General features: G+C 45.0%; 2 protein-coding genes across 2 annotated transcripts in view; one reads left to right on the forward strand and one right to left on the reverse strand.

The window, feature by feature from the left end:
* Positions 1–1,950: 1,950 nt before the first annotated feature.
* FUCA1 (alpha-L-fucosidase 1) lies at positions 1,951–32,715 on the reverse strand. Its single transcript, XM_066574083.1, has 8 exons — positions 32,294–32,715; positions 24,957–25,091; positions 24,699–24,836; positions 13,046–13,151; positions 8,291–8,491; positions 5,539–5,729; positions 5,341–5,440; positions 1,951–4,458 (listed from the first exon to the last, which is right to left on the reverse strand). Exons 1-8 carry the CDS (start codon positions 32,635–32,637, stop codon positions 4,318–4,320), a joined length of 1,356 nt encoding a protein of 451 aa, XP_066430180.1. The 5' UTR covers positions 32,638–32,715; the 3' UTR covers positions 1,951–4,317.
* Positions 32,716–69,094: 36,379 nt separating this feature from the next.
* GALE (UDP-galactose-4-epimerase) overlaps positions 69,095–72,089 on the forward strand; it is a 20,888-nt gene continuing 17,893 nt past the window's right edge. The window contains exon 1 of the mRNA XM_066574094.1: positions 69,095–69,173. The gene's annotated coding sequence lies outside the window, so the exon portion shown is untranslated. The remainder of the gene's footprint in view (positions 69,174–72,089) is intronic.

Here is a 72,089-nt window from a genome sequence, read left to right on the forward strand (position 1 = left end):
ACCTTACATACAATGCTTGATGCAAAGACTAGTTTCCAAAATGCACATCTAGCAGGAGTGGGAATGGATCTCAACTCTATCGCCTTTATCATTCTGCTGGCTTCAGTGGATATGCATGGCCTATAGCAATTGCTGTAACTCAAGAGTTGTGAACTCTAAACCAAACTAGAAACCATTCTGTAGAATCTTAGGATAAATCCAGTTAAAATGATTACCTAATACATCATTGAAATGGGTGTATTAGGATGTGTAAATCTGCAGTGTCTATTTATGCTGTGGATTCCAACCCTTGAAATACAAGTGTTACAATCCACAGCATTTGTGCATTTAAAAACGTATCCAAAGTTGTACAGATTTGAAGCATATTTGCTGCAGAATAGCTGCAGCAGTTACACACTGTGAAGGTGCCCTGGGATTGACAACATTAATAAAGTCTGATCTAGGATCATTACAGATTTCCACAATGAACGTCCTCTACAGAACTCATGAACCTCTGTGGTGCTGCTGGAGATTTGTTACTGTATTGAGAAAACCTCCACCATTGTCATTATATTCTAAAAGCAGGGCTCTGCAAACTGAGGTGCCACCTAGTGTTGGCTTGGTGCAGGTGGAGAAGTTTCGACAAGACTGATGTGCAACTGTACAGGCACTGGTGTAACTATAGGGGATGCAGGCGATGCGGTTGCATTTGGGGGCCCATAAGGTCTCTCCTCTCCATATAGGGAGCCCAGTACTATGAATACATCATTATAGTTGGGGCCCTGTTACAGGTTTTGCATTGAGGCCCAGGAGCTTCAAGTGACACTTCTGGTACAGGCCATGCTCTGGCTGCGCCCAACGTAACAAACTCATTTTAACGTTATACTGGTTTCAACAAACAAGTTAAAAAGGTTATCAGAGCAAGATTTTCAATTTTGACATGGACATTGGTGGTAAGGCCAAATAATCACCATATTCTGGTAGTGTGACCCCAGTAGCAAAAGCTTCAGAACACTTATTCTGGAAATTGTGTCCCTAGCCATGTTTGATAGCATTGGAGCAAATTTTTGTTAGGGTCCCATTCACTACAGTAAGATCTATGTTTGTAACAGCACACCAAGCCACAGCACAATGTATGAAACTATCTGCTTACTGGGTCAGTGTACAAGTTACAGCAGCCTGCTGATTGACTGGAGTCCCAGGCGGTAAACGCCCGTTGCTCAACTAATAGTGACCTAACCTGTGAACAGGTCAATTTCTAATTCCCAAGAAGTATTTTATTGGAGGACTACAAGTACACTGAAAATAATTAGACCTCATATAGGTCAATCACAGTGGTATGGAAATCTATGTGTTTTATGTCATAAACCCTTCACAGATATAGATGTAATCTATATAGATGTATGTTACATCTATATCTATCTGTGAAGGACCTCATATAGGTCAATTTTTAAGAGCTGGAAAACCCCTTTACTTACCGATTTGTAGGTTTTCTTTTCAAGTCAAATTAGGGAAACGGATTGGTTTTATACGGGATGATATTATCTGTTGTCCCAGTGATAATCGTTTCTGTGCTTCTACATAGGAACGAGCACTGCTAGGTGGAATCGTTCTGGCCTGGCACCTCCATTCACAGTAGGCAGGCAGTCGTTCATAAGTGAACCACTGCCCGCTTCCATGGGCCGGTCCATCCAGTTTTCTTCATGCAGAAACTGAATGAGAAGCGAACGACTTCTTATTTATCGTTCAGTCGGTGCATGCATTTACACTGAACAATAATCATTCAGAGTCTCACTGGATCGCAGGCATCTGAACAATCGGCCCGAGTAAAAGGGGTCTAAAAACTTCATTTTTCCATCTGATAATTAGTAGAAATATCCTAGGAATAGAGACATTCCTTTTGTGATAGATGGGCGTACTCTGCTCCAAAGTGAAACCATTCAGTATGACAAATATGCAAGAGAAGTCCAGTACAGAAGTAAATCATTTAATCAGAACACAAAAAAGAATCAAGATTGAAATTTACAAATTGAAAAAAGGCTTGCAGGAATTTCATTACAAAAATTATATATAAAACAAGTTCAAATAAACTCAAGAAATGTAACCGTCACATTCTTCTCCACCCTTAGGGCTCCTTCATACGAGCATAAGCACACTTCAGTGCACCTTTAACTCACTGAGGCTTTTTTGGTATGCATATTGACGTATTGTACTGTTCTTTGTCCCGCAGGGCATGTTTGAAAAAACAAAAACAAAAAAAACCTCTGTTGCCCGTGTGAAAGAGGCCTTACTGTGTAGAAGGTGACATTTATTCCTCACACTAGGACCTCTTTCACACAGCCGATGTGTTTTCCATCTAGCTGCGGCTAAACTCCCTCCCTTTGCTGGTAGCTCCCATAGAGCCCTTTAGGAGCCATCCAGCTGATCGCAGCTGAAAGGCAGAGCAAGACCTCTCTTTTCCGTCAGCATCAAAACATCACCAGACGTATTCGTCCTTTTATTGCGGCTGCGATGTTTGGATGAGGCTAAAAAAGCGGCCATCTGAATGAATGCATTGGAATCCAATGCTTCCGATGGTCAACGTTTTATTGCTGCAAAATAGCTGCGATAATTCGCTCATGTAAAAGAGGCCTAAGGCTGCATGCACAAAGCTTGCACTATATAACACAATCAGATACCATTAATCCCTTCCCGCCCCATGACGTAAGGGTATGTCATCGGAGCGTGGTACTTCCCGCAAAATGACGTACCCTTACGTCATAGGGATAGCGCGAGATCATAGCAGATCTTGTGCTATCCCGCAGCGGGAGCCGGCTGTCACTAGTAGCTGGCCTCCCGCTGCGATAGCGGGGGGCATCGGAGATGCGCCCACCTGCAGTTAACCCCTTCCCTGCTGCGATCTATATTAGCATAACAAAAAAAAAAAAAGTCCACATATTTGGTATCCGCGCGTACAATAAATTGAACACACTTTTTATCCTGCACGGCAAAAAGCGTTTAAAAAAAAAAAAAAAAAGCCAAAAAACACAATAAAAGTGATTTTAAAATGTACCCCAAAATGGTACCAATAAAAACTACAGCTCATCTCGCAAAAAATAAGCCGTCATAGAGCTCCGTACATCGAAAAATAAAAATGTTATAGGACTTTGAATTCCACAATAAAAACCCTTTTTTTTGGAAATTTTTTTTTTTCTAAATCGTTGCAAAGTGGAAAACTTCCCTCCAAAAAATAAGAATTTTGGTATTGTTGTAACCGTACCGACCCGCAGAAAAAAAAAAAAGTAGTGTGTCATTTATGCTGCATAATTAACGCTTAAAAAAAAAAAATAAAAATCTATGGCAGAATTGATGCATTTTCTCTCTTGATCATAAAAAAAGATACAAAGTTTAAAATATAGTCTATGAACCCAAAAATGGTACCAATAAAAACTACTGTTCGCCACGCAAAAAACAAGCCCTTATATGGCCGCGGCAAAAAAAAAAAAAAAAAGTTATGGCTTTTGAAAAATAGAGATGAAAAAAATACCAAAAATCGCTTGGACCTCAACGCCAAAATAGGCCATGTCACTAAAGGGTTAAAGAGAGGTAGAAAATCCTTTCACTTTCTGTCGATGAGATCAGGCCCTTATGACTCAGAACCTTACAGTGCAAATATGGCTGTGTAAATGCATCCTTAAGAGTGAGAAGGTCAGGGAGGTTAGCACACTGCTGATAGATTTCACACCATCTAAAGTGGTCATGTATGTAAGCCGAGCACCGGCTTAGTAAGTGTATAGGGCAAGAAACCACAGTCAGCTCACAAGTGCTCAAAAGTTCACACGCAACTGTTACAGTAATTATAAAAGCATTACAATTTAATGTTGACGGACGAGAACACATTCATTTATGTATCAAAGGATGGTGGATTTAAGCTGGTTATATAGTGCCATTTCCATTGGGTCTAAATACCGTACATAGCCTAAAGCAGACCAGACAGTTGTGTAAGGGTAGAACCAACATATGATATGTGGGTGCTTCAGTCCCTTGTAGCCCGACCAAAGACTAGATTCTTCTTAGAAGGTGCAACGAATTCCTATGACAAAGCCTTTATAGACTCAATCAGCTGACAGATCAAAAGAGAATCCCTGAATCTGATACACCAAAAATCAAAAACACCCAAAATAGCAAAGTGCCAACCTTAGAATTCTATTCAACTTGACAGTCTTAGATGAGCAGTCAGTATGCTCTTCACCAACAGGAAGAGCGAATCAAACTTCTCTTCCCAAAACTACTATAGATTGTATTGACTGAACTGCAAATGGCTCTGTCCTCGATATCTTCTCCATCTCCTGAAAGACTTTAGTTTACTCCTTCTAGTTTCAGAGTCCAGGCATATTCCACAGTGAAGACTCCAGGAGGGATCATGGGTAGGTTAACAAGTATACCCAAGTCTGGGTCTTCTTTCCAGTGCAACAACCCAGTAAGTCCCAGCATGGTTACCTGCAGACAGCAATTCAACAGGAATCAACATAATACATTCTGTATATGCATGAAGGTTTAAAAAAAATAAAAAAATTGGTTTGTTACAAAACTGTGAAGGGAATTAGACATCTAAAGCTATGCCCAACTAACACTGCACCCAATATACAGTAACAACTTCATGTTTGCCACATAAAGCAACACTGATCTGTGGTTTATTGAATACCGTAAATAGACAGCCACCATCTGGTGTCTACAATTATATGGTGGCGTTACGTGTGGAATTCATAGGCGATGAATTTTGAATTAATCTGAATGGGGTTGTTCTGGTGGCATTAGATGATGAATGGGACAAGGGCAGAAATTTCTGGAACACATTTGCCATCTAAATTCATTCTATAATAGATTCACATAAGCTGAAGTTCTGTGTTCCAATCAACCTCATGTCCAAGCTAGAGGCTATGCTTAGTTCCATAGTTTCAGGTCAAGAAGAATTCCAGGCTTCGGGATATAAAGAAGTGACATTTTTCTGTTAGTAATGCTATTTTGAAGAACATCACTGCCAGCTTCACCCCAGCTTGAAAGCTTGAAATAGCTCTTTACAGAGAACAGATGACTTTCATCTGCACAGAGGATACAGATTAGATAAAATTCAGGCTACCTGCTTACCAAAGGTCTTACAGCCAACAAACCTATGAGACTCACTCTACACCCTCACCCCTGAGCCTTCTACATTTATCCATGTGCCTGATTAACCACCTTGTGTATTAGTATCTTCAGGAATTTATCCCTCAGCACTACACACTTCAACTTTCAGTAGCTTGCCCCTAATTTTTGTTTTTTGAGTTAGGAAGTTGAAAAGGTTGATAAAACCCTTCAGCACCGATCTGTTGAAAAACTCACATTAGTACTTGGGGTGGGTTTGGGAGACTGCAGCTTTAGAACATTCCCTGTGGGCCATTTTAAGAAAGTGCCATATACAACTGAATCCTTAGCAGTGTACCTGGAAAACAGGATATTTAGTTAGAAGAAGAATAGAACTCATGAATCTAACATTTAGCCATCAGGTTTGGATCACACATTCACAACCGCTGCACTTACCAGACATTGACTGTACAGTTGTCTGTCTGCACTCTCCAAGGCTTAGTGGCATAAATTGCCTCTCCATTAATGCTCAGCCATTTCCCAACATTTCGAAGTCTCTCTTGGAAAATTGGCATAATCAAGCCCTCCTTGCTGGGTCCCACATTTAAAAGATAATTTCCTCCATAGGCCACAGTCTGCACCAATTCCTGCAGAATATTACAGGTTAGTACTAAATAAGAACTGAAAACATGTAGGTAGGAGGCTAGAAATCACCATAATGCAATAGTAAGTCAATATTAGTTTGTAAATGAAGAGCCGACCCTCATGCAAGTCTTTAAAGTAAGGGTTAAATGTTTTAAAAAAAAATAAAAATAAAAAAAAAAGGGAGAAGTGAATGGGGACTGGAGTTCTACCTTAAAGGGGTTGTCTTGCGGCAGCAAGTGGGGTTATACACTTCCGTATGGCCATATTAATGCACTTTGTAATGTACATCGTGCATTAAATATGAGCCATACAGAAGTTATTCACTTACCTGCTCCGTTGCTAGCGTCCCCGTCTCCATGGCTCCGTCTAATTTCACTGTCTTCTTGCTTTTTTTTAGACGCGCTTGCGCTGTGCGGTCTTCTCCCCCTCTGCTCGGTCCAGGCACGAGCGGCGTTCTGGCTCCGCCCCCTTCTACGCATCATCGCGTAGCTCCGCCCCGTCACGTGTGCCGATTCCAGCCAATCAGGAGGCTGGAATCGGCAATGGAACGCACAGAGCCCATGGTGCACCATGGGAGAAGACCCGCGGTGCACCATGGGAGAAAACCGCAGTGCATCCCTGGGAAAGGACCAGCGGCCATCTTAGGGAGAAGATGTTTTAAAGTCCTTATTTCGTCGGATCGGTAAGTAGCAAGCGGTTTAAAAACCGCTTTACTTTGCTATTTTATGCCAGGGGGTGACAGGGGGAATGGGGTAAGGTAAAATTTTGAGGTTTGCCGCGAGACAACCCCTTTAAGGCCTCATGTCCATGGGGAAAATCAGGTCCACTACGGATTCTCCATGGAGAATCCATAGCGGGTCCCTCCTGCCCCGCGGACATGAGCGCTGAAAATAATTACTCACCTCTCCGCACGTTCCGAATCTTCCCTTCTTCGCGGCCTGATCTTCTCTCTGTCACGGCCGGATCTTCTTTCTTCGGCCCGGCGGATGTGCTCGAGCACATCCACCGGGCCGAAGAAAGAAGATCCAGCCGCGAAGAAGGGAAGACCCGTACTGTCCGGAGCAGGTAAGTTTAATTCAGGTGCAGGTCTCCCGTGGATCCGGATGGCTTCCATAGAAGCCTGCGGGAGCCGTCCCCGCGGGAGACCCACACCAAATGGAGCATGGTCCGGATTTTTTTCCTGCATGCGGGACCTGCGCCTGCAGGAAAAATAACATCTGCAGGTATTTAACTACCTGTGGGTGTCTAATGCATCCCTATGGGGCGTGGATCCGCGTGCAGAAAAAGCGCTGCAGATTGTAATTCCTAATTTGCCATGAGGCCTTAAGGTGTGCATGGTACTAAAGTTATAGCAAGTGATCAGTGTAAAAATATAGAGCATCTACAGATATGTTATACCATCATGTGCATTTGGCGATTGCACTGCGAGGCATGACAAATTCAGAAACAAACAAGGCGGCTGAAAACTAGATTTTTGGTTCTATCTATATTTATTGAAAAATTATCCCAACAATAATGGATTCTTCATTCATTTTAGGCCTCCTTTACACGGGCAACAAAGTCGCGCAATTTTGTCGTGTTGCTACAAATTGTATGTATGTGAAACCCATGATTTCCTATGGGTTAATTCACACATGCGATGTTTTGTACACATGGGTCCCACATTATGCCCGCGACTTGTGAGGTTTTGTAGCCCATGTTTCCCTATGCAGCCTTCCTTTCTGTCGCATCGCACATAAACACGATTTTCATGCGGTGCGATGCAACTTTGACAGTAGGAAATCCTACTGTTAAAGCCATAACCTAAGCCCTAGCTGCAGGCAAAAAAAAAAAGGAGTATACATCACCTTAGAAGCGCTGTCAGCCCAGCTACATCTTCTCCCCGACAATATTCTCCTTCCTCTCTTCTGGCCGGGGATTGAAAAGAAGCGCTGCCTCTGATTGGCTGACGCTTAGCCAATCACAGCCAGAGCTCGCTAAACTAATCACAGCCATTCATTGGCTAAGCATCAGCCAATCGCAGCCAACGCTTCCAGGAGGTGGGGATTTTTTAATCCCTGGCCAGAAGCGATGAAGAAGACCAGTTCCGGGGCGCAGGAACACACTGCAGCAGACCCCCGGACAGCGCTTCTAGGTGAAGTATACTTTTTTTTTTTTATTTGCTGCAACTAGGGCTTAATTTCAGGGTAGGGCTTATATTTCAAGCCATCACCAAAAGCCTTGCATGTGGTGCTACAAAATCGTGGTATTGTTGCGAGAAGACGCAGCAATATAGCACAGATCAGCGATGTGATAGCGCTGCAATTTTCTTGTGCTGATGCAGTGTTGCCCGTGTGAAGGAGGCCTTAATCCAGAACAGTTCAGTCCATGGATCACAAAAACCCAGCAGGCACTGTTTATGTTTAGTTAAAACCTAGCCTCGAGAAAGAGTAAAGTAATTCAAATTCCAGCATCAGAGCAACAGTTAGCATCACCGGCACCTCTGCATACCCCAATCATCAGCTAAGACACAAACATTAGGTGGTATGCAGCCAGCTTTACTAAGACACCTATCTGCACTTACTGAAATTATGCTTCCTTCATCCATCAGCTGATTCACTTGCATGTTGCGTCTGTAGCCCCAGGAGTGGTGATCTATGGAAGTACATTTCTCCCACTTGTGGTCTGGTAGTGTAGATGGAGTATATTTATCAGCACAGTTGTAGAACCCTCCATGGTGGCAAGAAGTGTTAATTCCCCAACGGTCATTCACAACGACTTTGTCCTAAAAGTGAATAAAAATACATATTTTATAGAAAATGTGTTCTAGCAGAATAATATCTCTCAATCCAAGATGAATTACATTAGCATTTTCCCAAGACAGTAACTACTATATTTGTATTAGTGAACCATAACCACTTCCCGCCACAGATTAGTATTTTTTTTTAATAATCACCTTCCAAATGTCAACTTTTTTTTTCTTTCCTTTCCTGCTGACATACCCATGAGGACTTTGCAGAACAAGTGGATTTTTTTTAAATGGCACCATTAAAAGGGGTTGTCACAATTGCAAGTTATTATTTGATGATACGCCTTCCTCTCTGTGGGGTTACTGCAATCCCCACAGTGATGTAAAGACTGAATGAGCACCGGTTACAAAAGCACACTACTGCTCCATTCACTTTCTGGTGGGAGTCCAGAGATAGAGAATCTATCAGTCCCTTTGATATTAACAGAGCACCGACCGTGCATGCTTGGCCAGTGCTCCATTCACAGTCTCTATGGTAGGTCCAATTGTTGGGTGTTCCATGGCCTCAAGTGGAAGATTACTTTGCATACTGGGTAAAGCTGTTAAGGGCATAGACAAAGCTTCATTTTCTATGAATATCCATTGCTTGGAATCCCCATGCCTGTGTCAGTCAACCACTCTTAGTAAATGAGATGCTTGGTGATATGCTCCAATATAAGGTAAACCCAATCCCCCTTCTGCTTTTGGTCTCGCCAATGTAGAGCATACTATACGTGCGAGTTTGTCCACCCAGATAAAATTTGTCCATTAAGGAATTAAGTTGTCTGAAGAACTGAGATGGTTTGGTGACTGGGAGTGTAGTGCTTGAAAGAAATAAAGTAGTTTTGGGAGGATATTCATCTAAAAGATCGCCCATCTCCACAACCATGAGATTAGGCCTTTTGTCCAGGTTCTCAGGTCTGATCTTATATCGTTTAAAAGGCTTGGGTAATTGGCTGTGTAAAAGTCCTTTGTATCCTTAGTTAAGTGGAATGCCCAAGTATTTAACGTGGGCTGTACCCCAGCAGAAAGAGAAAGTCTTTCAAGTCTGCTACTAGGGGTGATGGTAAGGAGATATTGTGGGCTGTAGACTTTTGATGGTTAATTTTGAAATTGGATAAGTGTGTGTATCGGCAAATCTCTGCTATTAAATTGGGAAGGGAGATACGAAGCGTTGAGAGCATGAACAACAAGTCATCCGCATATGCAGCTACCTAGTGTATGGTTCCTCCCAACCCATTTCCCCGAGATGTCCCAATTAGAGCGAACATGTCAGAGAAAAAGGTTCCAGTCATAGAACAAATAGAAGGGGCGAGAGTGGGCAGCCCTGTCTTGCACCTTTTGAGATGTCAAATGTCAGGGATATGAGACCATTGGCTTTCACTGCGGCTGAAGGAGAGGAATAGATGCTCGAGACCCAGAGTAGAATAAGGGTCCCTAGACCTATATAAACGGTGGGTTTCGTGCATGAACTCCCAATTTATCCTGTCAAAAGCCTTATTGGCATCTGTCGAGAGTAGGCACATTGGAAGGGACATTTTTTTGGCTAAGTGGATGAAGTTAATGGCCCTTATGGTATGGTCTACTGTCTCTTGCTTCTTCACTTGTTCTCCATGAATGATGTGATGGAGAAATGGGGACATTCTGCTAGCCAGCACCTTTGTAAAGAGTTTAAAATCTATTTTTAAGAGAGATGTAGGTCGGTAGTTTTGACAAAGGGTAGGGTCTTTTCCCTTCTTTTGGAATTACTGTTGTGTGAACTTTCAATGTGTCCTTTGGTAAGGAGTTACCCGCGATTATACGCTTCCAAAAAATGTGGTGAGATAATGTCAGGGAGGGGAAATCCATCTGGCCCCGGGGATTTCCCCGTTTTTGCCTCTTTAATCGTACAGGCTAACTTTTTCTGAGAGATAAGGGGTTCAAGGGCCTTCACCGTCTCTTGTGAAAGATGGCCCATCCACAACTGCCGTGGATAAGCCTGTATTAAGGATAGTCATAAAGCACTGATAATGGAAGACACAACTTGTACAGGGATTGGTAGTAGACTCTGAACGCCTCTGATATAGGCTGGGCTAGGTGGTGAAAATGACCTGGCGATGTGGAAATGCGTGGAATATAAGAACATGTTCTTTCCTTCCTTTATGCTTTAGCTAATGTGCGGCTGGACTTCTTCGAAATAGGGTCTTCTGCATTTTGTGAGAGTAGCTTTGGCCTGCAACAGGATGAGCGATCGGACCTTAACCTGTAGTTGAGCCAACTCAGCCCCCACTGCCCTATCTAAAGTAGCCTTGTGGGAAGTTTCCAGAATCTGAATTCGTCCTAGGAGCTCTTTGAGATGGGCACCTTCGTCTTTTTTAATGCGTGACCTGATTTAAATGAATAGGCCCCTTATGACGCATTTATGCGCCTCCCACACTGACGAGTTAGAATCACGTATCGATTATTGAAGTAATTGTTTTATTAACTTTTAATATTTGTGGTTTTTCTGGTTTTAAATATTTAAAATTTCTTCTTTTAAAAAGGTCCTATAGGTACTTGTACAATACTCCTGTACTGCAGTGTATTGCTTTGTGCCATCATCCTATTGCCTGAAGTACTACAATGTCAGGTCTGGGTGTTTTCACTAGACCTCTGGCTGCCATACCCACCACTCGATAGCACTGCAGAGGGTGGAGATGGGGCAGGACACTGATCGGGTACAAAGGGAGCGCCCTCCTGTCTAACCTCTCAAATGCCGTGGTTGCTATCAAAGGCCAGGATTGGAGTTTTTAAGATACCCGCACATTGGCAGCACATGCCACCTATAAAGAAGGCTCCGCTCGTGCCATATACCCCTTCCAACATTATGAGGTATAAGTATCACAGATGTATGGAATGGGTTAAAGGCGTTCTCCCGCTTTATTGCATATTAACTGGATATGCAATAAACATCCAATGGCTCTGGGGCCAACTGTTGGGACCCCTACTGTTCCCAAGAATATATGGCCCAGGTACATATACACCATCATCTAGAGATCTTTTCCTGAAGACTGCCTTGCCTGCAGCATTAAGAATTTATCAAACAGAATGGTCTTTCAGAAGTTCTCAGATCACCTCAATACTACAGAACATACATAATACTGTAATCCGGCTACATTTCAATATCATTATGAATATGACACTCAGACGTCCTGCAATTTTAAAGAATGGAAGTTAAACCACCATAGATCTATATAGCAATACAAGTTTAGTTCAGTAAAACTGCAAAGGCTCCATAACGTGTAGCTATAAAACATACTAAAATACACTTTTATCATGGTCATCTAAAAGCAGAGCTGCAAACGGAGAATGTGCAGCCTGTGGAAACTTGTGGTTATATCTATCAGAGCATTTGGGTGCAGTGGATCCAAATCTAAAAAAAAGGGCAGTATATATATATTATAAAGATTAATGTGATCTAGGCCTCTTTAAATGAAAATCAGTTAATAATTGCTGAAATAAGCAAGCATAAAAGCATTCAAGTAAACCGGCCATCAATTATAACCATTAGGTTATGGTGCTTATATAGTTTAGGTGATGTGGGACGCAGGGAGCTTTTTTTCATACGCACTTGGTCCCCCATTTCTGTAGTAAGCCACAACAAAATCAGCATGTGCACGGCCAGTATGGCTTTTCAGGAGTCAGAACAGAACACACAAATGCCATATACCGTATAAAACAATACAAGACTACCGTTTTAGCTAGAGCCGGGGGCGGGTGAGTGACGTTTCTGTGCGGAGCTGTTGGCCACGCGGCCAAACCGCAGCCGTCTGCATAGGATTGCGTTTGTTAACGCAATCCTATGCAGGCTTCCAGCGGCGGAAATTCCACTGCGGAATTTCTGCCCGTCTGCAGGCGGCCATATGGTACCAATAATAACTACAGTTAGTCATGCACGTCACTTATGCTGCATGACTAAGGGTGCCTGCACACGACCGGAAATTCCGTGGCGGGATTTCCTGCAGAATTTCCAGCCCTGGAAGCTGCCTTAGGATTGCGTTAACAAACGCAATCCTATGCAGACCGCCGTGCGAAATCTCACGCGGCAAACAAACTGCGGCATGCTCTATCTCTGTGCGGGGCTCGCATGCGCTGGCTGCCTGGCACATGAAAGAGCCGGGGCCGTGGGAGAGGTGAGTGCCGCGCTGCTCTCTGTAGACGCTCGGGTCCTGCTGCAAGAATTCTCGCAACCGGATCCGACCCGGCTGTCTGCAGGCGGCCTAAAGCTGTAATTAAGAGAAAAAAAAAGTATAAACACTGGTAAAAATTTAAGTTTTTGCTCCCTGCCCTACAAGATTTTCCAAGATATTATGACATATGTACCCAAAAATGCAACCAATAAAAAAAAAATAAAAAAATGATAATTTTGCCATGCAAAAAACAAGCCCGCATACAGCCATGTCCACGGAAAAATAAAAGTTATGGCTTTTGAAGAGTGGAGATAAAAATCCCCCCCCCCAAAAAAAAATCATTCCATTCTTAGGGCCAAAATGGGCCATGTTCTTAAGGAGTTAACTAAAACATCAAGCATACCTTTATAGGGCTTTCATTGTACAGCCAGGCCAGAAAGTCTGTGGCGTTCCAGTAAGTATCGGGTGATTCCCAGTCTCCATCAGACCAAATCAAATCTGGCTTATATCTGCAAAATGAAAGACGCTGAATAATTAGTGTCAGGCAGAACCACAAGTCCAGGGCTGATTAAGATGTTCATGCAACTAAAATTGGTATTTCTTGCAAAAAAAAACAAAAAAACACCTTAACATTCACTGGCCTAACTGACCCTATGAAGCTAAGGCTACATTCACACAGCGGTTAGGGTGTAATGTTACTTTTATATAGGCCAAGAATCTCATGATTCTCGTTTGCCCGAGCGAACAAGCTGGCGACAGCAGCAGCAGCTCGTCCGTGCTCGGGCAGCTAGCTTAGTCTGTATGATTCTCGTTGAGAATTATGCAGTTCTCATTCACTTGCCGTTAAGGGTTTCAGATTCCTAGGTGAAACACTGAACAATCAAAGTTCCAACTACACGATAAGTGAACGAGCTGGCGCTAAACGTTTTTTGCCTGCTGAAATTGAGCCACGAACGCAAACCTCCCGATTAACATTTGCTCGTTTGAATGGTTTTCTGAATGATAATACTCCAGTATAAACACAGAATAAGCTGGGTCTTTCCATCTGAAGAGCCAAAACCGGTGCTAACCCTTTCCAATCCACTGCCGGACGTCTTCCTACATTCTGATTGAAGCTTGTACAGCTCAGAAGACGTCAGACAGGGTATTTTTTTACGGGTAAGGGAATGGGTATTGGCAGACATCTAGAGAGATGTTGGGGTTAGAACAGATTGCCTCTGCTAGCGTTTCAATCGTCAAAGCGAATAGGACTGGGGAGAGAGGGCAACCCTGTCTGGTACCCTTACTAATTTGTATGGGGGCAGCCCTGGTGGATGGAAGTTTTAGAAATACGGAGGAAGTTGAGTAGAGGGTTAAGAGGGCAGAGAGAAAAGGTCCCCAAATCCCAATGTGCCGTAAGACCGAGAAGAAGTAGCCCCATGACAATGTGTCAAAGGCCTTTTCTCAGTCTAGTCATCTGGGATTTTGTTGTAGAAACAGAATTTATAATATTTGAGACCTTCCTTATATTGTCTGGGGCTTGTCTTGCTCGTTTGAATCCGACTTGATCCCTGTGGATCAGAGATGGGAATACGGAGGTGAAAATCTTATAATCCTGGTTAAGTAGTGAGATAGGCCTATAGTTTGAGGACCGAATATCTTTTGCCTTCCTTAGGGATCACTGCGAGTTGCGAATCCAAAAACTCATGCGGAGGTGCCGCCCCATTCAAGAGTCCGTGGAACAGTTTCTTCAAAGGCTGAACTAGTAACTCCTTGAATTTTTTTTATAACACAGAAGTCGTAAATCTATTGGGGCCAGGGACCTTTCCCAATTTAAGATTTTTGTTAGCATTTAAGATTTCTTGTTCTGAAATGTCAGAATTCAGGGCATGTCTTTGGGGGGGGGGAGCTTTCCTGCATCTAAAAAAAGCATCTCTCATGGACGTGGCATTGATATCCTGGGCTTTATATAAATTGGCATAATAATCATGAAAGATATTATGGATCCGGTCATGTTCCCTTGAGGGGGTGGATCTTAAAGACAGTGTTGGTTTTTGCCTTATTCCGAAGCTAGGAGGTGGTCCGGCTTGTTTACATATTTGTAGTCCACTGAAGGGCTCTTTCTACCTGTTGTGATAGAAGGGCGTTAATTTGCAATTTGGCATCTTTGATATCTTTAGTCGTAGCTATCATTGGGTTGTTTTGGTTTAAGGTCTCTAAAAGGAAAAGTTTCATCTCCAGCACTGACAGTGCTTAGCCCTTTTCCTATTTGGATGTTATTTTAACCCTTTAGTGACCAAGCCTGTTTGCGCCTTAATGACCAGGCCAAATTTTGCAAATCTGACATGCGTCACTTTAACATGGAAAAACACCAGAAAGGTTTTGCATATCCAAGCGATTCTGACATTGTTTTTTCGCCACATGTTGTACTTCATTTAGGCGGAAAAAAAAGACCGATAGAATTTGTGTTTATTTGTTTTATAAAAGCGCCAAAATTGGGAAAAAGTTTGAAAAAAAATCGTCATTTTTTCACATTTCCAACTGCAATATCTTAAATATGTGCAAACATAATATAGAAATTTTTGCTAAGATTTATATTTCCACCCGTTTACTTTATTTTGGGCGCACATTGGAAAAACTTTCGTTTTTTTTAACCATTTACGAGACGTACAAATTTAACATTACTTTTTAGCATTTTGAGGAACACTTTGTTTTCCTACACTAAGCCAAGATTGGAAAGGCTCATGAGTGTCAGAATAATAGATACCCCCACAAATGACCCCATTTTAAAAACTACACCCCTTATTGTATCCACTGAGGGGTGTCATGAGTATTTTGACCCCACAGTTTTTTTTCAGGAATTAATTCAATTTAAAGGAGAAAAAGTAAAATGTCATATTTTTGCAAATCTATCATTTTAAAGACACATTTTTTTCCTATAGTTTACATGAAAATGAGGATTTACACCCCAAAATGGATACCACTGTTTCTCCCGTGTTCATAAATATACCCATTGTGGCCCTAATGTTATATCTGAGTCCACAAAGGGGCCCAAAATGAAAGGAATAGTCAGTGTCTTTCAAAAACCCTTAACCAATTCATCTAGGGGTGTACTGCGTATTTTGACCCCACAGTATTTGAAGGAGTCTAAGCAAAGCAGAAGGAAAAAAGTAACGATTTTCTATTTTTTTGGCTATTTTTTAAATTTAAAAACAGCTTTCTTTGTACAGGGTACATAGGAATGAAGACAGTCACCCCCAAATGGATACCCCCGTTTGTCCCGAGTGCAGAAACATACCCATTGTGACCCTAATCTACTTACAGGACCCATGGCAAGGCCCATAAAGGAGGGAACACCCGTTGGATTTCAACTGAATAAATTCCAGGCCCCATTGCTTATTTGTACAGAATAAAAATTTACTCCCTAAAAATCCCCCCCGCCCACACACACACACTTCGTGCCCTTTTTGGCATTCACATTATTACTTTTATCTAAGATTTGCGAACTGTGTGGTATTTCCGAAGACAGGGGTAATTACGGAAGTTGGTTGGAATGGGCCCATGGGGCAATAAAACTAGGTATCCCCCCTCATCTCATGCTTTTTGGGGGTCATTTCTTAACCTCAGTGGCGGGTATAGGGTGTAAAAAGTGGCGTTCCGTGAGTCTCCGTAAGCTTGATGAGGTGCGGCGGTCTCACACAGAAGACGCTCAACAAGGTGCTCCTGGAACTGCAGGAAGGCAAGCGTTCCCGGGGCTTCTTGTAAATTACGTATTACAGGTAGCGGTCTGAATAACGCCGGGCTCACGCAGCCGTAGGTGGAATCCGCTTGCGGAGGCCCGCAGCGGATCCCAGCTGTGAGCCCGGCTGTGACCCTGCGTACGGCCGCGTAATGTACTGCGCATAACTGCCTACTCACACAGGCGGTCATGCACAGTACCTTTTTTTTTGTTCGTATTTCCCGCACAGTCGCTTAGCGATGACACGGGTACCCGCAGCCCGTATACAAGGTAGTTGTGTATGGGCTGCAGGTATATCCGCGACCATGGAGCACAATGGGCTCTATGTTGCGGCTATCCACGGTAAAATAGAACCTGCTGTTCTCTTTTCTGCGAGTTGATTACACAATTCAAACCCGATAATGTGAGCGGAATTGTGTAATCCAATGCGATTGACCTGCGTATTACCGCGGATCAGATGCATGCGGAATCCGTAATTCCTATCCGGTAATGTGAGACCGACCTATGTTAGAGCGCTATTTTTTTATTACGTGACCAGGGACCGCTCAACGAGGCCACCCGTCACTGCTCCAGGCTCTCGGCGACCGTTGGTCGCTAAGAGCAAGGAGATTTTAAGTTTCCTGGGCTCCCCGACTCCTGAGCATGTGTCCGGTGTTTTGCCGGCGGTCACATGTGCAGAATCCGGGAAAGTTCACGGAGGAGGATCGCGTCGGGGTGCAAATACAGAGGCCTCCGGTAAAAAGTTTCATCTCCTCTCACTGATTGCATCGGTGAGGGGAGATGAAACTTCAATTTTTTAAAAAACTTTTACGTGATCGCCATTATATATTGGATAACGGCAAACATGTGATCAGGAACCGCTCACCACGGCCCCCCGTGAGATCTCCAGGCTCTTGGCTCAGTTTTGTAGCCAGGAGCAGGGAGAATTTCAATTACCATTTTGGCGAAGGGCGTGTGCGCAGAAGCTGGGGTAAGGTCTGTGGATAAATCTGGGGGCCTTATGTACGTACTTTCATCCTCCCTTGCAGATATGATCCGTGAGGGGAGTGAAACATACGCTTTTTAAACTTTTTAAAACTTTTTTTTACACTTTTTTTTTCAATTTTACATGATCACTGTCATCCATTGGATGACAGTGATCATGTCCCCAGTGACATCCCTCTGCTCCTGGCTGCCATGTGTAGCCAGGAGCAGAGTGATTTTGAGTTTCCTGGGGCTCGAGACCCTCTGTGCACGCGCCCGATGTCAATCATCGGGCGCGCATGCGCAGAGGGGGACTTCGGGTCCCGGAACACCGGGGACATCGGCGGACCTGAGGTGAGTATTTTCACCTCCCCTCATGGATCGGATCCATGAGGGGAGGTGAAACTGACACTTTTTTAAAAACTTTTTTCCGCTCACCGCGGTCCCCGCTGACATCTCCTGCCTCCCAGCTACCTACAAGAGCCGGGAACCAGGAGATTTTAAATTTCCCGCGGCTCCGGACCTTCTGCTGACGTAATGCCGCCTGGTGCGCATGCGCAGAAGACCGGCTTCGGGGCCTGGAGCAGCGGGAGAGCGGGGAGCAGTGCGGCAGACCCGGGTGAGTAATTTCAGCTGTCCTGATGGATCCGATCCATCAGGGCAGCTGAAACTTTAACTTTTTAGGCACTTTTATTTACTTTATTGCATTGGATAGCGCCGAACGCAATGCCGGGGGGAGGGGGGGGGGGGGGGGGAGGTCCCCGCAGCCCGGGATGACAGCTCCATGTTGTGGGCTACCTTCGGGCACCGACAGCATGGAGCTGTCATGTCCATAGCCCACGGGGCTTTATTCTCTGCAGGACGCATGTTTTTACGTCCTCAGAGAATAAAGCCCACTTGGGCAGGACGTAAGAAGACTATGGCCCGGTCGTTAAGGGGTTAGTCAGATGTCCCCTAACATATGCTTTGTGAAGCAACCATATCCACACCGGGGAGGACTCTGGATTGGTATTGGTCTCAAAGTACTCTGTGAGGTGTTGCGTGGTTTGAGTCAACAGTCTTGGGTCTCGCAACAGTGATTCATTTAAACGGCATTGGGATTCAAGGAATGATGTTGAGGACCATAGAATAAATAGAAGATACAACCATATCATGATCAGACCACACATAGGGTATGTGTCTGATTTGGGCTAACATTGGTAAAAGGGAGGTTGAAGTTAGTATGCAGTCTAGTCTAGAATATAGACGGGCCATTGGAGAATAATATGTATACCCTTGTTTGTTGCCACGGAGTTCCCTCCAACAGTCTGCCAGTGAGGGCTTCTGACCATCTCCGTCTCTGTGTTTTGGTAAACCTGTCAGGTCGAAGAGCTGTTCTGTCCAATTTCTGGGAGAATGGCAGGTTAAAGTTTCCTGTCCATTATAATTTTGCCGCTGTATTTAGCTAATTTATGGTTCAGGAGAAGCAGGGTGGGCAAAGGGTTCTCTGAGGGGGCGTAGACATTAATAAAGTCTACTTGTTGGTCATACAATGTTCCTGAGACTAGACAGAACCGCACCCCCTCCCCTTTATCTATGTTTGTTTGATTTATAAGAAAAGGTAAAAGGAGCTGTGAAACAGAGTCAATACCCCCCTATGTTTTGTAGGAGTAGAAGCGGAATAAAATCTGGTGTATTGAGGAAAGTAGTTAGGGTAGAAGGATTGAGAGAAGCCGGTTTCTTGGATACAAATAACATCTGGGCAGTATGTCATATAGGATAAAAAGGCTTGTTTTCTTTTTCGAGGGGAGTTGTTGAATCCTCGCACATTATGGGAGATAATGTGGACCATGAGCAATGGGTAAGGTGTTCAGTTGACTTTCTAGTAAACCATGCTACGGTAGCAAATAATTGGGACAATGTTTTACAGTAGACTCTGTTGACGACCTAACTAAGGGGAAAAAAAAAACAAAAAACGAACAAAAACCTGAGTTTCAGGTATGTTATAAACAAGTAACATAGAACAGTAAGGTGGGTTCTGAAAACCCACTCACGGTGACTGGAGATATTCTCCCAGTGATGGCTGTTCGGCAGTCATTTTAAGTGCAACAACCTGTACAGCCAGGCTGGACCCGCACTGGCCTTTTGCACAGATCAGCTTTGAGGCTTAGTTACATATATCCAGGAAAGGGATTAAGGATCCCTCCCAAATAGGTTATGACCTTATTTCTACTTGTTCCCTGCAGATCATTTCCAGCATGGTAATGGAGTTTCCTGGTCCTAGATTTCCCCCACACCAGTGCCCAATGAAATGTTTTGTTTAAAAATGTGTTGCCTTACATCGGCTCTGAGCGGTATATGTGTGGGGGCAACCCCGGGAGCAGTGTCCACAGAAAACGAGTTGGCAAGACAATACTTAAGGTAAACTTGGTTTTTATAACCAAGTCTGAAAGCTTATTCAGGCCCAGGGTTACCCGAATCTAGTGACTTGTGTGGGTCTTCTCCCAACTCTGCTCAGTTCAAGTACCCGTATCGGATTTGGCCAAGCATGAGCTGAAGTTGCTCCTTTTCTTCTTCTAGTTTAGCCAGTCACAGACCAAGTTCGTCTTGGACGTGGAGGTAGAGCTCTCAAAATGGAAGTTGTCAGTATTGGGATTTGCACAGTCTCCACAGCTTGGTATGCTTCTTCCAATGTTTTTACGGAATAGGATCTGCCATATTGAATAGGATCTGGTGAAAGATGAGGGCAAAGGGAAAAGCCCCACCTGTATTTTATTTTGGCCGATTGAAATGCTTGGGCGATTGGTTGCAGCATTCTGGGAATCGGCCTGAGACTACGTTGCAAACATTTCTGGGAGTGTACCCTGTATTGTAGTATGAGAGTCCCCAGAGTTCTTTCCTTTGGTTCTGGTCATATTCGTGGTAGCGCCCTGTGTGTATAGTAAAATAACTGTTTTCAGAGAGTGCAATGCTTTGGCCCAGACATGCCCTAGGTAGACATCAGGATGTCAACCTCAGACCACCTATGTGTCACACTTGTAAAATGAAGGGGGAGGGGGCATAGTTTATGGGATTTGGCAGATAATAATGTGGGCTTCTATCATGTGGCACAGGATCTTTGCAGACAATATGCATATATAGCCCTTGGGGTTTTGTCCACCCTCAGAGGAAGGAGCTATTAATTCAGAGTATGCTGTTCTATTAACTAACCACTAGGTGGGGACAGGACACCTATAAAGTCCTGCTCTTCTCTTGAATCCACAACTTTCTGTGCAAATGTGGGCCAGCGCACCTCTCTCCCCCAAGTTTGCAGGTGATGTTCTTCTGCAGGTAGGGCAGGGGGGGATCCAAGGGGCCCCAGTGAGATCTCCCTACTGCCACAAGCAGCACCCTTCAGTCTGCACCACTGCCACTCTGGCCTGGATTATGGAGCCCCAAGCCCTCACTGCTGGTGGTAAGTGGGGTACCTCTAGTTCGTAATTTGAAAAATAATCAGATCCCTGCATCCAACCTAACAAGTGCCTCACCAGGCTCGCTACTCTGTACGTATGTATATCTGGGAGGTTTAATCCACCTCTATTTTTAGACATCATAAGTTTTTTTCATGGCAATGTGAGGACGTTTGTGTGACCAAATAAGTGCTGAGAAAGATGTATATAGCCTTCCTAGATTTCGGTTTTTTTAGCAAGAGTGCGATAGTCTGTAGTTGATAAAGTAGTTTTGGGAAGCTAATCATTTCAATTAGGTGTCATCACCCCAAAAAGGATAGTGGGAGGTTATTTCATCTCTGGATTTTATGTCTTACTGGGGGATAGCTTACCTTATATAAGCTCTTGGGTATTCTCCTTCCCTATATTTATTCCCAGGAATTTGATAGAGTTCCTAACCAAAGTGACAGGGGTTTTTGTAATGTCAATATTATGTAGGTTGTTTCGGGAAGAGATATGTAGTAATTAAAATGTTGTGGTGTTGACCTTAAATCCCGATCTTTTCCCAAATGACTCTAGGAGGTCAAAGACCCGCTGCAGAGCCGTACGTGCTTGTGCAAGTGCTAGCAGGATGTAATCTGCGAATAGCATAGATTTGCTAGTCTTACTTCCGATTTTGATTCCTTCTATATCCTTGCTTCCCTCCAGCATATGCTTCAATGATTCTATTGTGATGTTGAATAGGAGTGGGGAAATGGGGCCCCCTTTCCCGGTACCTTTCTGTAGTGGAAACCTTGGTGAGAGGAAGCCCAGAGTATAGATTTGAGCCAGTGGGGAACATATTCTTACTGTCTATTGCCAGCCACTCCACTTTTGGAGCCTCCCCGCCGCACATACTGCAGTACTGGCTTTAGCCAGCAGATGGCACTGTTGTATAATAGCAAAAGGGGAAATCCTTTTGATTAGATTGGAAGGTGTTAATGGGGTTGTCCCGAGCCAAAACCGCAAAATTTTAAATCTGCACATTCCCCCAGTCACCCCCCGGCATAAAGCAGCCCTTGAAACCGTTTAAAAACCGCTTCCTACTTACTGTTGAGATGAAATAATAACTTATAAAGTTCAGCAGCTAAGATGGCGCCTGTGTTGTCCCGTCCCACGGTGCATCGTGCTTCCAGGAGGCCTTCATGCGCTCCAGCAGCAGCGGCGTTCTGGCTCCGCCCCCTTGTACGCGTCACCGCGTAGCTCCGCCCCGTCACATGTGCCGATTCCAGCCAATCAGGAGGCTGGAATCGGCACATGTGACGGGGGCGGAGCTACGCGATGACGCGTACAAGGGGGCGGAGCCAGAATGCCGGCTCATGCCAGAGCGAAGAGATGGCAAAAGACCCTTCTGCGCAAGCGCGTCTAATCAGGAGATTAGACGCTGAAATTAGACGGCACCATGGAGACGGGGACGCCAGCGCAGGGAAGGTAAGTGAATAACTTCTGTATGGCTCATATTTAATGCACGATGTATATTACAAAGTGCATTAATATGGCCATACAGAAGTATATAACCCCACTTGCTTTCACGGGACAACCCCTTTAAGACAGAAACCAGAATGGAACAGTCAACTTTGGTTTTTGACATAATTTACATAATTTTTAAAGTGTGGCGGAGATTTATTAAACTGTCTAATACAAAAACCTGTCTTCCCTGCCCATAGCAATCAATCACAGCACAGCTTTCATTCCTCATTGTGTTCTTGAAAAATTAAAGCTGCTCTGTAATTGGTTACTATGGACAAAGTTTTCATATATCTGCTCTGAGTTGTCTCAATTTGACTAATTAACTCAATGTAGTTATGTCATGGAGGTTCGGTGTATGTATGGAGCAGGATTGGAGGTTGATCTCGCTCTATACAATGCTGGTAAAAGCAGCAAAATAAAAAAAATGTACTGTTAAAAATAAAAAGGTTGACAGGGTGGAAGGTGAGCATAAAGGAATTAATTTTCATTCTAGAGTTACACCACACAATGCAGTTTCCTAATGCTCTTTACTCTTTATTGAAATTTCTATTCTCATCTTAAACATATTCCACAAGTATATGATAGAAGTGACATTGGCATATATTGTATATCTCCAGAACAGGGACTCCCCAGGCCCTGTGACTTCTATGGGATTTGGTCACAACGCTGCCTTGGCTGTTTTCATGACTTCCGTAGAGATTCCTTACCAAATGGATGCGGCAGCTACTTCATGAAGTGGGATGGGAGTGAGGGACCCTTGGTTTAGAGATAGCTGCAAGCCCCTTTGCATTTATGGGGTATGCCATAAATATCTAACATGGGAAAACTACTTTAAGGCCATGTTAGCTTTTGGCATCAATAAACATACACACTGGCAAACTCTCTTGGCCCATATGTTAAACAGAGGCCATGATGGACGTCTAACAGTGTCATCTGCGATCAATAGGCTTTAACTGCATCCGTTTAACAGATATGTAATGAAAGGCTACTGATAAGCTCGTGACATAAACGTTTAACAGCGGTCTGTGACGGATATCATACACTGCCATCCATCACCCTGAGACTGCCATAATAAAGAGGAAAAAAACAAAAACAAACAGCACTTAGGCTAACTTAACACTGGCGAGCCAGATATGGGTCGTGAATCCCGCCCCCATATTTTGCGCTTTCCACCATGAAAATGCCTTACATCCTCAGGGAATTCACATGTCAAACAGTCTTGCATCACTTCGGGGGAGAAGCAATCCGCCACTGTGGCTGATAACCCCGGCGGGAGAAACTTTGCGATTCGCCATTGTTTTTAATGGGAGATCTCACGATGCTGCTGCCGACCTCATTAAAAACAATGGGCGCAGCGGTACAAGAGTACGCAGAAAGATAGAACATGCTGCGATTTGTTTCCTGCATCACGTCATGTTGCCAAGCAGGAATACATCACTCAGGTGTTTGACCACATTCAAAAGAATGGAGTTCATATTTGTGGGTCTCGCAACACACAAATCTCTGTGAAGGCAGCCTTATTGTAGACTATCCTTTACCGGACTCTGTAGGATGGAATAGCACAGTATGGCATTTCATACTTTTTTGCAGTGTTCTGATTTATACACTTTAGGCCAGAGGTGTCGAACTAATTTTCCACCGAGGGCCATATAAGCCCTAGGATTGCCTTCAAAAGGGCCAATTGTAATACTGTATAGTAAGGGCTCGCTCACACAAGTGTATTTACACAGCATATTACGCACTCAATTTTTGCATGCATAATACACTGCGAATAGATCCCACTGATTTCACCATGTTCATTCACATGAATGTATTTTCTCACGTGATGTGCTATCATATGAAATTACGATTGCACATCGCAGTGATTGAAACCTGCATATCCACTGCGTATTTGCACACTATTTCAATGGGCCCCTCTTTTTTTGCGTGCTTGCTGGAGTGGAGGAAAATCTGAGGTGTAAGTAATTTTCAGTCACGCAAATACGCAGCATATTTGCACTACCAAAATGCACTTGTGTGAATGAGCCCCAATAGTGATCCCCCATAAGGGTCGCAGTAGTAATAGCGATCCCTCTATTGGCCTCTGGCTATGCAGCATCCCCACAGGCTTTCCACTCACCAAGAATTCCTGTTCGGTTTGCCGCATGACCACTGGGCCACCTTATATTAATGTGGCAGGTCGGGTTTGGTCCGCGGATGTTGTGTTTGACATGTATGATCTAGGCAAAAGGATACTCTTCTAGCCTCTGTCCGACCATGGAGTCATATGGACGTGTGTAGTGTTTACGTCAGGAGCTTTCCCACGGTCCACACCAAACAAAATATTTATTGCGAAAGTTTCTTGTAGCATCAGGAAGTGAGACGTTTGGTTTTGTGTGTCCGTCTGCATTCCTCTGCTACGTTATACACTGCAACAAGTACACAGTAAACTTTAAGCATAAAGTTGTAGAGGAGTTTACCTCATTACCAGCTCATACAGCTCTGGCATGGTCTTCATGCGCACAAAAGTCTGTGTTTTGAAGCCACATTCCTTGTCAGCTAAATAAAGAGGATGAAACCACTCCAATAAGGAATGATACAATCCATAGCGAAGGTTTCTGGAAAACAGGGAGAAAAATAACATTACATCGGAAGATCACTGGATCACATCCCTCAGCCAATCCCCAATCACCCGGTGGTTCATATAGGACTGGGCGATATGTTGGCACTTCACAGACCTTTTCTTCAGTGCATCCCCAAGATCTCCTACAAGGTCCCGGTGCGGTCCGTTGTCCACAGCATTCCAGTTCCAGGATACAGGAGAACCCCAGTTGGTGAAGCCTTCATGGTGCTTTGTGGTTAGGACAACATACCTAATAACAGGGAGACATGGAACGGTCCCTTTAGGGTAGGTGCACATATAGCAAAGATCTTCTGCAAGTAAATCCACAATAACATTTATAGGACCTCAGTGCAGATTTTCAATGCAAATTGCACTCACTACATTGCCATGAAGGTAGTATGTGGTGAAAATAACAGCTGGCTGTTAGGCTGCTCTCCCACGGGCAACAAAAATTGCGGGATTTTCTTGCAATGCCATAGTGCTACAAATCACATGTATGTAAAGCCCATACTTTCCAAAGGGTTCCTTCACATTATCTCTGCTACATTGCGAGAGAAAATAAATAAATAAATAAAAAAAATCGCGGCTTGCTTAATAAATATTACCATGATTTGCAATGTTTTGTAGCCCATGTTTCCCTATGGAGCCTTCCTTTGTGTCGCATCGCATGGAAACACGATTTTCCTCCAATGCAGCTTTTACTGTAGGAAGTCCTACCGTTTCCCCTACAATAACCCCAGCGGTATTATTGTATCTTGACGCCCCCAGGTAGCCTTGGTGGAGACGAAATTGATACGGAAGGAAGGAGATGGGGGGGGGGGGGGGGGGGAGGGGTGATGCCCCCTGTAGCTGATTGGTTGATGAGCTGCCTTGACTGCAGGTCCTGGCAGCCCACAAAGGTAATCCTGCTGCTCCATAGCTTCCCATCAACAGGCGCGCATTGACTGACCTGAAAGGGCCTTCCCCGTCGGCGCCCCAGAAGCCGGCAGCCCCCTCTGTGTTTCAGCGCAGAGCGGGGTCGCCATGATGGAGGCCACACTGCTGTGAATTGGCTTTGCCGGTGGCGCAGCATAAGGCGCCCCCCATGTGTGTTTAAGAGCGCCGTCAGCAGCAGGGAGGACACAGTGGCGGCGAGACACTCTGACAGACGCCGACCGCACACTGCAGGAGAACAGCAGGTAGCCAGCAGGGGTGTGGGACACTCCATTACATGAGTTTCCCACAGACTGCATGGACGCTACAGTGCAGGGCGACTGTGAGTGATAGGCACCCGCCGCGGACACCAGGGAGGGCCCAGCGCCGGGACCCGGGGGACAGGCAGGTAGCTTTGGTAAATGCGGTGGAGCACAGCACCGCGTAACACACAGGGAGCAAGGCCAGTATAGCACCTTCTAGGGCCTTCAGCTATTGACCCTATCGGGAGCTGGGGGCGTAAGACGGGCGTTCCTCCTGTCAAACCCCTAGCTTCCAGTGGCGTCAAGATACAATAATACCACCCCTAGCTAACATAAAAAAAAGAGGAAAAAATACATTACCTAAGAGGCACTGTCCACTCCGCCGCACTTCTCCTCCGCAGGTCTCCAACACTTATTTGAAGTCTTCAGGCAGCGCTTCCTAGTCTGGGGTTTCAAAAACCCCTCCTCCAGGAAGCACTGGCTCTGATTGGTTATTGAGCGGCGCGGCTCAGCCAATCACTGCAGCACTCGGTGAACCAATCACAGCCATTCAATGCAAAGGCTGTGATTGATTCTCAAGTGCCACGGCTCAGACAGAGCAAAGATGTGATATCGTTGTTGCCCGTGCAAAAGAGGCCTTAGGCCTTGCAGAAACGCACTGCAGATTCCGCCCAGTTTCAGCAGCGCTGGCATGCCTTATGCCAGCAATTTGGCTGCTAATCAGATAAAAAAAATAATAAATCAATACTCGCCTAGCTGGTGAACTCGCTGTTGGCACCTTGTGAAGCCGGCTGATTGCTCCGATTGGCTAAGCGCCGTTGAGTGACAGCTGGCTGAGCCAGTAAGAGCCAGCAATGGATACGTCCAATCACAGCCATTTAATCAGTGAATGGCTCAGCCAAATCAGAGCAATCTCTCATTGGAGGCGAGGATTTCAAGTCTCCATCACTCGAGAAAAAGTTCCCCTGCTGGCTGATAAGTCCCGAGAGCGCTGCCGGGGACAGCGACATCACCTGCAAGGTGAGTATTTATTTATTCATTATTTATTTATTTGTTACACTCAGGCGGTGTAGCGAGGACATTTAGCGCTGTGCTGAAAAAGCAGTGCTAAACGCTGTACAAAAACAAGTGTGTGAGGGAGGCCTTAATCTGAACACCTGCAGTATGACTAGACTCCACTGTGCATTTCTTCCACTGAGTGAATGGAGATTGTTAAAGCTCATTGGCCTTGACCTCCATTGTTCTGTACTTTCCTGTGGGAGTGTAGATGCATAAAGGACAATTTATACGGAAAGATGATTGCTACAAAAACAAACAAAAAAACCCGCTCAAAGGGCAGTTGCAGTTTTGAGCAATCACTGTGCATAAGCTCTTAAAGTAGCTAATTAGCCACTTAAGAGTTTATTAGCATGTAAATGAAGGCGGCCGTTGTATGCAGAAGACAGTGGGAGCTCTGTCATCTGCATCCAGCTGCTTCGTTCTCAGAGCTTTCAACTGGTATCCTGCTGAGCTCATAGCTCCGAGAACAGCAGGAGGGCTGACAGCTGCTTTGTTCTCTGAGCTATCGCTGAGAGCTCCATGCGAGATACCAGCTGAAAAAATAGTATCAGTGGTATGCCACTGAGAACTCAGCATGCGGGGCTGATACGAGTCATCCATGACTTTTAGCTTGCTAATAGTTAGCGATGAACAAATAGTGCACAATGGCCGCGCATTTAGAAAACGATTAGGACTTAAAAGATGGCTTTTGAGCGAATTTTGAGCGATAATCGTTGCGTACAAATGGGCCTTAACTCACAGCCAAGATTCTACAATGTGTGAACAGGCGATATTGAGCCAAAAAACCCTATTGGTAAGGAGTTTGAGGGATGCAAAAAAAAAAAAAAAAGCATACAGCAATTTTTATTTTATTTAATTTTTTATTTTTTTTTTTTAACCTTGCAGCAATGAGGGAACACATCGCTCATGTGTAGGACTCCATACAAAAAAATTGAGTTCATATTCACGGGTGTTTTGTGAGTCTCATGAGACACAGTACTCGCATGAAAAATCACTTGTGAATCTAGCTTTACAGAAACATTTCAGACTCTTAGTGGGCTGTCCAGGTGTTAGGCCCAATGTCCATGGGCAAACTGGAATAAAGAAATCTGCGCGGGTCTCCTACACGTGTGATCCGTGCCCATAGGGAATCATTGGACACCCGCAGGAAATTAAATACCTGCGGATGTCATTTTTCCCTGGCGCGTGGATCGCACATGCAGGAAATCACCCACAGCATGCTCCATTACATGCGGTTTTCCCGCACGGGTGGCTCCCACTGAAGCCTATGGAAGCCATCCAGTCCCTCGGCACACCTGCAGCTGTTACTGCGTCTGTGTCAAGGACTGTGGGAAAGCAGGAGTTAAAAAAATATATATATAGGTGTGCACGGCGCATGTGCGAGGCATGCTGCCGACGTGCCGAGCACATCCGCCGGGCGAAGAAAGAAGATCCGGCTGCGATGGAGGGGAGATTCACGGCATCTGGAGGGGTAAGTATAATCTATTTTCTGGCCTCATGTCTGTGGGAAAGGAGGGACCCGCTGCAGGATTCTGTATGGAGCATCCGTGCGAGCCCGAATTTTGCCGTGGACATGAGGCCTTAGGCTATTTTTTTTTTTTTTAAGTCAATCCAAATCGGTTAAAACAAAAGCATCCGTAGTCACCTGTTCATTGCCCTGGTGATCCAGCACTGCAGCTCCCATGGTGGTCCTGGCCTTTAGGGTGGATTCAGACGACCGTATATCGGCTCGGTTTTCACGCCGAGCCGATATACGGTATCCTCATCTGCAGGGGGGGAATGGAAGAGCCAGGAGCAGGAACTGAGCTCCCGCCCCCTCTCTGACTCCTCTCCGCCCCTCTGCACTATTTGCAATGAAAGGAGGCAAGGCGGGGCTAGGTCTCCTCATTGCAAATAGTGCAGAGGGGTGGAGAGGAGGCAGAACACTGCTCCCGGCTCTTCCAGGCTCCCCCCCTGCAGAGAGAGACGACGTATATCGGCTGGGCGTGAAAACCCGGCCGATATACGTTCGTCTGAATCCAGCCTCATTTAGGAACAGCCATCACATGACTGCTGTAGCCAATCAGAGTCCATAGCTTTCAGGTGCCATTCTCGGAGCATATGAACAGTGAACCCAGGAGAATGGCACATGACAGTTGCAGCCTCTGATTGGCTACAGCAGTCAGGTGGAAGCCATTCATAAAGAAAGGCTGAGAAGAATGCGGAAGCTGCAGTGCTGGACCACCAGGGAAAGAATTAGGTGACTAGAGCTGCTTTGACTATTTTGACAGATTTGGATCAAATAAAAAAATTAAAAAAAATAGTCAACCCCTTTAAGATAGAGTGCATACTTACAGCCTCAACAGCACTAGTCTATAGTCTTGTCATTTGCTTCCTTTCATAATGATTCTGAACATGGGTGTTTCTTTTCCTGCTGATGGCATATCATTGGCGGATCTCTCCCAGGACCCCGAGCCGCACACTTAGTGGAAGCTGGCAGTGGGCATTTCTCTATAGCAGGATTGAATGAGAATGCCTTTCTGCGCAGAACTCCATAAAGTGAGCCTTCCCTTTAGCCTCAGTACACACACAACCTTTCCCCTAATCACTGCAATAAACATGGCTTTTATTTTATTGCATCCTCTTGGCACAGGGAGCCTCCTATTATATGAGGGGCGTACATATGCATAAGGTATTCGCTTCACTGGGTTCCCCGGCTGCTCACACCTTTCCAGAAGCAGGAACGTGTTAAACACTCCCAGGCTCTTGACCAATGTGCCATGGAAACCAGAAGGACTTTTTCAACAGACTGATCACAGAGGATGAAAGCCGGGTCCATCACTATGATCCGGAGACTAAAGTCCAGTCGATGCAATGGAAGCATCTGGACTCCCGCCTCCAAAGAAGGCACATGCCCAACCCTCGGCAGGCAAGGTCCTGCTCACAGTCTTTTGGGACCGGTACGGTGTAGTTTTGATAGATTTCCTGGCAAAGGTTACCATGATTACTGGGGCATACTATGCTCCACTGCTGTGGAAATTGGCGGAGGCCATCAAAACCAGGAGACGTGGCATGCTCACCAAAGGTGTCCGCCTTCTGTAAGACAATGCCCCAGTGCACTAAAAGTGTAGTTCAAGAGTTGAGGTCCTGTCATACATATTATATGGTTAGTCCGTCCCGCTCACATACATGCAGATGGTTAATGTTCATCCAGTATTAACCCTTTCTGCACCATGATAAATGCAGATAGCAGTGGAAAGGGAGGGACCTCCACTTATAACCTCACCGCTAGCATGCAAAAGCCAAGGCCAGACTAATAAAAGGTCCCCAGAGCAGTCCTGTATAAGTCTCTGTTAGCCCCCAATGCAGCAAAAAAATAAAAAATAAAAAATTCTGTGGCCCATTTAACCATTTCCAATCCACTGTCTGACGTCTTTCTACATTCTGATTGAAGCTTGTATAGTTCCAATGTCAGAAAACGTCCGACGGGGTTTTCTATTGCCAGCCACTCCGCTGTCAGAGCCTCTCTGGCGCACACACACTGGCTTTAGCCAGCTGATGGCACCGTTGTATAAGGCCTCATGTCCACGGGCAAAAGAAGAATTAAAATCCGCAGCGGAATTTAACTCTTCTCCCGCCCGCGGATCCGCACCCCATAGGGATGCATTGACCACCCGCGGGTAGATAAATACCCGCGGATGGTCAATAAAAGTGAATTTTAAAAAATGGAGCATGAAAAAAAAACGTGACATGCTCCATTTTCGTGCGGATCTCCCCCGGGGACGGCTCCCGCAGGCTTCTATTGAAGCCTATGGAAGCCGTCCGGATCCGCAGGAGACCTAAAATAAGAATAGCTTACCCGCAGCGGACCGGGCAGGTCTTCTCTTCTTCACGGCCAGATCTTCTTGCTTCGGCCCGGCGGATGTGCCCGGCGCATGCGCGCGGCACGCAGCCGGCGTGCCGAGTACATCCGCCGGCCGAAGAAAGAAGATCCGGCCGTGAAGAGAAGACCTGCCCGGTCCGCTGCGGGTAAGTTATTCTTATTTATTCTTCTTTTCAGCGCTCATGTCTGTGGGGCAGGAGGGACCCGCTACGGATTCTCCATGGAGCCCGATTTTCCCCGTGGACATGAGGCCTAACAGCAAAAAGAGAAAGCCTTTTAGGAAACCCTGAATCCAAAATTGGATGGGAAAGGGTTAAGCCAAAGCTGGCTCTGAATGTGGTTGTTCCAGAATCACAAGTTATTGCCTTTTCACGGGATATGGGATAGTTTGCTGATTGGTGGATCTCAAGAATGGGGGTCCCATGTCCCCCTCACTGTATTCCCCGCAGTGAGGGAGAGACTGGATGGAGTGCTGGTTGTGCAAGCGCTCCATTATTTTCAATGTAATCACCGAGCAGCAAGAGCTCAGGTACTTCTGTAAGCCCTGTTGAAATGAATGGAGTACCGAGGGTGCATGCGTGGCCAGCACTACAGCCATCCTGATGTCACTGTAGGGGCAAGAAAAAGTGGCCCCACAGTGACAGGCAGAAGGGGACAGCAGACCGCTGTTTGAGAGCAGCAGGGCTGTCAGTAGTGGATCGAGGATAACTTGTGATTCTGATACAACCCCTTTGCTGGCTTGATTTGTCAATCCTCTGATCAGTGAGATCCTGAGAACAGGAGTCCCTCCCCATATAGCGGATTGCTGCACACAGTGGGGCAAATTTACTAAAACCAGCATAAGTAAAGACTCTCCATGCGCCAAACCTGAACTCTATGCCTGCCACAAGCTTATGGGGTAAAGTTATAAGAAGTCTCCATGCAATCCTAAAACGCTATTCCTGATCCTTTTTTTTTTTTTTTTTTTAAAGCCGCATGGCTGTTAAAAAAAAAAAAATTATATATATATATATATATATATATATATATATATATATATATATATATATATATATATATATTGGATACAGTATACTAAAATGCACAGCTTGTATATACCAGAACCCCGTGGGAACACCATAGTAAACCTGCACTAGACTCTTAGAATCAGCCTCTCCTCCTTACTTGCTCATGTCAAGATGTAGTACAGCTGCTCGCCACCCCAGCGGGTACAGCAGGCAGTGAAGGCGTTAATCTGCGCCCGAGCTCACGTGACAGATGTTTAAAATCCAGGAAGAAGGCAGCAATCACGTGACAGGCAGAGTCCGCCCGGGAGGACAGGGTCCCCGGTGACCCCATACAATGCCCCGCACTCACCGAGCTCCGGCCGCCGCAAACAGTTCAGCCCACGCATCCGGGTCAAAGAACTCCGCGGTGAACTGAGGGGCGAAGTCGGCATAAGTGAAGCCGGGCGGGTAGTTCTCGCTCATGAACTGCACATAGGCGGCGCTCTTCTGCTCCCAGTTCCACCAGAACCACTCACTACCGAACGACGGCACCGAGAACACCCCCCAGTGCAGGAAGATGCCGAACTTGGCCTCGTCATACCAGCACGGCAGGGGGCGCTTATCCAGCGAGTCCCAGTCAGGGGTATAGCGGACGGGAGCTCCACTGTGCAGCGCTACAAAGAGGATGACGGCCAGGAACCGGGCAGCGGCCATGACTACAACACTAGTACACCGCACTGGGTACAGGTCATGGGACTCCCGAACCAGCCGCGCTTCTCCTCACTAGCTCCGCCCCGTTCTGCTCCGAGGCTTGGGACTGTCACCCAATAAAAACATGCTGAGCGTCAGAGGAGGGGTTTAGTATGGACACGCCCATCTGTAACAACTAGTCCCTGCTCGTTGTAGGTGCGGTGTAGTTTGTAGCTCTTATTTCTTTTATTCTCGTCACTTTACAAACCTGATGAACAACGACTTACGGTACTTTTACAAATTGGAAAACCAGAATAAATCGTAAAGGTTATATGTGATACATGTCTACAGCTTTGACTGCTCATTTCCTTTAGAGCAATTACTGGGAATTGGAAGAAGGTAATTACAATATGAATAATCTTAAAAAAAATCATGAGCTCTTTCAGTATTCTTCATGGACTTCGGGACGAAAAAAGTCCCGACCAACTGGTCAGGAATTAATGGATGGTTGGCAACCCTCTGTTTAAAGTCCCTGTGTGCAGTTCTGTCACATTTGATGGTAACTCCATAGACAACAATGTGAGCCAATGAGGTCCAGTGCTGGCCTAAAAGGTGCATTTAGACACAAAGAGGATCACTCAAAAGATGGCTTTTGAGAGATCATTTTGCATAAACTACTACTTCGTACTAATGCCTATAAGTACAATTTAGTAGTGTATGAGCCATCAGGAGCTGTATTCAGGGGACAGACCACCTGCTGATCTCTCAATAAATTCTCTTTGTTCTGCCATGCTGATTACAGCTGAGACAATGTAATCAGCTGTTATCAGCGCTCCCCAGGCAGAACACCTCATGCAGTCTGTCTTATCAGCTGTTCTGCTGAATGACTGATTTTAGCCGAACTGATATCCATAGTTCGGCAGAAAAATGAAAGATGGGCACATTTACACGCAATAATATTCGCTCAAAAGATGGCTTTTGAGCAAAATTTTGAGCGATAATCATTTTGTATAAATCAGCCTTTAGATTAGATGCCACTCCATCTGGAATTGTAGGTTAGATAGCACCCTGTGCAAAATCTTTTTTGGCCCTCCACCCTTCTGTTCATAAGGCAAAAAAATGACATACCGTATATACTCGAGTATAAGCCGACCCAAATATAAGCCTAGGCACCTAAGGTTACCACAAAAAACTAGGAAAACATAGGTGCCTCGAGTATAAGTTGGCACCCCCGCAGTGATCTTCAGGAAAGGGCTTATATTTAAAGCCTTTCCCTGAAAATCAGACCTAGTTGTAGTAAAAAAAAAAAAAAATCTATACTTACCTCTCCGCTGCTGCCAGGGTTCAGGCGCATCTATCCGCCTAAGTCCTGTTCCTGTAATGAAGTTCTTTCAGCAGGCAAATTCAATGAATGGCCAAGCGCTGCCTGTGATTGGCTGAGCGCTGTGACCAATCACAGGAAGCACTCAGCTGTCATTCAATGAATGGCTGAGTGCTGCCTGTGATTGGCTGAGCGCTCAGCCATTCAGACGCAGCCCTTTCAGCAGCCGGGGATTTTAAATCCCCGCCTGCTGAAAGAACTTCATTACAGTGACGAGACCCAAGCGGCTAGATGCGCCTGAGCCCCGGCAGCAGCGGAGAGGCAAGTATAGATTTTTTTTTTCGGGACCCTCACTCTAATATAAGCTGAGGAGAGCTTTTTCAGCATAAAAAATGTGCTGAAAAAGTCAGCTAATACTCGAGTATATACGGTAAATATATTGCATCGATAAGTTGTCTACCTGTATTCTGCTTGTGGAGAAAGCAGCAAGATAACATCAGAGCCATACCAGAACAGCTCAGTGAATAAATACGTTATCAGAACCAAGCTGAGTACATAAATAGAACACCAGAACCAAACTTCTAACATAAATACAGTGCCAGAACCAAACCCATGACAAGTATATTAGCACTAGAATTAACCTCATAAATACATCACTAGTGCAGCACGAACCAACCTTAGTAAATAAATACAATACCAGAACCAAGCTCATAATATCAATATAGCCCAGAGCCAAACTTTTAGAATACAGTAGCAGAACTAAGAAATTGTGTTACAGAGACACCACTGGGCTGATAGCAACACTTCAGAACATCAGAGAGGAGGAGACAGAGCCAGAGGGATGATTATTCACATATCTCCATAAGACACTGCCACACAGAGGAATGGGTCCACCTGGCCAGATGTTCTTAAGTGGGCCATCACCCCTCCTGCTGCCCTCCTACAAGCTGGTGGCTGGTGCCCTGTGCCAACACCAGCCATGATGAGATCAATTGGGTGTAGGGGCAGGCTGGGGGGCTGAAGTTCCCCAGGATGGGCCACCAGCAAATGTTTACGGGCGCCTGGAAATTGCTACTAGTAGGCTGGCGGTTCTGTCTGCTGCTAAGCTTAAAAAATCAGTTACACACTCACAGGACTGCTGTCCCCCCTGCAGAGCTGCACACAGTGTCATGCAACGGTGACCTCACACTTTCTACACTGCTCCAATACTCAGAGTCCACTGTGGGAGTGTGGGGTAGTGAGGTCACAGTTGCGCGACACAGCACACAGCTTTGGCAGGGAGACAGCAGCCCTGAGAGTGTGTGGATAAAGAAGTTTGTTAATGCTACCGGCAACCAGAGCTTTGGGGCTACAGGGAGTGATGGATTAATTGAAAGAGGCCACAAAGGGGGTTCCAAATTAATTTAAAGTGACCATAGAGAGGATCATAAATAAATTGCAATGGACCACAGAGGGGGTAACATTACTAATTAGGGCCTCAGAGGGTGTCATATTACTAGTTTGAGCCACGGGGGGAGGAGGAGTCACATTACAAAATGGTGCCACAGCTTGGGTACTATTGTATAGTGGGATCATAGCAGAGGCACTGTTAAATAGAGAGGAATTATCATGGAATTTCCATGCGGACCCTCTGAACGGAAATTCCACTGCATTTAGAGTAGCAGCAAAGTGGACGAGATTTTGAAAATCTTGTCCACAAGCTGCGGAAATAACCTGCCCAAAACCTGTGTGGAAATTGACTTGCGCAGCGGAATTGAAATCCGCGACGTGTCATTTTATCACTGTCTCTGCTGCAGATTCACCTCCTCTCAATTAGGGATTGAATTCCGCATAGGAGTTCGTAAAGAAATCTGCACCAAATGGTGTGAATTTGGAGGCAGGCATTCCTGTCTGATCTGCAGTGGAATGCCGGCTGCAAACATTCCGCTGGTCAGGCGCTTGTGGACCCAGCCTTAAAGGTCCAAATTACACCAAACCACAAAATACTTTTACTGTCCAATCTGGGGAATTATCACTCTCTCAGGATTGCTGTCATTCACTCTGAGGGCTCTGTCACACGGCCGTAGGTGTTTTTACATGCACCCCCTGCTAAACTCCCTCCAACTTCCCTTCCCAGGCCGCTATCATTGGCTCCCATGGGAGCCCATGCAGCGGCCGACGTATTCTGGCCGGAAAGATAGTTCTAGAGCTATACTTTTATGCTGCGGGAATACGCCTGTGTGATCTAATGAATCCAATGCATCAGATGGTAGCGTATATCGGGCGACCGTGAAAACGGTCGCCGATATGCGCTCGTATGAAAGAGCCCTGAGACAGTTGGCAGCACTCAGAGAACCCACATCCAGGCCGGTTTGTGGTGAAAACAAAGCAATTGCATTTCTTTGGAACATAAGACAGGTATCAGTACAGGCTCCATACTATTATTACCGCCATAGCATACATGTTATGCACAGTCCATCATTATCATTCCATTCACGGGCAGCAGATCTCTATATGTCCCTCTCTGGGATCTAACATGCCCTTATCCTAGAGAGGGCAGAATCCGCCAGCCTTGAGGAGAACTCAGGAGCTCAGAGTGTGGCAGGAATCAAAACTTTTCTGCCTGTCACACCCACACAGGTGTTCTCTCTCATCAGTTTAGCAGACCACTCTGGAGCTCCCGCTGGGTTTTCTGCTAACTACACTGTTAGGCTGCATTCACACGAACGTATATCAGCTCGGTTTTCACGCCGAGCCGATATACGTCATCCTCATCTGCAGGGGGGGGGGGGGGGGGAGGATGGAAGAGCCAGGAGCAGGAACTGAGCTCCCGCCCCCTCTCTGCCTCCTCTCCACCCCTCTGCACTATTTGCAATGAAAGGAGGTAGGACAGGGGCAGGGCTAAGTCCTGAGAATTAGCCTCGCCCCTGTCCTGCCTCTCCCCATTGCAAATAGTGCAGAGGGGTGGAGAGGAGGCAGAGAGGGGGCGGGAGCTCAGTTCCTGCTCCTGGCTCTTTCATCCTCCCCCCCCCCACAGATGAAGACGACGTATATCGGCTCGGCGTGAAAACCGAGCCGATATACGTTCGTGTGAATGCAGCCTTAGGGTGGATTCAGACGACCGTATATCGGCTCGGTTTTCACGCCGAGCCGATATACGGTGTCCTCATCTGCAGGGGAAGGGGAGGAGGAAGGAAGAGCCAGGAGCAGGAACTGAGCTCCCATCCTCTCTCAGCCCCTCTGCACTATTTGCAATGAAAAGAGGCGGGACAGGGGTGGGGCTAAGTTCTGCAATTTAGCCCCGCCCCATCCCGGCTCTCCTCACTGCAAATAGTGCAGAGGGGCGGAGAGGAGGCAGAGAGGGGGCGGCAGCACAGAGCACTGCTCCTGGCTCTTCCAGCCCCACCCCCTGCAGAGAGAGACGACGTATATCGGCTGGGCGTGAAAACCCAACCAATATACGTTCGTCTGAATCCAGCCTTAGGATGGATTCAGACGACCGTATATCGGCTCGGTTTTCAAGCCGAGCCGATATATGGTGTCCTCATCTGTAGGGGGGGGGGGGGGAGGATGGAAGAGCGGGACAGGGGTGGGGCTAAGGTCAGAGAATTAGCCCCACCCCAGTCCCGCCTCTCATTGCAAATAGTGCAAAGGGGCGGAGAGGAGGCAGAGAGGGGGTGGGAGCTCAGAGCACTGCTCCAGGCTCTTCCAGCCTCCCCCCCCCCCCCCCCCCGCAGAGAGAGGCGACGTATATCGGCGGGGGGTGAAAACCCAGCCGATATACGTTCGTCTGAATCCACTCTTGCATATATAATCCCCTCCCCTCCCTCCTCCTCTGATAAAGACCTTCGGTCTTTTCACTATTTGAGCCCCTCCAGGGTCGAAGCACCATGCCCAGGGTTCTTTCTGTGTCCGTTATCACTGCAACTTTCTTTATGTCCTGTAAAACTGAGAAGCTCTTCACTTTCTAGCATATTCTCAACTACCTTCAAAACATTTTCTTCAGTGTGTACATCAGTCATAGTAGGAGTGTCTTTAATATGTCCTCACTTGGGCTCCTGCACACTTGCGTTTTTTCCTTACGCGTTTTTCTACGCGATATCGCTGCGTTTTTTAACGCGATTGTTAATGGGACTTTCTAATGTTAAAAACGCATTGCAAGTTGGTGCTTTGCAATTTTTGTGCTATGTGTTTTTAACATTAGAAAGTCCCATTGACAATCGCGTAAAAAAAAGCAGTGATATTGCGTTAAAAAAATGCGCAAGAAAAACGCAAGTGTGTAGGAGCCCTTACTGCAGCACTGGCTTTTCCATCATCCTGCATCTCAACTGAAACAGTAAGGCTAGGTTCGCACGGGGCGGATTTGCTACAGACTTCCCATGCAGAATTTTGCTGCGGCAACTCTGCCTGCGGCCGCTATTCCCGGGCTTGGCAAGCCATGTGAACGAAATTCTGCAAAAATCTCGTCTACACAGGGCGGCCAATCCATCGTGGCAAAGCGGGGCGGAACCAGCCTTTCCGTGCGGATTCAAAATATGCAGCATGTCAATTTTTTTTTTCTGTTACAGCCTCGCTCCTCTCCATAGGGAGAGAAAGTCTAGCGGAATCCCGGCAGCCAAACCGCTCCAAAACCCATGGCAAAATGCCACAGGTTTTGAAGCTGCATTTTTCCAGCGGAATTTCCGAGGTTTTTCGGTGCGGCCAAACCGCGGGCATTTCACTGGAAATCCACTCCATGTGAACCCAGCCTAACATTTTCAGCTTCCACATCAAAAACTTCAGCTTTTTCATCACTCATCTGATCAACTGCTATAGGAGCTATTTGTTCAGTCTGCACAGTAGCAGCATGTGTACTTATTTCAGTCTATGTGTCACCTAACACAGAGACATTCATTTGTTTGCCCGATTTCTTCATATAAGACAGGAGTAACTTCTATTATCTTCTTCTTCAGATTGCAATTATTGGTGATACAGAGAAATTGTACTTAACCTGAGGCCTCTTTCACACAGGCGACAGCAATTTCGGTGCTACAAAATAGCGGCGATATTGCAGCTGTGTTGTAAAACATAACGCATCGTTTTGCTCCTGCCCGCAATAAAATTGTGAAAAGTTTAAGCCCTACCCCTAAGATAAGCCCTAACTTCATTCCCAGGGAAAAAAAAGGAATACTTACCTAGCAGGCTCGGTCCGGCTCCTCCTACTGCTGTTCGTAGCGTCACTGGGCGTCCTGCAGTCCTCGTTAGCCCACAGAAGATCACTTCCTGGTTGCGGGCTTCAAAAATCCTGCCTCCAGGAAGCGATGGCTCGAATTGGTTTACCAAGTGCTACTAAACCAATCAATGCAGTGCTCGATAACCAATACGAGGGCTGTGATTTTTTTCATCGAGCTCTGCATTGTTTGACTGAGCAGAGTTTGAAGAACCAATCACATTGTGGAGGTGGGATTTATGAAATGGCCAATCAATGTGGCAGCTGAGCCAATTCCTAAATCTCGCGTGATTGGTTCTTCAAATCTGCTCAGCCAATCAATGCAGAGCTGGATGACCCAATCACAGCCCTCGCATTGGTTCATCGAGCGCTACATTGATTGGCTGAGTAGCACTGGATAAACCAATCAGAGCCATCGCTTCCTGGAGAAGGGATCTTTGAAGTCCGCAACCAGAAAGTGATTTTCTGTGGGCAAACAAGGACTGTAGGACACCCGGCGGAACTCTGAAGACCAGCAGGAGGACCTGGACCGCGCCTGCTAGGTAAGTATTCCTTTTCTTTTTTTTGGAAATGCAGCTAGGGCTTATTTTAGTGGTAGGGAAATGCATTGCATCTAACGAAAATCGCTAGTTTATGCAATGCGATGTGATAAACTAGGAGGCCCCATTGGGAAACGGGGTCTACAAAACATTGCAAATCGTGGCAGTATAGAACATGTTGCGATTTTTTTAAATTTTTTTTAAATTTATTTTTTTCTCACAACATCGCATCAGACAAAACATCGCTAATGTGAAGGAACCCATATGAAAGCATGGGCTTCACATACATGCAATTTGTAGCACTGTCGCATTGCAAAAAAAAATTAAAATTAAAAAAAGAATTAAAAATCACACAGTTTTGTCGCCTGCGTGAAAGTGACCTCAACCTCAGGTAATGCTGAAGAAGTTTCTTCAGTCTTTAATACAGCTAACACACTGGAACCAACTTCAACTTGTACCTCATCTGACACAGGAACACTTTCTCCAGCCTGCACCTCAGCTAGCAATGTGATACCTTGTTCAGCCTGTGCATTATCTGATAGAGTGACATTCTCTGCAGCCGGTTTCAGTAGATGCTAAAACACCCCGTTTATCCTCATTATCAGTGCTCGCAGTGATAACTTTTGTACTTCTGAAAGAGGAATTTCTTCATTCTTTACTTCACGTGACACAGAACAAACTTCCAACTGCAGTTCATTTGATGTACGTAAAACCCGATCAGCCAGGGGTGTAACTAAAGGCTCACATTAAAAAACTGCATACAGTATTCAAAAACCATACATTTTTAAGAGACTGCATATGTAGTGTCCAAGAACACCATCCTGGTCCCCTCCATAAATGTCATACATGTTTTGTCTCATGTGGGTGTACTGTGCAAAGTTGTCTTGTCATTTTCTGTATGTGTGTTGCACAGCTGCAGAGTCTGAAGGGTTAACGTTAATAAAATCCTTGCCTGTCAGCTCTGTCTGCTGAATGAATCTATTCTATTGTGTCATGTGGTATAAGTGAAGGTATGAGGGCTCCCACACACTTGCGTTTTTTTAACATGATTGTCAATGGGACTTTCTAAAAAAACGCAAGTGTGTGGGAGCCCTAAATGGGAGTGCTAGAGAGCGGGAAGATATCTTCCATCTTACCTTCAACAGAGTGCTAACACAGAGCCGCATGGAAGCACCTTCAGCTTCCAGGTAGGTGAAGATGGAGGAAGAAGAGTGACATCCTGTAGCATGTGGAGAGTGGACGTAAAGGAGTGAGCCCCTAGAGTGAGAGAGTCATACCAAAGTTCCTAGAACAGGTTACCCGTTCACAATACAGGCATTTTTCCTGTGCAGCCGTCCGACTCTAGGATCACTCCACAGAGGTACTTGATTGTGACACCCACGCATATGCTGTGCGGGGTGTATCTAGGCTAAGCCTTTTCTTGAGTAATTGGATTTAAGTGGATTTTTATTAATGCATTTTGATGTCTTTTTTTAATTGTATGTTAAGTGTGCAATTATATATAGGCAATACCCAGTTTATACCAGCATATATCACTATATACAGGGAGATGTATATACGTACATCTCCTGTATACAGTGATATCAACCATGGTAGTGCAAGACTGGTTCCACATATGCATCAGAACCTTCAGTCAGAGGTTCTGTCACAGATCCAGTTCAAAATACTGAAAGAAAAAGTGCTGCATGCAGCTCTTTTATTTCCGCCCAAAAGCTGGGGAGCTGGGTGGAAAGTGGACAGACCCCATTATAGTTAATGTGTCCGTCTGATGCTGTTCGATGCCATCTAGAGACGGAGCTGTTTGGCCACGGGTATTCTCCTTTCCTGCTACCCGAATGGAGCAGTAAAGTAGAATTTCCAATTCCGTGTGTATAGTGACATGGAACATGCTGGTATATCCTGGGTAGCTACTGTATATAATTATATATGTACAGCTGGTATAAATTATACATCTCTCTGTATAGTGATATGAAGCATGCTGGTATACCCTGGGCATCTGCTGTATATAATTATATATGTACTACTGGTATATGTTATATGTCTCCCTGTATATAGTGACATGGATCATAGTGGTGTAATTTGGGTATCTACTGTATATAATTATATATGTACAGCTGGTATAAGTTATAATCTCCCTGTATATAGTGATATACCAAGGCATACCAGCATGGCCGATATCACTACATACAGGATGTATAGCTTATACTAGTAGTACATATATAATTATATTGAGGACATACCCATGTTATACCAGCATAAACTATATCACTATATACAGGGAGACGTATATCTCCCTGTATATAGTGATATGGACCATGCTGGTATAACCTGGATATGTCCTCTATATAATTATATATGTACAGCTGGTATAGGTTATACCAGCGATACATACATGATTACATGTGGTACATACCTGGTTGTACCGCATGGTCCGTGGACTCCACTTTCCTCTTCACTTTCAGTGCACCGCTGGCTGGACTTATCATTTGGCCGGCAGTGCACTGACCGACTGCAACCCTCCTGGTATATAATATCTAATGTATATAATGGCATATCATGTAATATCATAGCCTTCTAGAAAGGCATCTAGTTTCCTCTTAAACTCTTCTATTGATTTTGCCATCACATCCTCAGGCAGTGTTCCACAGTCTCACTACTCTTACAGTAAAGAATCCCCTTCTGTGTTGGTGATGGAACTTTCTTTTCTCTAACTGTTGAGAATGCCCTCGTTTCTGTTGCAGTCCTGCGTATAAATACATCATGGGAGAGAGAGATCCTTGTATTGTTAACTAATATATTTATACATAGTTATTTGATCGTCCCTTAACCATCTTTTTTTCCAGGGTGAATAATCCCAATTTTAATAGCCTCTCTGGGTATTCCAGTCCTCCCATTCCGTTTATTAATTTAGTTGCCCTTCTTTGGACCCCCTCAAGCACTGCAACATCTTTCCTGAGCAGCAAAAATACCTTCCTTAAACTTTGCATCACTCAATCTAGGAAATTTGTCTCTTAAGTACTTAAACGCCTGTCCTTCCTTCATACCATGACAACATTTTTCATTAAACCCAGCTTTATACAAAGGGGTGGAAGTAGAACATCTTTTGTGTCCACAAGAGGCTGAGCAACGACATTTTTCTCAGTAGAGTCAAGATTTCTTGCACCCTAGTCCCCTTGAATGTAATGTGGTTTCTTATCCCTACTGTCCCACATACATAAAAAGCAACAGTATTTACTGTACCCCAGTTGCATTCCTAAGAGTACAGTGATGGCTTTTAGATCGCCACAGATTTTTCACTTGTGTTTGGCATATTTGATTGAGTTGAGGAGGGCTGTTATGTTTGCATGACCAACAGGAATAGAACGAAAACGGTTGCCGTTGTGAAGTAATAGAGCTTTCAAACTAAGCTTGGAGGAGTCTATGAATAGTCTATGAATAGCCTCCATTCAGTTGGATCATGGTTCAGAGAATCAGAGTCAAACATTTCATCAAGCCATTAACGTCGCAGCAAACAACCAGATTGTTTTTCTTCTCAAAAAAAGGAAGAAGGTCTCTCATGTTCTCTGTACTGTGAGACCCTGGCATCACAATGGAGAAGATTCCATTGCTGTAGTCTTGACCCGAGAAACTGTGCCTTCTCCTTTGACAAATCAAGGTCTCAAATGAGATCACTCAATTCCGCTTGACTCAGTCTGTGCGTTGTATCATCTTTTACCTCAAAGTCAGGGTCATGGGATGTGGAAGGCTTGTTGGGTTCTTCTTTTTCCACATTTTCTTCATTTTCTACTTCAAGCTCATAATGTTGGGGTGGAGTAGCAACTGGTAAACTATCTGAATGTGGAATAGGTCGAATAGCAGATGGAAGATTCGGGTATTGAACTGTTTCTGTTTTCTTCATTGACAATCCTGCCTTTATAGGCAGAGTCAAGCAGAAATAGCAGTCATCTGTATGGTTTGTAGACACTGTCAAACCATAGGCACAGCAAAAGCCGTAAATGGTTTTTTATTTTTCAGCCATTCTTGTAGTTTAACTGAACACAAGTTGCAACATATATGGGGAGCCCATGACTTATTCTGGTCACCTACCTTTATACCAAAATAATGATGATAGGCAGTCTTCACAAGAGGCGTCAGTCAGATTGCGTTTCTGTGACAAAAATGTTATTTCACCACAAATGTAACAAAAATTATTCACTAAGTTTACACATTTTTGTGGCATTGTGATATAGTAAATTTTATACTACAAAAGTACTCCAAAACCAGAAATTCTGAAAAAAAGAAAAACAAAAACAATTATGAAACTCAGTCATAGCAACATTTATTATGTTTATAACCTACAAACTTATGGAGAACATTGTGTTATGTCAGTTGAGAGGTGTGACAACTCCCCCAAAAAGTTGAAGTGAGACTTACTGGCCTGTAGTTACCAGGCTCTTTTCTTGACCCCTTTTTGTATTTGGAACCACATTGGCAATACGCCAATCCAGTGGTCCAACCTCGATCTCAATAGTGTCCCTAAATGTAAGAAATAGCAGGCTGTCTATCATGTCACCTAGTTCCCTTAGGATATAAGGTTGCCAATAGAAATTCTGAGCTGATCAAATTTTGCTTAAATAAAGTTTAGTTTTTTGTCGCTCTCTGATAGGGCTTCTTATTAAATCAGAACTGGAAATTAGTTATATTGTGGTTACTATTTCCCAAGTGTCCCTTAACCTGCACCCCCATGATATTGTCCGGTTTGTTAGTTAATAATAAGTCCAGAGTGGCCCTCCCTCTAGTTGGCTCCCACACTAGTTGGGTAAGGTAGTTATCTTTAATTGTTCTCAAGAACTTATTCCCCTTGTGAGATTTGTAAGTTTCGTCTTCCCATATTATATCTGGATAATTAAAGTCCCCCATAATAATTAGTTCATTGCGGTTTGACACCTCTTCTATTTGCCTTAATAATAAGATTTCAGTTTCTTCTGTTATTTTTGGTGGGCTAAAGAAAACCCCTACCAGGATTTTGTTTTTTTTCCTCTCCCTGTATTTCTACTCACAGAGATTCCACATGTTCATCTCCTGCACCTATATCTCCTCATTAGGCATTAAGTAGGATTTAACATACAAACACACCCCTCCCCCTTTCTGGTTCCCACGGTCTCTTCTGAAGAGACTGTAACCTTGTATATTCATTGCCCAATCGCACTTCTCATCAAGCCATATTTCCATCATTCCTACTACCATGGTTCCCTGAAAATAAGACCTAGTAGAGGTTTTGCTAAAGTGTTAAATATAAGACACCCCCAAAAGTAAAACCTAGCTCTGTCCCTGCTGTGTGTGTCTGCTGTGATGAGCTTCCCCTGGTGGCCGGAAGCTGCACTGCTGTACAAGTGGTCCAGGAACTGATGTGGGTGATCGTTACAGTCTCCAGACAGTGTGTGTGAGACAGGTACTTTACAGCCCTTATTTTTTTTGTGGCCCTCTGTGTGTCAGGCAACTAGTGTGTCACTTTGATTCTTTAGGGGGTGATCGTTACAGTCTCCAGACAGTGTGTACATGGTTGTGATGACAACTACTGTACAGTATATTATTATAATTAAATTTTTGTTCAACAATAAATGTGAATGTTTCTTAATGGGAAAATAAGACATCCCCTGAAAATAAGACCTAGCACATCTTTGGGAGCACAAATTAATATAAGACACTGTCTTATTTTTGGGAAAACAGGGTATATCATTATTTTTTTAAAGACATTCTCGCTTCAAGCTCACCCACTTTTCTGATCAGACTTCATGCATTCGATACAATGCATGCCATGCAATTTATACGGTTGTTGTTATTCTTTATATTCATTATGCTACTTCTAGTCTTCTAAGCAGTTCTGACAGATCTAACTGCACTAACCCCAACCCCCACTAGACCCCCATTCCTATTACTTGGTCCCAGGTCACTGTCTACACTGTCTTCTTCCTTATTACTCTTTTTGCTCCAACCTTTTAGCCATCTTCTCCCCCAGCACAGCGGCAGTCTCCCCATTGAGATGCAGTCTGTCCCTACTATAGAACCTGTAGCCAGCAGCATCAGGGGTGTCAGTAAGATAAGTAGAAAATCTTCATGGATACTAAAATCCCATCTTTCATTCATCTTGCATAGTAAAATACAACGTTTCGACTGGTGAAACTCCAGTCTTTATCAAGCCAATCCAGGAACCCAAAGCCCTCCTTCCTTCACCAACTCTGGAGCCACTTGTTTACCTCCCTAATCTCACGCTGCCTTTCTGGTGTTGCTCGTGGTACAGGTAGTATTTCCAAGAAAACTACCTTGGAGGTCCTCACCCTAAGCTTAGATCCTAGGTCCCTGAAATCGTTTTTGAGGGTCCTTCATTGACCACTAACTTTGTCATTGGTGCCAATGTGTACCATTACCACTGGATCCTCACCAGCCCCTCCAAGTACTCTGTCAACCTGATCCGCGATGTGTCGAACTCGAGCGCCAGGATGACAACACACCGTTCAATGATCCAAGTCTTTATGGCAAATTGCCCTGTCATTCCCCGTTATAATTGAGCCCCCACCATTATGACCTGTCTAGCCTGCCCTGCGCTCCCCGTTGCCTTCTTACTGGAGCAGTCATCTCCCTGGCATTCAGAGGGCATGTCGTACTGCAGCAGTGCTTGCCCTGGCATTCCTCTTATCTGCCAACTTTGCAAACTTGTGTACCAGTTCAGGACTAGCCCGGTTCTTTTCTCTGTACACCTTCTAGCTGTCACCCAGTTATCTGCTTGCTTCTCCTGATCTCCCGAACTACCATCCATCCCGGCATATTCTCCGAGTGCCTGCTCAGTGAGCAACAAACTCCTTTCCATGTTGTGAATGGATAACCAGCTGCTTTTTCTTCATACCATTGATTTGTAGTTTCCAGTTCTTCTAGGATTTCTCTCTCTTGCTCTCCAACAGAGACCAAGCATGCAGTGTTCTCCTTCATTTTCTTTGTCATATCTGCAATCATATTCTGAAGTATTGAAATCTGCTTTGACAGGTTTTTCTTTGTTTCTGCATCTTCCTCTAATTGCTTAAGACCGGGCTCACATGACTGTATGTTAACCGAGTATTGTGCAGGCTCTGTACGCCCGTATGAAATGCGGCAACTCACAGGCAATTACATTGCCTTACGCAGCTCCACTCACATTAGTGTGTGAGAATTGCATAAGGCCTCTTTCACCGGGGCTACAAAAACTCGATACAAAATCATTGCTACAAAACGCATGTATGTGAAGGCCATGGTTTCCGATGGGTTCTTTCATATGAGATGTTTTGTAGCCTGAAAGAACCCATTCGAAACCACGGGCTTCAAATACATGAGTTTTGTAGCAAGATTTTGTAGCCCGTGTGAAAGAGACCTAATAGGCAAGCGCAAAAAAAGAAGCATGTTCTATTTTGCTGTGTACATACATGACCCAAATGTTCTCTATTGTCGCGTATATACACACATACCCCTACGCATTACATTGCATATGGGTGGCAGCTATATGCGTCATCACTATGCAATGGCACTACTTACTAGCAACTACTTCTGTTTCACAGGAAACTACAGTATCGATAGCCTCCTCTGGTTTGCTTTTAGCTCCTGGACAACATGAAATACCTTCACCATTTCTATGCTCTACCACCAGGTGAACACTTGAGCCAATTCCCACATGAGCTGCAGCTGAGCTTTCTATACCAGCCTGTTCACACTCTACATTCACCTGTGCAGATTGTGGAAGATTTTCAAATATCAATGACATTTCATGCACAGAAAAAAATTTCCTCACATAATGATATATTGTCAGTTTCAGCAGAAAACATTTCAATCACATTTTTGTCAGTCCACTCCCCAGACATGACTCTCCTAGACACCAGTGCATGCTGTGCAGTTTTCACCGCACCAACCTGCAAAGAAAACATGTCATTCGTTTCCCATGACTTTGCCTTGTCACTAACCCCTTGTCTCTTGGTGTAGTTTTCAGTATAAGCACCTGCAACATGCTTGCAACTTTGTCACAGTTTTGAAGTCCCGACTGCACCCGTTAATGAAACCTTGGAATCATCTCACCACTCCCAAGGCTTGCTGTGCGGGACTACAGTTCCTCCGGACTTTGACACAGTTTACACTGAAACCTTTTTTTCATGCTTTGCTGGCCTCCGGGCTATAGCACCAACACAAACAAGTCCACCGACCTGTTTGCAGCTGTCTTCCACTACATGACACATCCGTTATCCAACCACACCTTCTGGCTCTTTAAATTTCCACAGACTTTTCACAGAAATGCTCATCATTGTAGCTCTGGCTTTTCAGGGCTCCACTGTGTGCCATTTTTATTGCCCATCGCATTACACTTCACAATAATGTGACAATCTGAGAGATTATCCCTCGCCGTCTTTCACTCTGAGACAGTTGGCAGCACTCAGAGAACCCACATCCAGGCCGGTTTGTGGTGAAAATAAAGGAAATCCATTTCTTTGGAAAATAAGACAGGTACCCTGTTTCCCTGAAATTCAGACATACCCCAAAATAAACCCTAGCATGATATTTCAGGATTTTTGAGTCTGTCTTTAAGAAACTGCATACACTATTAAAAACCGTGTGCAATTATATACAGTATATACAGGGAGATGTATAACTTATACCAGTCATAGATATATATGAGAAAGATAGATAGATAGATACACTGGCGTAACTATAGGGGATGCTGTTGCACCCAGACACAGGAGCCTTAGGTGGCCCGTAAGGCCTCTCTTCTCCACTGGGGAGCCCAGTACTGTGAATAAAGCATTATAGTTGGGGGCCCTGTTACAGGTTTTGCATTAGGGCCCTGGAACTTCAAGTTACACCTCTGCGTTAAGGGGTTAAAAAAAGCTAGGGGGCTCCAAGATAGATATGAGAGAGGGAGAGATATGATAGATAGATAGAAAGATAGATATGAGAGCGAGAGAGAGATAGATATGAGAGAGATGATAGAAAAGGCCCATTTAGACACAACGATCATTGCTCGAAATTCGCGCAAAAGTCATCTTGATAATGATTGCGTGTAAATGTGCCCATCTGTCACTTTTCTGCTAAAAGGATGGATTTCAGTTCGGCATGAAATCCATCCTTCAGCAGAACAGCTGATAAGACGGACCGCATGCTGTGTTCTGCCCAGGGAGCACTGATAACTGATAATTGTCTCAACTGTCAGACCCATGGCAGAACAAAGGGAATTTATTCAGAGAACAGTGAGTGGTCTGTTCCCTGAATACAGCTCTGGGTGGCTCACATGCTGCTAATTGGTACTAATAGGCATTAGTACCAAGTAGTAGTTTATGCAAATATGATCGCTCAAAAGCCATCTTTTAAGCGATCATCTTTGTTTCTAAATGCACCTCCAGAGAGATGGGAGACAGCGAGAGAGATAGATAGAGATAGAGAGATGAGAGAAAGAGAGAGAGAGCGAGAGAGATATGAGAGATAGATATAAGAGACATGTATATGATATATAGATATAAGAGAGATATTACATATATATGAGATAGAGAGATAGATATGAGAGAGAAAAATTTGGTATTGTAGTACTGACCCACATAATAAAGTTAGCATGTCATTTTCGCTGCGGTATGTACACCATAGAAACAAGACCACCCACCCCCAAAGATGGTGGAATTTCATATTTTTTTCCATTTGACTCCACTTAGAATTTTTGATAAGTTTTTCAGTACATTATATGGTAAATGAAATAGTATGATTGAAAAATACAACTTGTCTGGCAAAAAACAAGCCCTAAAACAGCTACATTGATGGATAAATTAGAAAGTAGGATTTTTTAAAAGTGGGGAGGAAAATACAAAAATTAAAAAAAAGGTCTGCATCCTTAGGCCTCATGTCCACGGGCAAAATAAGAATTAAAATCCGCAGCGGATTTTAACTCTTCTCCTGCCCACGGATCCGCATCCCATAGGGATGCATTGACCACCCGCGGGGTAGATAAATACCCGCGGATCGTCAATGAAAGGAATTTTAAAAAAAATGGAGCATGAAAAAATCCGGACCATGCTCCATTTTCATGCGGGTCTCCCGCGGGGACGGCTCCCGCGGGCTTCTATTGAAGCCTATGGAAGCCGTCCGGATCCGCGGGAGACAAAAATCAGAGTTTACTCACACGCTCCGGTTCTTCTCTTCGCCGCGGCGCCATCTTCTCTCAGTCGCGGCCGGATCATTTTGCTTCGGGCCGGCGCATGCGCGGGGCACGTCACCGACGTCATCATGCACATCCGCCGAGCCGAAGAAAGAAGATCCGGCCGCGACGCAGAGAAGATGACGCCGCAGCGAAGAGAAGAAACGGAGTGGGTGGGAGATGAGTTTATTCTTATTTATTGTTATTTTCAGCGCTCATGTCCGCGGGGCAGGAGGGACCCGCTGCAGATTCTCCATGGAGAATCCGGAGCGGGCCTGATTTTCCCCGTGGACATGAGGCCTTAGGGCTCATGTCCACGGGCAAAATAAGAATTAAAATCCGCAGCGGATTTTAACTCTTCTCCCGCGAGCGGATCCGCACCCCATAGGGATGCATTGACCACCCGCGGGGTAGATAAATACCCGCGGATGGTCAATAAAAGGGATTTTAAAAAAAATGGAGCATGAAAAAATCTGGACCATGCTGCATTTTCATGCGGGTCTCCCGCGGGGACGGCTCCCGCGGGCTTCTATTGAAGCCTATGGAAGCCGTCCAGATCCGCGGGAGACCTAAAATAGGAATTTAAAAGAATCTACCCATCCGGAGCGGACCGGGAAGGTCTTCTCTTCCTCACGGCCGCATCTTTCTTGCTTCGGCTCGGCGGATGTGCCCGGCGCATGCGCGCGGCACGTCGGCGACGTGCCGCAGCCGTGACGAGTTCATCCGCCGGCCGAAAAAGAAGATCCGGCCGTGAGGAAGAGAAGACTTTCCCCGCCCGCTACGGATGGGTAAATTCTTTTAAATTCCTATTTTCAGCGCCCATGTCCGCGGGGCAGGAGGGACCCGCTGCAGATTCTACATGTAGAATCCGTAGCGGGCCTGATTTTCCCCGTGGACATGAGGCCTTAGGGCTGGGCTCCCATGGGAAGGCCTGGCTACCTGCAAGTGAGGCTGGCCCATAGCAAAGAGGTGAGTATAATGTTATTTTACTGCATAAGGTGCATTATTACTGATGGAGGCATAAAAGGGGGGAATTATTTAGTATAATACAGCCCCCATCAAAGTATGGAAATGTTGCTGTCTGATTTGAAGAAATCATAAAGAAGTATTTCTGCTATAAGCTACTGAGGTAACAGAGTGACAGTCTTCTGCTAGTAGCATATAGGGGAAGTGGTTGTCTGGAATCTTTGTCCTAGAGTCCGGCTGAGGCTGACACTAGACATCAGCAGAATAGGGTACAAGGAAGTGAATGGAACAGTCAGACGCACATGATTTCATTTACTGCTCTCATGCTTTCTATCACTGTAGACAAGATGAGGTTCAGGAAACCTCACTGCATTTAAGTCCACCTTTTTCGCTTTTCTGGTAATACATTTTGCTATGCACTTAAAACACAGAACTGAGGAAGTGAAGATCTGCCTAAAAGAAATTGTCCCAGAATCATGTTTTATCACCTAACCAAAGCAGAGGTGATAAAGGTACAGGTACATCTTGTCTCCACCGAACGAATGGGTGGAGACATGGGTTGGGTGAGTTCAGTTATAGGGGAGGGGCAGGTGACTGCCACAACTGAGGATTGGTTGATGTATGTTCCTAGGGCTGCTGTAACTATCTTCCCCTGGCAGACTCCCATCTCAGCTTCTTGGCCCACTGTCAGTGTTCCCCCGGCAGACTGCCATCTCTGCTTCCGACTAGATTGTGAGTGTTTCCACTGCTCTCCCATCATCTTCCCTTCGGCTTCCTGTCATGCATGCCGCTGTTCTCCCTCCTCGGCTCCTAGCTCCGCCGCTGACACTGTCCCCAGCGTGCTCTACTGCCAGCCTGCAGCCTTGTGCACAGTCTCCCCATCCCCCTCTGTCACTCACTCACTGTGTCACAGAGCAGGGGTGTGCTGCCGCTCCCCCTGTGTCCCCCGCTGTTGGCCACTGCAGGGAGGCTGGCGGGCAAGCCACTCTGCTGGCGCCGCTGCCCAGTCCAGGGTGAAGAAGGCTGCTGCCCACTGCAAGGAGGCCGCCGGGGAAGCGGCTCTACCGCCACCGCTACCCAGTCCAGGGTGAAAAGGGCGCTGTGCCACCAGGGAAGCTGCTGGAGCACCGGGTAAGGTGCTCTTAGTGACTAACAGGACCTTAGAGGGGGCGTGGACGGCTTGTAAAGCACACAGTATCTTGTCACCACCCACACTTCCAGTGGTGACAAGACACAGGAATACCGACCAGACATATGCTCCAGCCACGGATGTTCACCATGTGGGGTAAATAATGGGCTACTTTGATAGATTGGACTTTTACGGACGCGGTGATACCAAATATGTATTTTTATTTTATGATTTAGATTTTTAAATTATAGATATGGCAAAAGGGGGGGGGGGATTTAAACTTTTATTACTTTCTCTTTTTTTACAATAAAAAAAAATTAATTGATCTTTTTTTTACTTTACTTTTAAGTCCCCTTGAGGGACTACGACATGTGATGCTTTGATCGCTCCTGCAGTATGACGTTATGCTACAGTTGATCTGTATCTGCTGTGCCTCTACGCCAATTTGGCTTTGGGCTAGATCTGAGGGCTGCACCTGAGGGTCTCCAATTTTCACCCTTACACGCTATCAATCACGCTAGAATCTTATCTTCACTGCAGGGAACCTCAAACAGTTACCCTAGAAATAGTCTTGGTTAAGAGGTGCAGTGGCCTGGAACAACAGGGGCCCTTCATTAAGTATGAATGCATTTGTCTCGTGCTTTGTATTGTCAGCGTCTTTCATGTTGCACGAATATGATGTGTATTGTACTTCTGCGGCACTGAATGAGTTAACTGTCTGGTATGTGAGAATGTCTGGGAAATGTATCTTGTTGTTTGTCACGTGATAGTACTTTATGTATGTAAATGTTTGCAAGGCTGGGTCTTCTGTTCTGGACTCCGCAGCAGGTGGAGTGAGTGGAGCTGCCAAAGACCCACATGGACACCTTCAGTCTGTGGGGGCCGGAATGGGAGAAAGGGCGAGGTAACAGCAGCTATCCCTGGGCCCATTACACTCAGGAGATACCAGTGGGTTTCTACCACTGAGGTTCTGGAGGAAAGAAGGAAGAGAGTGGCCCGCCATTGCAGAGTGGAGTGTGTGTTTGATGTGAGGGCTGACTGGTAGAGAGCTGGAGAAGAGAAGTTGTTCCGGGCCTGGAACCATATAGGTAACTGAGAATGTAGACTACTTGGTGTACCCATGATTTTGCTGTCGCACCACTTTGTGGAGTTTGTACTGAGTATCCTGCTGGCGTGGATTATTTGTTATTGCATTGTAAATAAGTTTATTCAAGTAAATTTGCATTGCCGACTGTTCCTGGCTTTGTTAATTCAAACTACTCTGTGTGTGTGGACCAGTTCTTTCATTCACCGTGGAGGAAGGAACGGTGGGGTCACCCATGACAACCTAAAGCCCAGGTGAATTGCACCGTGGGTTCCCTGCTTGTAGGCCGTCCCTCAGCTACTTGGATGGGTCCCGAGCAACCCTCAGAGTGGGAGACAGTAGAGCCTCGTGACAAGGCCCAAAGTCTACCCCGCTATCTCCTAGGCTGAGGGCCCGCTCCTCGGACACTGCAGGGTGGAGCCTCTTTAGCATCACAAACAGGATCATTCCTCTGTGCCTGTTCCAGAAAACGGAAAAGAAACGCACCTCCGCCATTTTCCGGTCATCAAGAAAAGTTAGTGCCCATGTCCGAGTGTCTAAAAAGTCACTTCCGGTTCCAAGGCCCTCTGAGCATCATATAAAGTCAAGGACAGTAACCAGAGTGGTATGAATTGGGTCATCTGTCAGTATTGCAGAAGGAGGATCCTAACAAGAGATGAGCGAGCATACTCGTTAAGGGACAATACTCGAGCGAGTATCGTCCTTTTTGAGTACCTGCCTGCTCATCAGAAAAGATTCGGGTGCCGGCGGGGGTGAGCGGTGGGTCGCGGGAGTGAGCAGGGAGGAGCTCTTCCTCGCCGGCACCCGAATCTTTTCTGACGAGAAGGCAGGTACTTGAAAAGGACGATACTCGCTCGAGTGTTGTCCCTTAACGAGTATGCTCGCTCATCTCTAATCCTAACTCATCATTCCTGTCTCTGTCATATGTTGCAAGGATGCAATACAAATTGAGAAGGAATTGAGAAGGGTATAGTGTTAGACTTTGTCGGATTGCCCGAGTTGCATGGTGAGTAATCTACTGTTAATATGGAGTGCTTGCTGGCGCAAGATGGTGCCCAGCCTTCACCTTCTTCAACTATGCTAAAGTCTGTGAAAGTTTCCTGCCTCTCTGTTCTCGCCGAGGCTGTGAGAAAAGTAAGGGGGGGGGGTGGTCAGAGTCTGGAGGGGTAGCCCAGCAGAGGAGTCAGCCAGCTTGGTGAGTGCACCACTGGACTTGTCGTTTCAGACTCACCCAGAGACCGCGAGAGAAGGGATATCTAATTTTACCACTCTGTGCGGCACGCTAGCTGGATACCCCCACCAGAACCCCAATTTTACTTGGGAGATGAACCGGAGTTGCAGGGGCTGGTTGTGAATGTGAGTACTCCGCCTTCTCCGCCAAGAAAGAAGGCTCCAGGACTGCAGCCCAAGGACTTGGTGCCTGTTAGGAAGAGGTCACCTATTTCCAAGTCATTGGAGGATGATCTGCTGCCCAATATGAGACTGAGAAGGTTGCAGCAGTACAAGACTGAGATGGGTCTGGTGGAAAGTCATTACCCTCTTTGGATCCTGATTAGAGATGAGAGAGCACGCTCGGTTAAGGCAGTTAGTCGAGTGAGCATCGCTCTACTCGTGTAACTGCATACTAGTCTGAGCACATTCGAGGGGGCGGGGGAGAGAGTGAGAGAGATCGCCGCTCCCTGCTCATGCCCGCCGCCCCCCCCCCCCCCCGAATCTGCTCGGACCAGTATGCAGTTACTCGAGAAGAGCGATGCTCGCTCGAGTAACTGAGTTAACCGAGCGTGCTCGCTCATCTCCAATCCTGATCCATTATCTCAACAGCGAGGTTAGAGACTTGTTGCTGGCTCCTTTGTTGCCGTTGGCCTCTTATCCAGAACTGCTTACTGATGCAGGACACCAGGAGACTGGTCAGGACTTGCCTGTACACTGCGGCAGTCGGATGTTACCTGCTCTGAGCCATTAGACCAAATGCTACAGGAGGAGGTAAGAATGCATGACCTGGACAGTCCTTCTTGTTTTGCGTCCATCAGAGTGAGCTTGTGGAGCAACATGCTTACGCTGACTGGGTACAGTACTGATTTGGAAGTAGGGGAGCCTGTGAGACCACCAGTAAATCCCTGAGTTACTTGGTGTTGAAAGCAGAGACTTTCATAATTAAGGACTCTTGTTGAGAGACTTTTGTTTGTTTCCGTTAGCCCCAAAAAGGACTCTAAAGTTGATATTGTCCCATTGCATAATTTCTATAATGCAAATGTTTTATAGCTGCATAATCTGAAAATTGTGCCTGTTTATGGAAACATCTATTTGTTTAAGACATGTGCAGGTGTAATGTCCCACAGCGACCAAGACACGAGGCACATGCAGAGGAGATGGCGGGGTAGAGATGGCACTTGTCATGGTGGCTCTACCAAACTCCTCCCCTGAGGGACGCGCGCCGCCTCAGCCAAGGCACCACTAGGCCTCTTCCAGGCAACGCTGGGACAGTGGTTACCTAAATAATGGTGTGGTGGACCTAAAGAGTTTGTCATGTGTGACGTCACCGTTCCTTTGCTCCGTTAGATATCTGACGGGCAAATAAGAAAGCCCACACACAGTTAAATTAGAAACTTCAATCACTGGGAATGGGCAGTGACTGGAACTTTATTTATCCACTTGAAAACTTCACACACCAGTGCAGAAAGAACAATTTAAAGAGGTCAGGGAGGAGAACACAGGATGAAACTGGGCCTACAGTCTGAGTTATCTGTATGACTCCGCTCCTGGACACACACACCAGAGGAGGACACAACACTCCACTGACACTCACTTGCAGGTGGATACCTGTACACTGCACGGCGGCTCCTTCTCTCACTCTCACTTAAGGTAGGGGTCCTGAAGTTGGAATATCAGGGTACCTCTCCTCTGCTTCCATTCTTCACCACATGAGGGTTGAAGGCACCCCCATGTGGCCAGCACTCTCCCTCCACACTCTACCATTAAAGAAATGGAATTCAAAGACCAAAAGCCCGACAGACTGACCACTTTTGGCTTCCACTCATATTTATCTCTCAAATACCCACGTGACATGACAATTTCAAGACATATCACAGACATTCATAGACCTTAACCTCTTACATGCTGCAGCTGTGAAATACACATAACTAGAAACACGACAATTTGCACAGTGCATCCACACTGAAGACATGACATGTATGACAATTGTGTAGGGGCCAGATATATAGACTTCGGGACACTACAATTCCCCCCACTTAAAATAAGCGACCTCGGCACCTCCAAAACAGAGTATAACATCTGGAGAAAGGATATCTCAGTGTACTAATCCAGTTCACCTCTAGGAACACTGTGCAGTCTCGGAGTGTGCAAGGCGGAACCTGTAAATACAGCTCCTACCATATGGTTACTTATAAAGAAGATTAACCCATTCTAGTGTTCTGAGACTACCTTTAGAATGTCACTTTCTTAGTAAAGCATTTTATTATGACAGCGTGTATAAAATGGTTGGGCCTAAACCTAGAGAGAATTTCTGCTAGACTGAACTAAATTCAGGATACATTAGCATAGTTATGGGGCCCGTACATGACTCTTCTCCCCAAAGACAAAAGGATATGAGGCAAGTGGAATGAACATCACTTCCTCTGAAAAAGAGAATACAACACTGATACAGTACTAGAGAATAGAGAAGGGCAACTGGCAGAAAAAAACAAGAGACAAGTGGAATGACTTGGAATCACTTTCTCTGAAAGGAAAAAGACTCTGTGAAAGGTGGTAGCTTAAGTAAATACCCCCAATCCGGGACTTAGAGGATGAGGTGAAAAAGGACACTATGCCTACTGGGACAGATAGGACAGTAGACAGACACTGGCACAAAAGATGCACAGTGAAGAACAAAACCTCCATACATACACATTGATCACTCACGCCATTCGCGCAATCACATTCAAACAGGAGTTTTAAATTAGCATAAAAGAATTTTGTTTTACTTAACCTATTGCTTTGTTTTCTACTCCTGCACACAAACTTAAGCTTTAACGTTGCATAACATTTCAAGACATAGCAGCATAATGCACGGCATAAACAGTTAGCATCATCAGACTAGGCATAGGGAAAATGTAAACTTTTTAGTCCTTCTATTAAGGGGCTTAATAAACAGAAAAACACAGGAATGTCTCTTATGGAAAGAGTCCCTGCTTGCTAATATTTGAAGCAGTTTCTAGGTGGAACCACACTTCTGGCGGGAATCCATTCATCTGACTCTATAGAATTTATAGACCAGCCAGTGGGGGAGGGCAGACTTAACCATGTACTGATCCCCAGAGACGCCAGAGATGAGGGACTCCTCTCTCCACAGTCGATTTAGGAGACACTATTTCCTGTGAACAATGTCCCACTAGTTGCTCCAAAATCTTCCTATGGGAGACTTGGTCTGCTTCAGTCTGTGGTCCAGGTGGCCCCGCCAGTGGTTGCCGCAGCTCTCCCCATAGGTGCAAATGCTCGCGGGAGTGAAAAAAGACTTTCACCCCAGGGCCCTCAATGTCCTGAATAAAGGGACGCAACCCTGGTGGTATTGCTGCACGGGTCACCTGGTTTTCCTGGTGGATAATTATTCAGAGGAGAATCATGGGTCCTTTTTTGTAAGGGTAGACTCGACGGGTTGCTGCCAGCATGGGAATTTCTTTTGTGTGGATAGGCCGCACACCTTTTCTAGGCCTAGCCGGTTTCAGGGTCCCTGGCCAAATAATTTTTCTTTCGGGGAGTTTCCTCTGTATTCTTCTTCAGTTGTGGAGGAAGAGGGGTCAACAGGTGTGTTGCCAATGCGAGGAGCTCTGGCTCATCTCCCCAATAAAACTGCGGCTGTGGTGGAGGGTATCCCACAGGCAAACTCTGTATCCTTTTGGCGCCCTTGGTCTCTCTCTGGAGAGGAAGCATCTTCTTGCAAGAATGGCTAGATGTGTTGTGTGCAGAGAGGTTCAGCGGCTCCTCTGCAGCAGAAGACTCCTCTTGGGGGCGGTCTTGACTTTCACGTCAGAGTTCCTCAGTGGGGGTCATTTTCTCCCTTACTTTTACTGCAGCCAAAGCGGGAACTTCTTGCGGGGAACGTTTGGTGGGAATTCTGTGGTGGGAACATCTTGCAAAGAAGAACAACAATATGGCTGGGCGCCATCTTGGGTGTCCATGTTGGAATCCACATGGGGCTTTGTAGCAAAGTCCATCAACTGTACACGGTCCAACAGTACAATAACATCATCTCTCAGGGTATAACACATTTTTGCTACTGTGGTTTCAAAGAAAGTTTGATTGGTGATTCTGACATGAGACTTAATCCCGACTCTTTCGAGTCCTCTTGGGCACTGGAAAAAGACATGGCAGATACTTGCAGCAATAACAGAGTCAGAGATTTAAATTCTCTCTTGACACGCCAGAAAAATGAAATTTTTGTGATAACGCAACCACGTAGATGCAGCACGGAGGCGTTTTATCCGGTTTGCGACGCCAAAGGAAGAGGGTTACTTGTAATGTCTGTCAGCAACCGAGACACAAGGCACACGCTGAGGAGATGGCGGGGCTGAGATGGCACTTGTCATGGTCGCTCTACCAAACTCCTCCCCAGAGGGACACGCACAACCTCAGCCAAAGCACTGCTAGCATAAACTATGGACAATGAGCAGATCGCTGATTGCTCAGTGTAAACAGCAGCCATTCAGTACTGAACGGCTGCTATGTTAGGGTAATGGAGAGGGGTGAGGGAAAGCGAGGAGAAAAACTCCTCCTGTCGCCCCACTGTGAGCCAGCGTTACTAGCTCCCATACAGGTGCACGGAAGTTAGTATGTGCAGGGATGAGTGTTGGGCATAGTTTGCCCGACATTCATCCCATCTAAATGGACCTTTAAAGTTGCCTACTTTTAAAAGAATACTTGCACCTAAGTGTATTGAATACAAATGTGTTCAGGATGTTTCTTAACTGCATATCTCCCTCTAATCCACTTAAGTGTGAATCAGCATTTGTCTGCTGTCCCGTGTTGGTTGAGTGATTTGTAAATCACAGGGTAAATGGGCCTTAGGTCTAAAAATCATGCGATGATGTCATAAAGAGCCCCTCTGGCGATATATTTTCTGAGGTGTCTCCTTTAAGGTTCCAGAACAGGTAGTGATATCATAGGTGGGTGCTGGTGATGACATTACAATAGATGCTGGTCCTATAAATCAAACTCTGGCGGGAGCAAGGAGGGGCAATGCCAAAGGAGTGCTGTGTCCTCTTTAAGGCTCCACTGTCATTGATTCAAAAGGGTGTGACAAATTTGCAGGGTTCTACACTGGAAATCTACATTCGTATCTGGGTTCTCTGGACCAAAAAAGAATTGTGCCATACCATGGATACCTTTAACCTGGCCCTATGATGCACAAAGGCAGCACTGTGAGTTCCCTGCCATTGTCCTGACCTATTATTGCCATCTTTCCTGCTGGAAAGTAAAGTTGCCAATAATGGCATATTTGGAAATGGCTATTATTGTGTCTAGCAGGAATTCAGAAAAACATTTATGGAATTCCTTTGTATGTCAGATACTCTACTGAGGTTTTTCATGCATTCCATTTTCTCAACCTTCTGTCTATCCACTACAAAAGGAAAAGTCAAATATTTCAATGTATTCACGAATACTCTCTGCTAACTAACACTTCTCTAATGCTAATATAGACATCACAGACGGATTGCTTGGCTGACCACTAGGGGCCACAGATGATATAACCTGGTACAACAGCTAAAGCACCTGTCAAACTCAAGGTCCACGGGCCACGAATCAGGCCTACCACATCATTTTATGTGGCTTACGACGTCCGGACACAGAAGAGCCTCTTCTAGATTGGAGAGGTTGGATGACACTCTGGCGCATTGTGGATTCATTTGCGGCCTGTCTCTGGGTACCAGGATCACAGCCGCCATCTTGGTCCTACAATGTGACATCAGGTGTATGCGGACTGAGCTCTGTGGCCGTTACTGCAGCTACCAGAGCCTCTGTCTGCGTCTCCCACTGAGCCTATTCTGCAGCACAGCGCTGCTTGCGGGGACTCAGACCATGAGGTGGTTTGTATATCTTGACTAGTCATTGGTACCAACCTGCAGAGGACAGTCTGTTCCAGCCTGCCTGTCCATATCCTGGGAGCTTGTTGCATGGTTTAGAGAGGACATTCTGTTATACTGCTTCTCAACCCAACGTAAGGGCTATGACCTAAGGAATTTTTGGGGAACCTTTCACCAATTTCTGCTAACACCTATAGTTTTTTCTTTTCTCTGACAACCTGGCAGTTTAGAATCAAGTTTCTGTGTTGGGGGACTTTTTTTTGGCCCCTTGGACAAAATGAGTTTTACACACTTGAGCTAGGGTATAAAGCAGACAAGTTCAGTTTTTGTGATCATTGTGTCATGATTATCTATTCTTACTTCCTCCGAATTCTTTACTTGGAAACTCCCTAGAAGTCAAGCAGAATTCATGCTTCATAGTTATCATCATGATCACAGATCTCTGCTGTGTCCACATCAATATTTTACAAATGTGTCCAAAGTAAAGTTAATGCAGTATGCCTAAGGGCTCCTGCACACTTGCGTTTTTCTTGCGTGCTTTTTTCATGTGCTATCGCTGCATTTTGTAAATGCGATTGTCACTGGGACTTTCTAATGTTAAAAACGCAGCGCTAGTTGGTGCTTAGCAATTTTTGTGCGATGTGTTTTTAACATTAGAAAGTCCCATTGACAATCGCGTGAAAAAAACGCGCAAGAAAAACGCAAGTGTGCAGGAGCCCTAACACAAACATTGCATAAGGCACACGTAATTCTGTCACATCATTGTAGTAACAGCTGGATCTTCCTTTTTAATAGCCACTAGTTGTTAGGCCACATTCCGACCTGATTTCAGGACTGTTTGTGCTGTTTGGCTCCATCCTTGGAATCAAGAAACTAAAATACTGGAACTGCCGTATCTGGCACATGCCGGATCTTAGCGGTGCCAAATGGACCACATTGACTATAATGGGGTCCGTCTGGCTTCAAGTATGCCAAAAATGTTACGGAAAAATAGTACAACCTGCTGTGCTATTTTACCAGGGATTTTGTGCTGTATTTCCACCGGAGGCTCCAAACTGAGACTCCAGTGCAGAAGTGAAGGCAGCCTTATAGTCAAGCATAGTTCCCACAATTTATAAAATGAACAGCTATTTTTTATAATATTATACAATCCCTTTAAGCATTAAGTCTAATACTCTGTTTTAATCAAAAAATCACTAGCCCCCCCCATCCAAAAAATATTTTTCTAAATACAAATTAGTGCTATTGCAGGCTCAAGCCCTATTCAAGTGAAATCAGTCCTGGATCCTGCCGATCAACTATTCAGAAGAGAGTATAGCAGTATAAAACAAGAGTCCTGCAGCACTCCAATCTCCCACTCCAGTGGTTGGATCAAATATATAGGAATGCACCAGCCCGATGGAGCCAGACTGTCTCCAAAATCTTGTGTCGACAGTTTATAGCAAATAAGGCAGCATCCAAAGGTGCAAAAAAGTAAAACAGCCTTTTATTCTCCCATAATAAAAAAGACAGCAGACTTTTTTATTATGGGAGAATAAAAGGCTGTTTTACTTTTCTGCACCTTTGGATGCTGCCTTATTTGCTATAAACTATCCTGAAGAGAGGTCAGACATAGAAAATCCATTACAACCATATGTCATTAGTATTTGCCTGCATATATTTTATTTTCTACTGAGCAAATACTGACCCGTATCTGCCCAATGCGATGGCTGTGATTGGTTCATCGAGTGCTGCATTGATTGGCCGAGAACCAAGCATGAGTATGACACAATCGTGATATCGCACAGAAGGGTGTGAGAAGAAGGGGTTTGGGTTCCTGGAGGACTTGGCTGACTTTGCTGTCAGCTACAGGCTCTACAGTAGGGATGGGCTGCATCTTAATGGGGAGGGTGAGGCTGTGCTGGGGGAGAAGATAGCTTAAAGGTTGATGGAGTGTTTAAACGAGGGACCACAATATAATTTATTTACACCTGTCATTAAATAGGAAGCCCTATCAGGGAGCGACAAAAAAAACTACACTTTAGTAAAGCAAAATTTGATCAGCTTAGAATTACTCTTCGCAACATTAATTGGGACAACATCCTCAAAAATATCAGTACAGACAACAAATGGGAAAAGTTCAAAAAATCCTAATTACCTCATGTGCGCAGTTCATACCCTTTAAAAATAAAAGAACTATAAGTAGAAGGAAACTAATGTGGCTAGACAAGACTGTAAGGGGGGCAATAATAAAAAAAAGAAAGCATTTAAATTATTAAAACAAGAAGGCAGTGAATAAGTGCTAAACACAGAGAAAAAAAGAAATTATGTAAGCAAAAGATCAAAATTGCGAAGGAGGCAGAAAGACTGATTGATAAAGAAAGCAAAAATAACCCTAAACTATTTTCCAATTATATAAACGGTAAAAGGATTTGCACTGAAAGCACTGGACGTTTAACCCCTTTGTGACCAAGCCTGTTTGCGCCTTAATGACCTGGCCAAATTCTGGAAATCTGATGTGTCACTTTAACATAGAATAACTCCGTAAAGGCTTTGCATATCCAAGTAATTCTGTCATTGTTTTTTTTGCCACATATTGTACTTCATTTAGGTGGCTAAAGTAGACCGATAGAATTTATGTATATTTATTAAAAGCACCAAAAGTGGGAAAATTTTGAAATAATTGTAATTTTTTCACATTTTCAACTAAAATATGTCAAATATGTGCAAACATACTGTACAAATTTTTAATATAGGGTTCTCTGTTGCGGATATCCGCAGTAAAATAGAAAATATTCCGTTCTGTTTTCTGCGAGTGGAATACGTAATTACGACCCACTAATGTGAGTGGAATTGTGTAATCCAATGCAGTTCATTGATCCGTGTATTACGGCAGAACAAACATGCAGAATCTGTAATTTGTATCCAGTCCTGTGAGACCGGCCTAAAAGATTGCTACCTTTTAATCACGTGACCGGGGACTGCTCAACGAGGCCCCTGGTCACTACTCCAGGCTCTCAGCTACCTTTTGGTAGCCAGGAACAAGAAGATTTTAGATTTCCTGGGCCCTCCCCGGCTCCTGTGCATGTGTCCATCATTTTGCTGGCAGGCGCATGCACAGAAGCCAGGAAAGGTCCGTAGAAGATGATCGCATCAGGATTTAAATGCGGAGGTCTCTAGTAAGAAGTTTCATCTCCCCTCACCGACTGTATCGATGAGGGGAGATTAAATTTAAAGTTTTTTTAAATTTTAACGTGATCGACATTATCCATTGGATAACGGCAATCACGTGACCAGGGACAGCATACCGCGCCCTTCCCCATAAAATCTCAGCTATGTTTGGTCGCCAGGAGCATTAAAATTTTAAATACAAATACGTGAGGGGAGATGAAACTTAAACTTTTTTTACTTTACATGATTATGTGCCTGGGGACCGCATACCACGGCCCCCAGGGACATCTTCTTGCTCTTGGCTACTCATGCTAGCCGGGTGCTGGGAGAATTTAAATCTCCCGGGCTCCTCGGCCTTCTGCACATGTGCCCGACATTTTAGGTCTGGTGTGTATGCGCAGAAGACAGCATGAGGTCCTTGCAGGACAACAACACTGCGGTACATCCTGGAGAACAGAGGTGAGTGGTGTTTAGCTCCCCCCATGGATCTGATCCGTGAGGAGAGATGAAACTAACTTTTTTTTTAACTTTAATGCAATTGCTTTTATCCACTGGATAACGGTGGTCACGTGACCGGAAGTTGCTCACCATGCCCCACCCATGACGTTCTAGGCTCTCTGATTTTACAGCCCTGGGAATTAAACCCCAGACACCTAGGACGCGAAAACACATATGTGTGGTCACTAGGGGGTTAACAAACAATGCTGAGAAACCATAGAAAATGATGGGGGAAGGCAAATCTATTAAAGTTTTTTCTCAAGTGTATTCACGAATAAAAAGGAAATCTCACATGAGATGCAGGGGGATAAAACAAACTAAATATCACATGCCTAACGCTGGAAGAAGTGCAGAGCCGGGTAAAGAGGACTAAAGTCAACAAATCGCTGGGCCCAGATGGAATAAACCCAGGGGTTTTAAGGGAACTGAGTGACATGATAGATAGACCGCTATTTCTTATATTTAGGGACTCTATTGAGACTGGGGTTGTATCACTGGATTGGCATATTGCCAATGTGGTTACAATATGCAAAAAGGGTAACTACAGGCCAGCAAGTCTCACTTCAATAACTGGAAAAATATTTGACGGGTTTCTGAGAGATGGCATCCTGAAAAACCTCAAGGAAAACAATGGTATACCTTCTCATCAGCATGGCTTCATGAAAGGTCGATCATGTCAAACCAATCTGATCAGCTTCTACAATGAAGTAAGTTCTAGGCTGGACCTAGGAGAGTCTATAGATCTTGTAGATCTGTATTTTTCTAAAGCATTTGACACTGTGCCGTTTAATAGGTTGATTTATAAAATGAGACAGCTCGTTCTGGGCAAAAAGGTGTGTATCTGGGTAAAGAACTGGCTCAGAGATAGATAGCAGAGGGTGGTAATAAATGGTCCGTACTCTGATTGGCTGACCGTCGCTAGTGGGATGCCACAGGGTTCAGTATTAGGCTCCATTCTGTTCAATATATTTATCAACGACCTGATAGAGGGACTGCACAGCAAAATATCAATATTTGCAGATGATACAAAATTATACAATATAATCAATACAACGGAGGACAATGTGCGGCTACAAATGGACCTGGATAAGCTGGGGGCTTGGGCAGAAAAATGACAGATGAAGTTTAATATTTATAAATGTACGGTTATGCACATGGGCAGGAAAAACTGGTGTGACCAATATACGCTAAATGGGGTACTGCTAGGGAAAAGTGATATGGAAAAGGATCTGGGGGTACTAGTGGATTGTAGACTTAACTGGAGCCCTTCACAGTATACGGGGCTCAGACTGACACATATACATATAACACTTATACCTCCACAACTATAGAATATAATTTTAACAGGATGGGGTAATGCCTGACAAAGAGTGTTGAAGTGGACGGGTATACCAGGGGATATTCTCAGTGGAGATAAATCCCAACAGAAACACTCTGATGTCAATAGGAACAGACATATCTATTGAATGATAAGTCAGTGAAAAACTGACTAGTCAGTAATGATTATGTCTGTCTCTCTATATCCAGTCCAAAAACAAAAGGACAGATTATTGCCCAACTAGATAACTTTCAAGGCCAATCTTGGTAGAGAGATCAAAGGGAGCCCACACAATAAACCCCTAGTAAACTAAGATAATGTCCCTTTCTAGATACTCCACTATAACCTATCTACACTAAATGATAGGACTAAATGGTTTGTCTAATATATACCGTTGGTCCAAGAAGATCGAGAATCAGACCAATGTTGTCCAAAAATTCTTCCGTCTTATTCACGATTAATTTTATGGTTCAAAGTTCACAATTCATTTCATGGTTCAACGCGTTTCACTATTTGCATTGCATAGTTCTCCATGAGTCATCTAAAAGCTCTATCACGCTTAGAGCTTTTCTGGACCTTGTTGTCTTAGACTTAGCTGTTGTAGCGATTCTATGGTTGTGGAGGTATAAGTGTTATATGTATATATGTCAGTCTTAACCTCGTATGTTTTAAATACTATTAAATAAAGATCATTTTAAGTGTCTTTACTGTGAAGGGCTATTAGATTTATTAATAGACTTTTTCTGCTCCAGTGAATTTCCAGAGTTAACTGGAGCAATCAATGCCAGTCAGCTGCTGCAAAAGCTAATAAAGTCTTGTGGTGCATTAAAAGAGGTATAGGGGCGAAGGACGAGAACATTATTCTTCCACTATATAAGGCACTTGTAAGGCCTCACATGGAATACTGTGTACAGTTCTGGACACCGGTGCTCAGGAAAGATGTTGCTGTGCTTGAGGGGGTTCAAAGAAGGGCAACTAAATTAATAAACAGAATGAGAGGAATGGAATACCCAGAGAGGCTACTAAAACTGGGATTATTTACCCTGGTAAAAAGACGGCTAAAGGGCGATCAAATAACTATGTATAAATACATGAGGGGACAATACAAGGATCTCTCCCGCAATCTGTTTATACCCAGGACTGTGACGGTAACAAGAGGGCATCCTCTACGTCTAGAAGAAAGCAGGTTTCATCACCAATATAGAGGGGGGTTCTTTATTGTAAGAGCAGTGAGACTGTGGAACTCTGCCTGAGGACGTGGTGATAGCAAAATCTACACAGGCGTTTAAGACGGGACTAAAGGCCTTTCTAGAGCGCTATGATATTAGAGGATATAGACATTAGGTGATCAGCGGAGATGTTGGTCCGGGTCCTGGAGTCAAGAAGAAACTTTCAAATGTTGATCCAGGGATTATTCTGATTACCATTATGGAGTCGGGAAGGATTTTTCCCCCCCAAATGCGGTAAATTGGCTTCTGCCTCATAGGTTTTTTTTTTTGCCTTCCTCTGGATGAACAAGAGCAGATGGACACAGGCTGAACTAGATGGACATCGTCTTCTTTCAGCCTAACATACTATGCTACGTTTCCCATTGAAAACAATGGGAAACACTTGCTGATCCTTTTAGCTGTGCAGGCAAGATCGCCTCTTCGGTGAAGTAATGGGAGGGGTTTTTAACACAAAAACTACTCGCCAATGGGCACATCGCTCGTTGGCGAGCGCGATATCGAGTCGACTTTTACAAACTCGATATCGCACTCACTCATGTGAAATAAGCCTAATGCTATAAAATGGCAGAATTTGTTTTTTCTCCCAAAAAACTGAAAGTAAAAAATTATAGGCACCAATAAAAACTACAACTTGCCATGTAAAAAAGCTCTCATATAGCCATGTCGTTGGAAAAATAAAAAAGTTATGACATTTGAAAAGTAGAGATGAAAATCCCCCAAAAATCGTCAAGTCCTTAAATTCAAAATAGCCCATTCCAGCTGTTCTGGGTCAGAAATCCACACATTTGACAAAAATTTTCATTTGAAGATGCCGCAGATCCATGTGGATTAGCCCTATTTAATGAGACTAATGTGCGTGTGGATTTTCCAAAGTGGAACCTTGAGTCTGGAAGTGAAATGTCAATTTTGGTATGGATTTTGACATAACATGGATTTTCTGCAGTGGAAAATTTGCCCTATTTCTGCTAAGAGCGTATTCAGACGACCGTATATTGGCTGGGTTTTCACGCCCAGCCGATATACGGCGTGTCTCTGCAGGGTGAGGAGGCTGGAAGAGCCAGGAGCAGTGCACTGAGCTCCCGCCCCCTCTGCACTATTTTCAATGAGGAGAGGTGGGATGGGGCGGAGCTAATTCCCAGAATTTAGCCCCACCTCCTCTCATTGCAAATAGTGCAGAGGGGCGGAGAGGAGGCAGAGAGGGGGCGGGAGCTCAGAGCACTGCTTCCGTCTTTTCCAGCCTCCTCCCCCTGCAGAGAGAGACGCCGTATATCGGCTGGCGTGAATATACGGTCGTCTGAATCCATCCTAAAGGTACCTTAGTAATCGGTTATTTCTGTTTGCACCATTGAAATGAATAGAGCAGCATTCATTCTGACATCTGTGGGAGTTGTAGCGAGCCCCCCCAATCAGACTTTTATCAGTATCCTGTGTTATTTGTATTGCAAAACATAAGATTATCGTTCAAAATAAGCTCAAACTATAGTGCGCGCATATCGTTACGTCTAAAAGCGATCTAACGACTGAATGAGTAATAGGAATTGTGCGCCTCTTGTTAGTCGTTCAGTTTCAGCCGGCATACAAACCACTTTTCGTTATGTCTAAACGCTCAGTGTATCACATAGGGATCTGAAGTACTCAACGAGAAGGGATCAAGTGTCAACGATGATCTACCTAGCTAAGGACTGCTGCACACTGGCGAGGGCGATAGCGGGCTGTGATTCACGGCCCAATATCGCCCTTGCAATCCTTCTGAAAACCCCTGGATGCGAGGCGTTTCTCCTAACACAGCTGCGGCAGATGATCGCGATGTTCTCCCAATGTTTTCAATAGGGGCCGATGCTGTTGCCACCGGCAAATAAAAACGTGTAAAACCCTGGGTGCGACAGCCTCACATCATCGCGGGGCTGAAGGTATCCCCCGCAGCAGCGGTCACAGCCGCGACAGGGGATCGCAATCTTCTCCCGTTGATTTCAATGGGGCCGATGCTGCAGCCCATTGAGAATATTGGGCGCTATCGCAAAAAGAAAGGAAATGCTGCCATTTTTTTCATGCAGCATCGCAATAGTGAAAAAAAAAAAAAAAAAAAAAAAATCGCAAATGACAATGAAACCATAGAAAATCAATGGTTTCATAATTTTGAGTTTTCACTCACTCTCGCCAGTGTGAGGAAGCCCTAAACAGGCTGAAGGAGCGTGACACGAGTAAGTGGTGACGTCTCCGACTTGCGAACTCATTCAAATAAAAATCGGTACAATGAAAGCTAAGAAAAGAAAGAAACAATGGTGCAACATCCCCCCCCCCCCCCCCGTTAATGCTACATCATATGTATCCCCAAAAAATACTAGTCCCACAAAAAAAAAACCCTCATCTACAGCTATGCTGATGAAAAAATAAAAATGCCATGGTTCTTGGAACAGGGCGATGAAAAAAAATAATAAAAAATTGCAGGTAGGGCACTAAGGTGTTCATATCTCCGGACAGCGCTGTTCATGGACGAACCTACTAAAATGACCACTACATTTTCAGGTAGGCCTTAATAAAAACGCTCAGTTCTTTCTGCTCCCCTCCATTAATGGTATGCAGAGAACACAATGCAGCAGAGCAGGCAGTGACTACGGCGGCGCTCTCTCAGTCACCGCTCTGTGGAGGACGCGGACTGATGACGCTCCATCACAACGTGTAAGTTCCACGTCGTCAGGATGTATGAATGGGAGGCGTGGCCGTCTGTCCGGGGGCGGAGCTCTGTGCAGAGGATCTATTACTGTTCTGCTTCATTATTCATGTTTAGCTCCACCCACCGTGTATAACCCACCAATGACCGGGCTCCCTCTCCGCACACACGGGTTCGGGAAGTAAAGCGTCTGGTACAGCTGGCAGCGATCGCTCCGGTAAGTAGTGCATTACATTCCCAGCCAGGTATGTCCGCTTGTCCATGCTGTGCTCGCTCCCTCTTCTCTGCCCACGGGAATCACTTGGTCCTATTAGTAAAAACCTCGCAAATTGCGTGTGTAGAATTAGGATCTATCACCTGTCAGCAGTACATAGTAGGTAAAGGGGGTCCCATCTAGGAGGTCTATGGCACCTCCTCAGAATATGGCATGAAAGCCCTATAAATAGGGGTCCCACCTGGACTTGCACTTATTGGGGTCTTTGGACCTTGTTCCATCTACCTGCTGCGACCGGGAACTTGGAAACGGCTTAACTGTCTTCTCTGCACTTATGCTCATTCACATCGGCGTAAGCGCATTTTGTTGCGTAAGTACGCTGGATATTTACGTGATCAGAAATTGCTTCTAACTGTGTGTTTTGTCCGTTTCTGCGGGTTTTGTGAGAACTATACTGTGTATTTTTGCATGGAAAAAATACACACAAGGGTCCATGTATTTGCTGCGCAAATGTACAGTGAATACGTAGGTTTCGGAAACTATGTAGAAAAGCTAGTTCAGCTGTTCCCATGTTTCCATCTGCTATTTCCCATCTCTGCCATGATTGTGTGAGATCAGAATACCTCTTTAAGGCCAGTTTGACACAGGTGATAAAGTCGTGTGATGCGAGAGGGAGTGAAAACGCAGTATTATGAAACTAATGCTTTTCAATGGTTTCCTTACCATTTGCGATGTTTTCACTAATGTGATGTGGCATAAAAAAAAAACGCGACATGTCCTATCTTTCTGTGCCTTTTTTTTCTCTCCTATGTTTCCATATGGGGCCTCCTTTTTATCACAAAGCGCAAGCTTGTGATTTTTATTTTATTTTTTTCACGCAATACGTTTTTAATAGAGATGAGCGAGTAGTGCCTTAGCTGAGTATCTCCCCGCTTTCCTCTAAAGATTCGGGGGCCGGTGACAGGGGAGTAGCGGGGGGGGGGGGGGGGGGGGGGGGGGGAGAGAGAGAGAGATCTCCCTGCTCTCCCCCGCCGGCCCCCGAATCTTTCGAGGCGAGCGGGGAGATACTCGGCTAAGGCACTACTCGCTCATCACTAGTTTTTAACACCAGGATGTCCTATTGTCTTTCTCACAAGAAAATCATCTGAGAAAATTGCAAGCGGCAGCAATGTTTTTGCGAGAAAAAACCGCTGTTGCTCAAAAATCACATGAACAAAGACGCGATTTTTGGTGTAAATTTCTAGTGGTGATATCGCGATCGCCAGTGTGGGACTACCCTAAGGCTTGTTCACATCAGCATTTTGTATCCTTTTATGCTTCTCCCTGAGGCTACCTACACATTGCGAGCGCGATATTGGGCTAAGAAACTCGACCCGCTATTGCGTTCGCCCACGTGTGTGTTCACGCCAAAGCAAGGCATGTTTCTCGAAAATTAGGCCATGTGAAACTGGGCATCTGTAATGCTCTGATTTGCCAGATGCTGGGTGGTTTGTATGGGCAGCTTTATAGAGGGGCAGAAGATGGACTTTCCCTCGCTAACTTGGAGTTGCATATCTATTTAGGGGGAAGAGTTGCGATAAAGGCCCTTTTAGATGCCCCGCTTCTCCTTCGCTCTCTCTCGAGCCGCCTGCTTAGACTGGCAGATCATCATTGAGAATCCGTTCACTGCTGACATTCCAACGATGATCCTGGTGAAACTAAACGGTGAACAAAAAGTGAACGATTCTCGTTTGTTCTTAAGTCGTCAGCTCTCATTTAAATCGAATGATTATTGTTCACTTTCGCACATTTTAAAACATATTAGATGTTCTAGACCTCTCCAGTGCCACTGTATCCCCAGAAACACCAAAAGAACAATAGCTGAGGTTATCTCTACTTGTTCTGCCATGCTCTCCAAGATCAGACACTGAGCGTCCAAGACCAGACACTGAGCGGCTCCCCAGATAAATGGTGGGATTTATGTAATGCCACCGCAGACTATTGTCATCCAGAAGATGTCCTTATCTAGTGATAACATGGTTTTGTATAGGATTGAAGGGAATAGATGGGAATAAAAGTTGTTGCAGATCATTAAATAGGAAGGCAGGGCAGCAGTGTACCTTGCTGACTCATCTCTTCCACCTGTACAACCCCACCCAGTAACGCCATACAGGATATCAATGTATTAGTACAAGAAGGCACATTCTGATAGCACACATAAAGGCCCTTTTACACAGGTCAATGATTGTGACCAAACCTTCGTTCAAACTAGTACCCTGCGTAAACAGGGCAGCAATCAGTTGGCAAATGAGAAAACACTCATTTGCCAACTGATTGGCTCATTGGTGCTGCCAGAAATACAGCATAAATATCTGACAGCTGGGGAGCCAATCACTGGGACTGCCAACAATCCCAAGTCTGGTGACCCAAACTTTCCATGTGAATGGCTGCTGCAGAGGAAACTCCTAACTGTCCAGAGCTTTCCTTGGCAGAATCCATTTTTTTTTTTGATGGGGGTTCTGGGGCAGGACCTGGGACAATCACTCAATCGGAAGGAAATCTTAAAAGAGGTTGTCTTTAGGCCACTTTCACACAGCCGTGAAACTCATGCAAGAATTGTGCGTTGTGAAACGCACGAATATGAATCCTATTCTTTTGAATTGAGTTCTATACACAAGCGATGTGGCATGTCTTATCTCTTCCGGTTCCTCGGAACGCATTGTCCATTGGTTTCAATGGGACCTTTAATGCCGTGCGATGTGCATGCGAGTGCAATGCAAGGTTTCCCATTGAAATTAATTGGAGAACCTTCCGATCCTCTCTCGCACTTGAAACTTGCATAAGAGGATTGTAGTTTCGCAGATGTGAGGCGAGGCGTTTGTCTGAAAGATTCCTTGGATCTTTGGGTAAAATGCGTGCTATTGGGTAGAGTTTTATGGT

The sequence above is a fragment of the Eleutherodactylus coqui genome, chromosome 1, assembly GCF_035609145.1.
Source record: "Eleutherodactylus coqui strain aEleCoq1 chromosome 1, aEleCoq1.hap1, whole genome shotgun sequence".
In the NCBI taxonomy this organism is placed as follows: domain Eukaryota; kingdom Metazoa; phylum Chordata; class Amphibia; order Anura; family Eleutherodactylidae; genus Eleutherodactylus; species Eleutherodactylus coqui.

What these genes read in the sequence shown, in the direction of transcription:
- FUCA1 (XM_066574083.1), bottom strand. Translation starts at nt 32,637, where the DNA reads ATGGCCGCTGCCCGGTTCCTGGCCGTCATCCTCTTTGTAGCGCTGCAC. An exon ending in ATGAAGGAAGCATAATTTCA is followed by an intron (nt 5,730 to 8,290) that starts GTAAGTGCAGAT and finishes AATATTCTGCAG; the next exon opens with GAATTGGTGCAGACTGTGGC. An exon ending in AACTGTACAGTCAATGTCTG is followed by an intron (nt 5,441 to 5,538) that starts GTAAGTGCAGCG and finishes CCTGTTTTCCAG; the next exon opens with GTACACTGCTAAGGATTCAG.